At 42.8% G+C, this 50,948-nt stretch overlaps 1 protein-coding gene across 4 annotated transcripts; it reads left to right on the forward strand.

The window, feature by feature from the left end:
- The first annotated feature begins 988 nt into the window (after positions 1 to 988).
- Positions 989 to 44,450, forward strand: LOC106567625 (MAP/microtubule affinity-regulating kinase 4). Of its 4 annotated transcripts, none has more exons than XM_014137130.2 (18): positions 990 to 3,432; positions 8,865 to 9,062; positions 9,803 to 9,856; positions 21,251 to 21,299; positions 23,081 to 23,146; positions 23,755 to 23,825; positions 25,411 to 25,467; positions 27,181 to 27,417; positions 27,963 to 28,082; positions 29,237 to 29,336; positions 29,605 to 29,714; positions 30,035 to 30,218; positions 30,552 to 30,778; positions 32,619 to 32,722; positions 32,924 to 33,202; positions 35,337 to 35,419; positions 42,096 to 42,158; positions 42,786 to 43,076. In XM_014137130.2, exons 1-18 carry the CDS (start codon positions 3,382 to 3,384, stop codon positions 42,848 to 42,850), a joined length of 2,118 nt encoding a protein of 705 aa, XP_013992605.1. In that variant the 5' UTR covers positions 990 to 3,381; the 3' UTR covers positions 42,851 to 43,076. The 4 variants fall into 4 exon arrangements, with proteins under 4 accessions (XP_013992603.1, XP_013992604.1, XP_013992605.1 ...); XM_014137131.2 differs by having other exon boundaries at positions 991 to 3,432; positions 42,096 to 42,140; XM_014137128.2 differs by lacking the exon at positions 35,337 to 35,419 and having other exon boundaries at positions 989 to 3,432; positions 42,786 to 44,450.
- Positions 44,451 to 50,948: the final 6,498 nt, after the last annotated feature.

Here is a 50,948-nt window from a genome sequence, read left to right on the forward strand (position 1 = left end):
TCCTCCAAATCATGACCCGCCAATCCGTACTGCTTCTTAACACACTGCTCGCTTAACCCGGAAGCCAGCCGCACCAATGTGTCGGAGGAAACATCGTTCGACTTATGCCCGAAGTCAGCTTGAAGGTGCCTGGCACGCCACAAGGAGTTGCTAGAGGGTGATGAGCCAAGGAAAGCCTCCTGGTCAAATCCTCCCCTAATCCCAGATGGTGCTGGGCCAATTGTGCGCCACCCTATGGGGCTACACAGCCGGCTGTGTAGTGGCGCCTTAGCACTGCAATGCAGTGCCTTAGACTGCTACTCCTCTCGGGAGGCCCACATAGATGGATTTTTTAAGAATAAACATTGTAAATGTCTCATTAAATCAGTACAGGTTAGGCCTATCTCAGTCAGTCAAGAGTAGCCAAGTAGTTTTCAGACATTTTCAGACAACATGACACAGATGACAGGTCACACAACAGATAGAGCCATTTACACCACACGCTATAGATCTGACATCACAATATGAAGGTCCACCATGCCCAAACAATCTTATTCATTTGGATCTAAAAGGGGAAATGTATCCTAGATCAGCACTCATACTCTAAGAAGCTTTGTGAATACAGGCCCAGATATGATGGGACAGCCAGTCAGAGGGTACTTGGTTCTCAGTAGAAAGAAAAAGCAACACACTGCTACCATCTCCTGGAAGCTGTGAAGCACTACAGGCTTGGGCACCTGCTGGTTAGAGGAAGGCCCTGTTTGAATACATCCTTCCTTCCATCCTTTTGCCCTTCCTTGAAGTAATCACTGATCTAACATCAATGGCTTATCACCAATCTAACATCAAGATTTCCACTACATTAATTCCACCAATTCACATAAGCTCAAGGGAGGAAGGATGCATGTTATGAGTATTTGAACAAGGCCCATACCTGAATAGGAAAGGATCCCAATCTTCCTATTGGTTGCTCTAGCACCAATATCACCAAACTTATGGGTTAGTATATGCTGACAGACCATGTGCTGATAGACCATGCTGCCTTTTGACATGGTTTACTTCCCAAATGGTACCGTATTCCCTATAGTTCACTACTTTTGACTAGAGCCTGGCATAGGGTCTGCCGCGGTGCAGCACTGCTGGATGGAGAGCAATTTAGGTTTAAGTGCCTTGCTCAAGGGCTCAATGGCATTGGTTTGTACCTGGGATCAGATACCACAACCTGGCCTCAAGGCAATTCGTAGGATTTGGGATGTACATTCGTATCCCTTCATTTAGTATAATATGTTACCTTACGTTATGAATGGAATAGTGGTGGTAAAATATTATACAAATACTTCTTACCCAATCCATTATACAATATCATACTTTCGTTTCTGTCTTAAGTAAAGATGCAGTCCGGGATTTTAAGCACTTACAAATTCTTGTATGAATTGGAATTAGTAACATATCATAAGAATTGCAAAAAGAAATGTGCAGGAGGTAACATACGAAATGGATAACGTGGTACACAATTGTGCACAATTTTCAATGAACCGTTTTGACTCGTGAGCACTACTTTCAAAACTACTGGCTGAAATTATACAAAATCACTGGAGCATCATTTTAAGTAACCAGACCATTAATCCATTCGTAATTTAACATAACATATCATACTAAATGGAGGGATACACATTTACGCAACATATCCTATGTCTGTTTAATGTGGTCAGGCTGGACATCAGCACCCCTGCTGCTATCAGTTCAATTCCCTTTTTTTTTTTTTTTTAATCGCCTGGCCCTTGGCTAGAACCAGCAACCGTTGCCACCCTCCTTATGACATACAGACATATTCCCATCCTGTGTCTTTGGTAGATTTGAGGGAGGGCACTTGAGTGATCACTGCTCATTACAAGACACTAATCAGTAACCTAAGGTATAAACAACTGTAGAGTTACCAAATTATGGTAGCTTTCCCAAAACCCTGGTTGGAGGAATTTTGCAACTCTTGACTGAGAGAGGGTTATCTGTTAGATCCTATCCTTCTCTGGGACAGCTGAACATGCCCCACTGCACCCCCACTCACCCCCCTAAATCACAACAATAAATACTGAATATTTAGCCTACTCAGCCAGTGCATGAGTGCACAAATTAAAATATCAACATTGCTTTTACATAGGCCGCTTGACTCTTATAATCGTGTGCTTACACATTGTTCCATAGTCTACTCACAACTGTGATAGGCTTGATGGTATAACACATATAATATGTTTTCTTTATATGATTTAGATGTGCAAACATTCGAATCCCCTCACTTCTCAATTAAACACGGTAAAACTATGTTTAATATCAGGCTATAGGCTACACATAAGGCTTAGTTCTGATTTGATCTGCAGCTACACAGTTGTAACTAGCCTAGTTCAAGTCTACAATGCTGTCTGTCCAATTGACTAAACCTTTTTGGAATAATATATTCACATGAATCTTCATATCATAAGAAAATTAGCCAGGCTACCGATTTCATTCGATTTTGACGTATATTGGTCTTTCTGTAGCCTACAAGAATCCCAATTTGTGCACCAGCTCTGGTGTGCTGTCTTTGAATGGGAGAAGACTGTAATTGATGGGTGAATTGGAAAGCGTGGCGGGGTGAGTTGTTTGTTTATCTATCTAAATACGGATTTAGGCTATAGCTAACCACTACTGTGTATAAGAAATATTGAAAATGCGTCAGTGATTTAAACACAGACTTTCCATCTTCCGTTTTGGGTAGGTTTATTTTACGCTCAACTTTACGCTCGTAAGTGCGTTTTCGGTCGGTGGATGTGTCAGTCAGCGTCTCTGACGCGAGAAGTGGCGCATCGCAGCCATCAGGACTATCGGGTTATGAACAATTCGGTGTTTTTCATGCAAGATACCCTCTGTTGTCCCGCGGATTAATGCGATCGTCGTCGGTTGCATGCTGGAAAGCGATGGGGAATTGATAGATAAAACAGTTGCCTATTATTATGATAAACGGAGACGCTCCTCCCAACGCCGTATATTTGTTGTATATGCAGAAATGAGGCAGGGGGCGGAATGTCGCCGCAGAAACATTGGGTTTTGGCCAAACATCACACTGTTTCAGTCCATTATTGACGTTAAATCGTGGGTTTGCGTTGCTTTTGGTGCAAAATTACCGAATTGAGCGAATTTTGCCAGAGAAATGCAGCTTGCTTGAAGACACCCCAGATATCGGTTGGCTGCTGCCATGACAGGCAGAGGTCTCCTCTCGACCACGGCTTCGCCGGTTGGAGAATAAACAGGTTGATTGGGACGTGGTCTCAGCTGCTGAACTGCCGATGTCGGATGTTATTATTAGTGGAGCCTGATCCTGTAAATATAAACGCAAACATACAGTAATTCGGGAAAAACTCAGGGAAAATGTCTTCGCGTTCTGCATTACAGTCTGGAAACGACAGGGGCACGGACCATGTAAGTGCAATAATTATTCCCATAATTTGAGTGTCTATGCAGAAATTATACATCCTATGTAGAGTATAGAAATATGGTTCATAACTTGGGGCTTTGCATTCACCATATTTATTTGTAATGCATAGGCCTAATTATTATATGGTGTGCATTTGGTTGTTAAAAAAAGGAGCCTGGGTATGAGAGTGGGTGGAAATTTAGCATAGCAGATTATCTCAAAATGGGCCGTATCATTGAACGTCTAAACAGCAAAAGAGCTGATGGCTGTAGGCAAATCCATCCACATACGGTAACACTCCGTGGATATGCGCAGAAGCTCATACTAAGAACCGTCACCTCATATTATAGCTGTATAGATAGTGATGTCACTTATTGCCCGTGTATTCCCCTTGTGTGGTGAAACCTCGTTATGACTGGCATACTGTCGCACCTACAACCATTCGGAATAATAAAAACGAGAAAAAGTCTTTAAGATAACTGTTTTCAATTATTGCATACAATGTTGTGCAAAATTCTATCCATTGCTGGGTATAGCGGCACACTATCCAGAGCTATGGGTGTAACAGCGGAGCGCCATCTGCTAGGCTACAGCTTCAACTGTAGCCAGTAGCAGTAGGGCCTGCACAAGCAACAATGGGTGTGTGTGTGTGTGTGTGTGTGCGCATTATTTTTGTATCTCCATCTATCTATGAAGGCCTATCTAATATGCATAGCCTAATATGCACTTTGGGGGTTCCTCTTTAGATGTGATTCCATATATAGTGATTTCTCTGCTGAAATTATGTGTGTTTATCGAGGACCTGTCTGATGAAGCAATCTGTTATTATTCCCAGGCCCAAATCTGTGTGTGGAGACCATGACCGCATTACAAATGGCACCCTATTCACCATATAGTGCACTACTTTTGACCAGAGCCCAATGGGCTTCTTCACTGTATATACTGAACAAAAATATAAATGCAGTATGCAACAATTTCAATGATTTTACGGAGTTACAGTTCACATAAGGAAATAAGTCAGTTCAAATACATAAATTAGGCCCTAATCTATGGATTTCACATGACTGAGCAAGGTGCCATGGGTGGGCCTGGCTCCAAGTGGGTGGGCCTATGCCCTTCCAGGCCCACCCATGGCTGCGCCCCTGCTGAGAATGAGTTTTTCCCCCACAAAAGGGCTTTATTACAGACAGAAATACTCCTCAGTTTCATCAGTTGTATGGTTGGCTGGTCTCAGACAATCCCTCAGCTGAAGAAGCCAGATGTGGAGGTCCTGGGCTGGCGTGATTACACGTGGTCTGGGTTGTGAGGCCGGTTGGACGAACTGTCAAATTCTCTAAAATGATGCTGGAGGTGGCTTATGGTAGAGAAATTAACATTACATTCTCTGGCAACATCTCTGGTGGACATTCCTGCAGTCAGCATGCCAATTGTGCACTCCCTCAAAATTTGAGACATCTGTGGCATTGTGTTTTGTTACAAAACTGCACATTTTAGAGTGGCCTTTTATTGTCCCCAGCACAAGGTGCACCTGTGTAATGATCGTGCTGTTTAACCAGCTACTTGATATGCCACACCTGCCCTGTGGATGGATTATCTTGGCAAAGGAGAAATGCTCATTAACAGGGATGTAAAAAAAATGTGTGTACAACATTTGAGCGAGAGAAGCTTTTTGTGCAAATGGAAAACTTCTGAGATCTTTTATTACAGCTCATGAAACATGGGACCAACACTTTACATGTTGCATTTATATTTTTGTTCAGTATAGTTAACTACTTTTGACCAGATTTTCCCTATTCAAAGGTAGTGCACTATAAAGGGAATATTGTGCCAGTTGGAGCACACTCCATATCCCCTCTTCCTCTACTCTCACCAATCACCACCCCTCTGATGTTCCTTCATCTCAGTCCAGTTGGGAATGGTGAGGCAGGGGAATTATACAACCCCCAACCCCCAAAACATTGTAGAATAATAGTAAAGACATCAAACATATACAGTGCATTCTGAAAGTATTCAGACCCCTTGACTTTTTCCACATTTTGTTACGTTAGAGCTGTATTCTAAAATGGATTAAATAAAACACGTCTTTAGCAATTTACATACAATACCCCATAATGACAAAGTGAATACAGGTCTTTTGAAATTTTAGCAAATTTATAAAAAAAAAAACAGAAATACCTTAACTTATGTATTCAGACCCTTTGCTATGAAACTTGAAATTGAGCTCAGGTGCATCCTGTTTCCATTGATCATCCTTGATGTTTCTACAACTTGATTGGAGTTCTCCTGTGGTAAATTAAATTGATTGGACATGATTTGGAAAGGCACGCACCTGTCTAGATAAGGTCCCACAGTTGACAGTGTATGTCAGAGCAAAAACCAAGCCATGGGGTTGAAGGAATTGTCCATAGAGCACGGAGACAGGATTGTGTCGAGGCACAGATCTGGGGAAGACTACCAAAACATTTGTGCAGCAAGAACACAGTGGCCTCCATCATTCTTAAATGGAAGAAGTTTGGAAACACCAAGACTCTATCTAGAGCTGGTCATACGGCCAAGCTGAGCAATCGGGGGAGAAGAGCCTTGGTCAGGGAGGTGACCAAGAACCCAATGGTCACTCAGATAGAGCTCTAGAGTTCCTCTGTGGAGATGGGAGAACCTTCCAGAAGGACAACCATCTCTGCAGCACTCCACCAATCAGGTCTTCATGCTAGAGTGGCCAGAAGAAAGCCACTCCTCAGTAAAAGGCACATGACAGCCCACTTGGAGTTTGCCAAAAGGCACCTAAAGACCCTCAGACCATGAGAAACAAGATTCTCTGGTCTGATGAAACCAATATTGAACTCTTTGGCCTGAATGCCAAGAGTCACGTCTGGAGGAAGCCTGGCACCATCCCTACGTTGAAGCATGGGGGTGGCCGCATCATCATGCTGTGGGGATGTTTTTCTGCGGCAGGGATTAGGAACTGGTCAGGACCGAGGAAAAGATGAACAGAAGGAAGTACAGAGAGATCCTTGATGAAAACCTGCTCCAGAGCTCACAGGACCTCAGACTGGGGTCGAAGGTTCACCTTCCAACAGGACAACAACCCCAAGCACACAGCCAAGACAATGCAGGAGTGGCTTCGGGACAAGTCTCTGAATGTTCTTGATTGGCCCAGCCAGAGCCCGGACATAAACCTGATTGAACATCTCTGGAGAGACCCGCAACACTCCCCATCCAACCAGACGGAGGTTTAGAGGATCTGCAGAGAATAATTGGAGAAACTCCCCAAGTACAGGTATGCCAAGCTTGTTGCATCATCCCCAAGAAGACTCAAGGCTGTCATCGCTGCCACAGGTGCTTCAACAAAGTACTGAGTAAAGGGTCTGAATACTTATGTAAATGTCATATTTCAGATTTCTTTTGTTTATACATTTGCTAAAATGTCCAAAAACCTGTTTTTGCTTTGTCATTATAAGGCTATAACCTAACAAAATGTGGAAAAAGTCAAGGAGTCTGAATACTTTCCGAAGGCACTGTACATCAGTCCGAAATCTCCAAGAAGATTAACTCTATCATCCTGTGTGCATCCAGTACATAGTTTTCTCCTCATTTTATCTTTCCTTGATTCCTTGCTTTCTCTCTCCTCACTTGCTCAAACCGCGTTGGAGGAGATGATCCGAGGTCCCTCCCCTCTGCTCTTCTCTTCCAATGTGTTTTGAGAAGGAGGCGAGGAGAGAGGGCACTGTTTTACATTCTGGGGGTTGGTGAATAAGGGGTTGGGAAAGGATGGTGGGGAAGGCAGAGAGAAGGAGGACATGCTAAGGGGATGGAAGTTACGCCTCAGGGCTCGAGACTGGCCAGGGACCACTGTGCCTGCATCTACTTTCTTTCTCTCTCTCTCTCTCGTTCTGTCTCTCTCTCTTTCTCTGTGTTGCTCTCTCTCTCCCTTCCTGCCTCTCTCTCTCTTTCTCTCACTCTCTTCATTTTTCTCTGTCCTTTCTCTGGTATCTCATTCCCTCTGTTTTGGGCCCTGCTTCTGTTTGGTCACATGACAAGGAGCTGCATCCGACTAAAACACATTTATCTATGTTCCTGTAAAAAAAACACACCGTTTTTTTTTTTCATCTTACGCTTTGCTGCCTACCTAACTGAAAATTAGCCATAACTCAAGCTTTGGACTGAATCTTCACAGCACCTAGGTCGAAAGCTATTGGGTTCTGGAATGGAGCACCTACCAGCATGTGATGCATACCAGACCTGGGTTCAAATTCTATTTTGAAATTATTTTAAATACTTTAGCTGTGCTTGATTGAGCTTACCTCTTGCAATGGAACCAACGCAGTCTAAAGCAAACGCTCAAACCCTGGTTTTATGAAAACTAGCTCAGTACATTTTTTACATTTACATTTTAGTCATTTAGCAGACGCTCTTATCCAGTGCGACTTACAGTAGTGAATACATACATTTCATTTCATGCATTTTTTTACATGTTTTTTTTTTCTTCTTCTTTCTTTGTACTGGGCTCATGCGACTAATCACCTCATACAGTTAGTTGTACCTTTGTCCCAGTTATCAGAGAGATCAGACAAGATATTCTATGAATAGTAGTATTTGTCATGACATATTCATATGTTCACCTGGAAATGAATGATCTCATGTATTTCTATACACCAAGCTATACTAGGGCCATGATCAATAGCCAAACAGTGTGGAACATTCCACAACATTATGCCCTGTTGAACGCAACCCAGGCATGATGATGTCCAAATCAACAATAATATAAAAAATTTGAATATAATTTCAGTGAAGAACTATGGCGTACCAGCAGTCCTGGGTGTTGCTTTCAGGGCCTTAACCCCCTGCCTATGAGCAAATAGATCTAGGGAAAACACTGATGTGACATTATCTTAGTTAGATCAGTTTACTCTCAGTAATATCCTGCTATATTAGAGAGCCAAAGCCACCATGCTATAATGGCAGACCAGTCCAGTAGTGTACAGTGGTACCTTAAACACCACCATTCCGAGCTGAGCCAAGCCAAACTGTACTGGCCTGGTTACACATCCACCATAGTTAGTTGCTGAAACCGTGCTGGAAGGGGCCATATGAAAATACAATTCCTTTAATCCGAGCCAGCTCAGTAGTGTGGCTCAGGACAGCAATTGGTACAGTAGTGTAAAAGAGCAATTGGCCTCTGAGTTGGTCTTGTATCATTTCACCCCACTAGGCTGAGCCGAGCTGTACTGGGATGGCCTTGTTATGCATCTACCATAGTTGGTGGAACCGTACTGGAGAAGGCAACGTGAAAAGAAAATATCAGAGCCTGCTATGTATGGTTCGGTTCGGAACGCTATTTTGAAAAGGGTCTTGGAGTTCCCAGGCTTTGTATGATAGTGGTAATGGGGGCGCTGGTGGTGACCCCCTCTCCCCTCTCCCCTCTCTCCTCTCCCCCCAGCATGTGTCACTAGCCGCCAGTCGCTCAGACAAGGGCACCAGCCTGTCCAGCCGCTCACTGGGCGCCCGCTGTAGGAACTCCATCGCCTCCTGCTCTGACGAGACTCCGCACATCGGCAACTACCGCCTGCTTAAGACCATCGGCAAGGGCAACTTTGCCAAGGTCAAGCTGGCCCGCCATATCCTGACGGGCAAGGAGGTGAGGTTGGGGCATGGGGAGGGTGGTTGTGGTGGGTTGTTGGGTAAGGGATATGATGCAGAGGAAGGGTAGTTGTCTTAGAAAGCAGAAATATAATGCAATAGTGTCCATTTCTATGGTGGTGGGTTACAGTTAGAGCATGGATGGATGCATGGGGCCCAATCCCAAATTGACCTCTAGACCCAGCATAGCTGGAAGCTTCACCATATTGGTTATACCAAGCACATTCTCTCAGATCTCCACAAGTGCATAGGGTGTAAAGTCTAGGGGTTGATTTGGGATGGGGCTGTTTTAGTGATTGGGTGGGGGGGCTTGGGATATAGGGTAGAGAGATGAGACTTGGGCAGGGATAGGGGTAGAGTGAGTGGTGGGGGTAGGAAGTGGATGGAGGGGGATCTGTAGTTGTTGTTCTTCTTTATTCAGATGGATCCCCATTAGCTTTGGCCTAAGCGACCCCTTGTCTTCCTGGGGTCAATGATAAGAGTATAGATGGGTGCAATGCTAAAATAGAGGGTTGGGAGGAATAGGGATGGGCTTGACTGGAATGGGGAACTAAAGAAGTGGGACATTGGTTCTGGGGCGTCTGGCCATGGATAGGAAAATAATGAATGTGAATAGGGATATTCATTGTCATACTTGAAGCTTGTTGGAGAAAGCTATGTTTTACTATTGGGTTGTTTCCATCTTCTCATTGTGCTTTTTTTGTAAAATGTTGTAAAAGGTTCTCATGTCTCCTCCAGGTTGCAATAAAAATAATTGACAAAACTCAGTTGAATCCAACCAGCCTACAAAAGGTGAGTCTTGGCAATTTACCTTTTTTTAATCAGTGTTTTATCTGTCACAGTGGACATGACCTTAATAAATGCTTATTGAACACTTAATAAATGCATAATAAACTCCCTCCTTACCCCAACACACTATCACAGCTTAATGTGAAATAGACACAAATGACTTATTCAAAAATTCGTGACAGGCACACGAAAAAGTCCACCTTTTAGTGTGTATCACATGATTTTCATCACAACGCATTTTGTGTGTATTATAGGATTTTCTTTCTTCATAACGCATTCATGTACATTACACAAATTCAAACATTTTTATGTAAGCTAGGCTAGCTAGGTGGCTAACGTTAGCTTGGCAAGGGGTTAGAGGTTAAGGGTTTAGGTTTAGGAGTTAGGTTAAAGGATTTTAAGGTTATGTTTAGGGGAAGGGTTAGCTAACATACTAAGAGGTTGCAAATTAGCTCAAAAGTAATAATGAGTTGCAAAGTAGCTAATTTGTTCAAATTCTAAAGTTATCCAGATTCGAACACACAACCTTTGGGTTGCTAAATGTTCACGTTATATGCCCACCCATCCTTCCCGACCAACCTCCCTCCTATTGTTTCTGTCTTAAGTAACCTACTGTCTTTATCTGTGATTGAAATGCATTGTGTACTGCACACAAAAAAATATACTTTTTCTAATAAGCAAATTGTGTCTATTTCACAATAATCTGTTATACTGAGTTGCCTTACCTGGCTACCCTGGTGTCCCGTTTCGAGAGAGAAGTTGTCCCCGAAAATGTCCCAGATTAGCCATCAGAAAGATAAACGCAACTTTAAAGTGAACTTGAGGCTTATATTTTAATTATCAAACACTGTATATAATCAGATTTGCATCTAAAAATGATGTCTATGCCTGTACCAAACCCGTTTGCTCTTGTGGCATTGTAACCACCACATGAACAACCATGACCATAAAGTTCATCCAACAGCATAGGCTACCAAACTTGGGTGATTCTAAAATTACTAGATAGGCTAAGATCAAGAAAACTGTGGAGGGGTCATCCATTTCTGTGTTATAATTAATACAAGGATTTGAAAGTAGATATTGCCTCATTTTGGTATATGGATATTGGAACAGAGCCTTGGACCAAAAAAAAGGGTGTAGGTGGTAACTTGGCGAGGCATTAGTTGCGGTCAGCACGCCTAAGAATTCTATATCCAGGAAAAACCCTGGACTCATCACATGCAAGTCTCTTGATCATCCAACTACCTCACTTACAATGCTGTATTTTAATTTACATTAGTTCAATATTTCACAGGTCACTCACAATGAGGCAGCATTTAACATGCAACACAAACGTGCACTACTCAGAGTAAAGAGAAAAACAGAAAATGCATTGACATAAAGACATATACAGTGCATTCGGGAAGTATTCTGACCCCTTGACTTTTTCCACATTTTGTTAGCTAACAGCCTTATTCTAAAATGGATTAAATCGTTTTTTCCCCTCATCAATCTACACACAATACCCCATAATGACAAAGAAAAAACAGGTTTGTAGAAATGTTTGCACATTTATATATATTTTTTTTACAGAAATAGTACATTTACACAAGTATTCAGACCCTTTACTCAGTACTTTGTTGAAGCACCTTTGGCAGCGATTACTGCATCGAGTCTTCTTGGGTATGACGCTACAAGCTTGACACACCTGTATTTGGGGAGTTTCTCCCATTCTTCTCTGCAGATCCTCTCAAGCTCTGTCAGGTTGGACGGGGAGCATCGCTTTACAGCTATTTTCAGGTCTCCCCAGAGATATTCGATCGGGTTCAAGTCTGGGCTCTGGCTACGCCACTCAAGGACATTCAGAGCCTTTTACTAAGGAGTGGCTTCCCTCTGGCCACTCTACCATAAAGGCCTGATTGGTGGAATGCTGCAGAGATGGTTGTCCTTCTGGAAGGTTCTACCATCTCCACAGAGGAATTCTTGCCACAGAGGAACTCTTGAACCATCAGGTTCTCGGTCATCTGCTCGGTTTGGCTGGGTGACCAGCTCTAGGAAGAGTCTTGGTTGTTCCAAACATCTTCCATTTAAGAATGATGGAGGCCATTGTGTTCTTTGGGACCTTCAATGCTGCAGACAATTTTTGCTACCCTTCCCCAAATCTGTGCCTCAACACAATCCTGTCTTGAATCTCTACGGACAATTCCTTCGACCTCATGGGTTGGTTTTTGACCTGACATGCATTGTCAACTGTGGGACCTTATATAGACAGGTGTAGGTTCATGCTCTACAACATTCGCAGAGTACGACCCTGCCTTACACAGGAAGTGGCGCAGGTCCTAATCCAGGCACTTGTCATCTCCCGTCTGGATTACTGCAACTCGCTGTTGGCTGGGCTCCCTGCCTGTGCCATTAAACCCCTACAACTCATCCAGAACGCCGCAGCCCGTCTGGTGTTCAACCTTCCCAAGTTCTCTCACGTCACCCCGCTCCTCCGCACACTCCACTGGCTTCCAGTTGAAGCTCGCACCTGCTACAAGACCATGGTGCTTGCCTACGGAGCTGTGAGGGGAACGGCACCTCCGTACCTTCAGGCTCTGATCAGTCCCTACTCCCAAACAAGGGCACTGTGTTCATCCACCTCTGGCCTGCTGGCCCCCCTACCTTTGCGGAAGCACAGTTCCCGTTCAGCCCAGTCAAAACTGTTCGCTGCTCTGGCACCCCAATGATGGAACAAGCTCCCTCACGACGCCAGGACAGCGGAGTCAATCACCACCTTCCGTAGACACCTGAAACCCCACCTCTTTAAGGAATACCTGGGATAGGATAAAGTAATCCTTCTACCCCCCCCCCCTCCCCACCCCCCCAAAAAAGAAGGGAAAAAATATATATAGATGTACTATTATAAAGTGGTTGTTCCACTGGATATCATAAGGTGTATGCCAATGTGTAAGTCGCTCTGGATAAGAGCGTCTGCTAAATGAAGTAAATGTAAATATGTGTGCCTTTTCCAAATCATGTCCAGTCAATTGAATTTACCACAGGTGGACTCCAGTCAAGTTGTAGAAATATCTCAAGGATGATCAATGGAAACAAGATGCACCTGAGATAAATTTCAAGTCTCATAGCAAAGGGTCTGAATACATATGTAAATAAGATATTTAAGTTTTAAAAAAATTGAAATTAGCAAACATTTCTAAAAAACTGTTTTCACTTTGCCGTTATGGGGTATTGTGTGTAGATTGATGAGGATTTTTATCTATTTAATCAATTTCAGAATAAGGCTGTAACGTAACAACATTTGGAAAAGTAAAGGGGACTGAATACTTTTTCTGCACATGGTAACATTGACTCATAACCCCCGTCATGCATTAGTCAGAGGTCCGGGCTGCTCTGTAGATGGGCTCAGAGCATGTATATGCTCTCTCTCTCTCTCTCTCTCGCTCTCTCTCTCTCTCTCTCCCCCTTCCCCTCTCTCTACCCTCCTGGCTCTGTGGCGGCACACATGAACTCTGCCGCCGGGGGGCATGAAGTGAACAGACCGGAAAGGGCCAATCAAGGATGAAATAATTGTTCATAATGGTGCTGTGTGTATGTGGGGAAGATGGTGTTGGACTGGGAGAACGTCTGTTACGTTCAGCTTCACATCATGATTTTGGTTGACTATGGGACCATCTCATATGTGGGTTAATGACATAGACATGAGTCAGTTACAGGATCTGAGTTTCTATGAGCTCCTAGTGTCATCATAGTGGGTTTGATTCCTGCTGGGGCCACCCATACTGAAATGTCTGCACGCATGACTGTAAGTCACTTTGGATAAAAAATATTTTTCTAAATGGCATACAGTCCTCACCATACTGTATGTATTTAGGCAGTGAAGCAATTTTTTATTATTTTGTCTCTATACTCCAGCATTTTGGATTTGAGATGAAAATATAATTTTGTAGCTCTGAGTTTCTACTTTTATCCAATGTATAAAACACCATTCAAAATTCATGAGACCGAATCGAGCCAGTCGGTCACAATTTACAGTATGTTGCAGTAAAAAGTTTCAGAGTATGTTAATATTGATAATACCTAAAATTACTGTATTACATACAGTTTTCCATTATAGAGTATTATAGTTGAATATTTGGCCCCATGTTTTCGTGTACTTTACTACTTTGTAGTATTTACTGTAGTATACAGTAAACTGTATACTGTAGTATTTACAGTTAACTATAGTATAAATGTGGTAAAGTAAATATGTAGTGTATACTATAGTAATTCATTTAGTGTTTTTGCTGATTGTAGTATTTACTGTAATTTTTTTCAGATTGTAGTATTTACTCTAGTGTTTTTGTGGATTTACTGTAGTATTTATATGGAAGCCCTGAAGCCCAAGGCAAAAAATAAAATTAGACTCAATGGAATTATCTTGTCCGAAATAACTTAGTATCTCGTTCAAATGACTTAGTATCTCGTTTGATAGACTAAGTATAATAAAATCATAATAAAAAATGTGTTCAAACAAGATGCTAAGTCATTCAAAGGAGACACTAAGTCGTTCGAACGACTTAATTGTTATATTGTCTAATTAGGCCTAATTTGTTATACAGCACCAGTTGTGCTTGTCAGACTGTTGCTGCAGCCGTTCATTCACGGATTCCATCCATTGATATGATTATTCATCGACAGTTCTTTAATAGGGCTGCTTTTGAATGCCAAAGTATGTAGATCTCACGGTTTAACCAATTTGACTTCAGATCCTGATGTTTATCCATGTTTCTCCAAACATCAATTTTGAGGGTGGTTTCATGACCTGCACTTTTTGTACATAGTCCTCCCATTTTAGGGGACCAAAAGTATTGGGACAAATTCACTTATGTGTATTAAAGTAGTAAAAAGTTAAGTATTTGTTCACATATTCATAGAATGCAATGACTACATGAAGCTTGTGACTCTACAAATGTTGGATGCATTTGCTGTTTGTTTTGGTTGTGTTTCAGTTTATTTTGTGCCCAATAGAAATGAATTGTAAATAGTGTTGTGTCATTTTGGAGTCCCTTTTATTGTAAATAAGAATACAATATGTTTCTTAACACTTCGACAAGTAATGTGGATGCTACCATGATTACGGATAATCCTGAATAAATCGTGAATAATGATGAGTGAGAAAGTTGGAGACATACAAATATCATACCCCCAAGACATGCTAACCTCTCACCATTACAATAACAGGGGAGGTTAGCATTTTTGGGGGGTATGATATTTGTATGTATCATTTCAAATCCAAAATGCTGGATTACAGAGCCAAAACAACGTAATTATGCAGTCAACTCATCCCCCTTCCATCTGGTCAGCCAGTCATCGGTCCATCCAGTCGGCCAGTCATCCTTCCATCTAGTCATCCAGCCACCCAGTCACAACCAGTCAACCCGTCATCCTTCCTTTCAGTCAATTATCAAGTCCACAGCATCTGCCAAACAGTATCACTTCTCTCGAGACCGGCAAGGGACCACTGTGCCTGCATCTCTCTCTCTCTCTTAGTGTCTAGTTCGAACAACTTAGTATCTCGTTTGAGTAATTTGCACAAACTTTTGTCTTTACATTAACTAACATATTCCTCTCAATTGTACATTTTGTCAGCCATTCGACAGAAAGTCTGTGGTTTTGTCTGTTAGAACGTATCAGACGTACCAATGGTCGTTGGATAGGGAAATGTTCTTTTAGAATGTTTTTTTTTCTCGAAGTACCACCCGGTGATTCTTGGTCGAGGTTACTAGAATAGATACTTTAGAGGTATCCATAGTGGTGAGAGGAAATTGTTTTTCTCTCTCCTTCGGTCGAGTTTCCTAGGCTAACCGTATTTAAACAGACTGAATGTTCCTGTGTAGTCTTTTTCACTCGAGAGTTTGAGGTTCTTACCATTTCCTGGTATTGTAGTCTTTAAACCATTTCACAGACATGTAGCCACCGCTTCACGCTGTCTGGTCTATATTTAAATTGCCAACCATTCCAACATGTAGCTACAGCGCCTGGCTCTCTGGTCTAATGTACTTCTTGTCAGAAGTGGGTTTTATGCACTTTGGGAAAAGTGGGCATTCCATGACGCCGACATAACATCTGTGCTCACGTGGGTGTGGCCAATGACTTGGTTAAGACTTCATATGAAAAACAATTATCTCATTTAGAAGGCTAACATCACATTACATCTTCTCACAAATGGTTTCATATTTAATCATATCAGCTCCCCAACATTTGGATGTGAATCTGATCACTGGGAAATATACACATTCAGAGATACAGTTATGTTCTTATACTGTACTTCATGGGATCCCAAAACCAACTGATCTGACATAACTGTTCTTTAAGTGCCCACGGACCACTCCAACCGTTTGGACAAAGATAAATATTGTTTCATTCCCCAATCAGTTGATGTTGGAGTATTGGCAGGGGAGGACTCCCTTTGTTCTACAGAGGTTCTCTCCCTCAATATTGCATGACAAGGAAGAGAAAGTTTCTATAAGGTATTTACGACCGGTCATAAAACTGTTGGGGGAAGGGGGGGGGGGGGGGATTTGGTGCCTACAGTGAGGGGGAAAAAAGTATTTGCTCCCCTGCTGATTTTGTACGTTTGCCCACTGACAAAGAAATGATCAGTCTATAATTTTAATGGTAGGTTAATTTGAAAAGTATGCACCCACCACTTTTCCGTTTTCATAATTTTTTTATATTTTTTTGAAAGTTATTTATTTCATTTCACCAGTTTGGACTATTTTGTGTATGTCCATTACATGAAATCCAAATAAAAATCAATTTTAAATTACAGTTTGTAATGCAACAAAATAGGAAAAACACCAAGGGGGATGAATACTTTTGCAAGGCACTGTAGTTTTACTCTATTTTGTTGATAGTCACAAACAGGGATCGAACCTGGGAGCTTTTGAGTGTTATCCATGGAATTAATCACTGTGTCACTGGGAAGGAACTAATACAAATATACATCTGTGTACACCTTTATTCTGACTTCCAGGTTGTGCTCTATCTTTGCAAAAGAGAGGATAACTAAATCTACCAATCTTCTTTATATACTGTAATGTTGGGATGTTTTGACTTATTTTCCCTACAAACTTGATTTCAGAAATCATGTGAAATTATTGACTGGCAGTTTACAGTGAGGTATACATAGATGTGCATAATGTACTAAGACATATAGCCATAGGGTCATAATTTAAGGATTTCAGTACAAAGGGAAATCCACTTTTAAAAGAATTGGATCCTGGTGGCGCTGCTGACTACGTAGCCTACAGGGCTTGAAGATGGCAGATTGCAAGTTCAAATCTACTTGATTACCATTTCTTAAAAAAAGCTATAGTTATGTTTGGACAATGCCCTAATAAAATATAATGGTCAGAAGATTGAAGTGAGGGCCTCCCGAGTGGCACAGCGGTCTAAGGCACTGCATCACAGTGCTTGAGGCGTCACTACAGACGTCACTACAAACCCAAGTTCAATCCCAGCCGCGACCTGGAGACCCATGAGGCTGCGTACATTTGGCCCAGCATCGGAGGGTTTGGACAGCCTGGATGTCCTTGTCCCATCCCACTCTAGCGACTCCTTGTGGCGGGCTGGGCGCATGCATGCTGACTTCGGTCGCCAGATGTACGGTGTGTCCTCCGACACGTTGGTGCGGCTGGCTTCCGGGTTAAGCGAACAGTGTGTCAAGAAGCAGCGCGGCTTGGCAGGGTCGTGTTTCAGAGGACGCATTGGCTCTCGACATTCGCCTCTCCCGAATCCGTACGGGTGTTGCAGCGATGGGACAAGACTGTAACTACCAATTCGGATAGCATAAAAAAAGAAGATTGAAATTACATTTGTATAAAAGTTTGGTAACTTCATATAATGTTGCATTACACATCAATATTATTACACAAACTTACTGGATTGTTTGTTGTTATAGGTGTTATTAGTAATTTCTCCATCCCCATTAGCTGAATATTGCAGGAATGTTTTGTTTTTTTAACAACTCCAACATTTTATTGCGGAAGTATGTTCAGGGAACGTTATTAGAACCATCATGTCATAATGTCACACTATTAACTTTATGAGACCATTGTAGGAATAATCCCTGCTTGTTGTTATGGGTGTTTGAATAACATATCCATCAACATTAGCAGAATGTTCCTGTAACCACTTATATTGCTCCCGCATTTTGTTGCGGCAGTATGTATAAAGAACATTGCCGGAACATTGTGAAAACAACATTCTTTGAATGGGATTTTATCATCCTAATGATAAAAACTAGAACTTAATGAGAATCTTAGGTAATTTTCTGGGAATGTTCCCGGTTTGCTGTGTAGATACAGAAAGTGCTTTTCGTGACTTAATGGTAAAACCGATATGAAAATACCCTCAAATAAAAAGTGGTCTCCTTATAATTTGATCTCAAATCCAAAATGCTATAATGAGTAAAGTTCTAAAATAAAAAAAAACATGTAGCTTCACTCTCCATATGGTGAGGAATGTATTATGTTATACATGTAATCTATGAGGCTTTAAATTATGATTCCTACCGTCTTATAACTTTTGGACCTATTCCCTTTCGTTTTGATCTCTTGTAAATTTTATCTCTTTGAGGACATACAGTATAGGATCATTCAAATTGATGATCTTTTGTCTGGCCACAGGTTCTAATTCATGGCTACTATGTCTTTCCCTTGAGTTGCAATGTTCTTGCCTGGATGGCATGTCTTACCAGGATCTGTGATCATATGCAGGCCTATGCCTTCATTCATAAATCCTCCTCAGTTCTCTCGCTTATCTTCAATTGGGCGGCTGTACGAGGGAGGACACTGATTGGGTGGCTGCATGAGACCAAACAATGTGTTTTGGGGCCATTGTCAGAGAAAACACTTGCTATCTATCGGATTGGGCCTAGATTGCCAAAAGAGGGCCGGGATTGGGTAGGGACAGGGGAGAGCGCTCTACAATTGACCAGCGATGATAGCAGGTTACTTTACATACCCGTGGTCTAGAGAAAATCCTCAATACAGAAAACATGAAAGAGCCTGTATTAGCATAATCTGGCCTGTTATGCATGAAGGAGGAAGGGGTGGAGGGATAGAGAGAGTTGGGGTGAGGTAAAGAGTCAGAGGAGAGAGAGGGGGTGAGAGTGAGTGACACGTTATGTTAGTGTTAATGCCATCTAGAGGTGGTCAGAACTGTGTCAATTGAATTACTTGCACTAATAAGCCTTGTCTCACAAGATGGGTATACAACTGACCAAATCAAATATATCTGTAAATTCACCCTTTATACTGTTTGTTAATAGTATATCAGTGACAGTAGATCAGATGGGAGATTGTGGTAGCGATTGGGCTGGGGCGTGTCTGGTCAGTGGAATTCTGGGATTTCTGGACAACGACGACGAGACACATCAGCGTATCCCGTGATTCCCAATGGCACAGCTGGAGAAGCAGGGTCGCTATGGCAACAGTGACGTTGGGCATCGCTAGAGGAGAAACCGAGAAAATAAGGGATTGAATGAAGAAGGAGGAAACGGGGAGAGAGAGACATATAGAAAGGAAAGAGGATAGAAAAGCTTATCATGCTATCTTCTTTCTGATTCTGACTTGATGATGTGGGGGAGTTACTGCTGATTTGGAATGATGGTCTTTATGTTAAGGAGCCTTAATGTTATTGTGAGCCAGATGAGCCAAACGGATGGTTCAAATTTATGACAAAGTGTAGACCTACAGCAAATGTTAAAAAAACAAATTGTACACATTGCTATAACATCTACTATCAATTCAAGACCCCATATTAATATACTGCTCCAAAAAATCAAGGGAACACTTAAACAACACATCCTAGATCTGAATGAAAGAAATAATCTTATTAAATACTTTTTTCTTTGCATAGTTGAATGTGCTGACAACAAAATCACACAAAATAATCAATGGAAATCCAATTTATCAACCCATGGAGGTCTGGATTTGGAGTCGCACTCAAAATTAAAGTGGAAAACCACACTACAGGCTGATCCAACTTTGATGTAATGTCCTTAAAACAAGTCAAAATGAGGCTCAGTAGTGTGTGTGGCCTCCACGTGCCTGTATGACATCCCTACAATGCCTGGGCATGCTCCTGATGAGGTGGCGTATGGTCTCCTGAGGGATCTCCTCCCAGACCTGGACTAAAGCATCCACCAACTCCTGGACAGTCTGTGGTGCAACGTGGCGTTGGTGGATGGAGCGAGACATGATGTCCCAGATGTGCTCAATTGGATTCAGGTCTGGGGAACGGGCGGGCCAGTCCATAGCATCAATGCCTTCCTCTTGCAGGAACTGCTGACACACTCCAGCCACATGAGGTCTATCATTGTCTTGCATTAGGAGGAACCCAGTGCCAACCGCACCAGCATATGGTCTCACAAGGGGTCTGAGGATCTCATCTCGGTACCTAATGGCAGTCAGGCTACCTCTGGCGAGCACATGGAGGGCTGTGCGGCCCCCCAAAGAAATGCCACCCCACACCATGACTGACCCACCGCCAAACCGGTCATGCTGGAGGATGTTGCAGGCAGCAGAACGTTCTCCACGGCGTCTCCAGACTCTGTCACGTCTGTCACATGCTCAGTGTGAACCTGCTTTCATCTGTGAAGAGCACAGGGCGCCAGTGGCGAATTTGCCAAACGTCCTGCACGGTGTTGGTCTGTAAGCACAGCCCCCACCTGTGGACGTCGGGCCCTCATACCACCCTCATGGAGTCCGTTTCTGACCGTTTGAGCAGACACATGCACATTTGTGGCCTGCTGGAGGTCATTTTGCAGGGCTCTGGCAGTGCTTCTCCTGCTCCTCCTTGCACAAAGGCGGAGGTAGCGGTCTTGCTGCTGGGTTGTTGCACTCCTACGGCCTCCTCCACGTCTCCTGATGTACTGGCCTGTCTCCTGGTAGCGCCTCCATGCTCTGGACACTACGCTGACAGACACAGCAAACCTTCTTGCTACAGCTCGCATTGATGTGCCATCCTGGATGAGCTGCACTACCTGAGCCACTTGTGTGGGTTGTAGACTCCGTCTCATGCTACCACTAGAGTGAAAGCACCGCCAGCATTCAAAAGTGACCAAAACATCAGCCAGGAAGCATAGGAACTGAGAAGTGGTCTGTGGTCCCCACCTGCAGAACCACTCCTTTATTGGGGGTGTCTTGCTAATTGCCTATAATTTCCACCTGTTGTCTATTCCATTTGCACAACAGCATGTGAAATTTATTGTCAATCAGTGTTGCTTCCTAAGTGGACAGTTTGATTTCACAGAAGTGTGATTGACTTGGAGTTACATTGTGTTGTTTAAGTGTTCCCTTTATTTTTTTGAGCAGTGTATATTATTTGTATTCTATTCACTTCTAACACACCTCCTTCTGCCTTTCGCAGCTCTTTCGAGAGGTTCGGATAATGAAAGGTTTAAATCATCCGAACATAGGTAAGGGCCTACATTTAAGGATCTGTTATACAGTGCATTTGGAAAGTATTCAGACCCCTTGACTTTTTCCACATTTTGTGATGTTACAGCCTTATTCTGAAATTGATTAAATTAATTTGTCAATCTACACACAATACCTCATAACGACAAAGCGAAAATGAGTTTTGAGACATCTTTGCAAATGTATTAAAAATCACAAACAGAAGTACCTTATTTACATAAGTATTCAGACCCTTTGCTATGAGACTCGAAATGGAGCTCAGGTAGATCCTGTTTCCATTGATCATCCTTAAGATGTTTCTACAACTTGACTTGAGTCCACCTGTGCTAAATTAAATGGATTGGACATGATTTGGAAAGGCACACACCTGTCTATATAAAGGTCCCACAGTTGACAGTGCATGTCAGAGCAAAAACCAAGCCATGAGGTCAAAGGAATTGTCAGAGACAGCTCAGAGACAGGATTGTGTCGAGGCACAGATCTTGGGTAGGGTACCAAAACATTTCTGCAGCATTGAAGGTCCCCAAGAACACAGTGGCCTCCATCATTCTTAAATGGAACCACCAAGATTCTTCCTAGAGCTGGCCACCTGTCCAAACTGAGCAATCGGGGGAGAAGGGCCTTGATCAAGGGGGTAACCAAGAACCCGATGGTCACTCTGACAGAGCCCCAGAGTTGCTCTGTGGAGATGGGAGAACCTTCCAGAAGGACAACCATCTCTGTAGCACTCCACCAATCAGGCCTTTATGGTAGAGTGGCCAGACAGAAGCCACTCCTCAGTTAAAGGCACATGACATACCCAAGAAGACTATAGGCTGTAATCGCTGCCAAAGGTGCTTCAACAAAGTACTGAGTAAAGGGTCTGAATACTTATGTAAATGTGATATTTCTGTTTTTTTCTTTTTTATAAATTTGCAAACATTTCTAAAAACCTGTTTTTGCTTTGTCATTATGGGGTATTGTTTGTAGATTGATTAGGAAAGAAAACAATTTCATCAATTTAGAATAAGGCTGTAATGTAACAAAATGTGGAAAAAGTCAAGGGGCCTGAATACTTTCCGAATGCACTGTATGTAAGTATGTGTGTGTTTATGCGTGCTTGCGTGTGGGTGTGTGTGCATGTGTGTGTTTGTTTATGTTGATATGTTGCAGTTATTGCTCCTGGCACCTGCTACCATACCCCGTTCAAAGGCACTTAAATATTTTTGTCTTGCCCATTCACCCTCTGAATGGCACACATGCACAATCCATGTCTTAATTGTCTCAAGGCTTAAAAAATCCTACTTTAACCTGTCTCCACCCCTTCATCTGCACTGATTGAAGTGTTTTTTAACAAGTCACATCAATAAGTGATCATAGCTTTCATCTGGATTCAGCTGGTCAGTTTATGTCATGGAAAAAGCAGGTGATCTTAATGTTTGTATACTCAGTGTAATCACATGTAGTCTAAATGGCCCATTCCTGTCTCATCTACCCAGTCGGCAGGCTTTTGTCTAAGCCTCTCACTGTGTTTAATAGACTGATACACTACACTACTTGCACATAAAGTAGCTAGCTACAGTAGGCCCAGGGTTGGGGATAGAGGGCCCAGGGTTGGGTTGGCAAGGGCGGTAGGGAACAGGATTTTCTAAAGATAAAAAAAAAAAAAAATGCCATTAGACTAGACCGGCGTCATGCCCCACCGTATTTAGCAGGCCGAGACAGAGATTTGTGGTTTTTAACGATAGGGGATTTTATTAATTTATTATTTTTAATCTGATTTGATTTGTGCCTACTACAGTGCAGCTGTTCGAGGTGATTGAGACGGATAAGACCCTTTATCTAATCATGGAGTATGCCAGTGGAGGTGGGTGCATCTGCCTTCCTGTCTGTTTCAATAGACCTAGCTACTGTCTCTCCGTAATGGCTGATTAGCTTGTGTTTGATTAACAGGGGGAAAAGTATAAATAAACCAATGGAGATTACTCAAAATCACAACCTAATGCAATGGTTGTACATTACGTACTCCTACTGTATGTGTATGTAAACATAACATAATGTTGCATATTTTACCTTTGGTGTTCTATGAAATTATATTATAAATGTAGGGGGGAGTGTGGTAATAGGCTTATAGTTTAGGACTGGGGTTTTAGTGGCCAGGGACAATTTTTCTACCAGCATGAAATGTCATTAGGATAAAATATAGGAGGCAGCAGGCCACAGCCCCACAGTCTCTGTCATGACAACATTACTGTTAGGCCTTTGATATTAGCTACTGGAAACATATTAGTTTAATAACTGTTAATGATGGTTGGAAATACAGAATATTCTAAGAGTACAATACGAGTACAGTACGAGTATAATATGGAGCCAGCAAATTGTTTAAGCAAGATTGAGTGTACATTATAATGCATTGAAACATATTTTGTCACATATCTCCTTCATCATCATGTTGACGACTCTGCTTTTTTTCAGGTGAAGTGTTTGACTACCTCGTATCTCATGGGAGAATGAAGGAGATTGAAGCTAGAGCCAAATTTCGGCAGGTATGACGACCGCTGTGCCTCACACACCTGCATGCTGTCTATACTGCACATCTGTCTGTCTGTTTGTCTGTCTATCTGTCTTTGTCTAGTTGACTGGCTGGCTGGCCGCTAAACTTTCTATCTGTGTCTGTCTGTCCATCTCTGTCTTGTCTGTCTGCCTCTGTTTTTCTTTCTTCCTTTTCCATTTGTCTGTCTGTCTGTCTGTCTGTCTGTCTGTCTGTCTGTCTGTCTGTCTGTCTGTCTGTCTGTCTGTCTGTCTGTCGTTGAAGTTGGAAGTTTACATACACCTTAGCCAAACACATTTAAACTCAGTTTTTCACAATTCCTGACATTTAATCCTAGTAAAAATTCCCTGTCTTAATTCAGTTAGGATCACCACTTTATTTTAAGAATGTGAAATGTGAGAAAAATAGTAGAGAGAATGATTGATTTATTTCAGCTTTTATTTCATTCATCACATTCCCAGTGGGTCAGACGCTTACATACACTCAATTAGTATTTGGTAGCATTGCCTTTAAATTGTTTAACTTGGGTCAAACGTTTCGGGTAGCCTTCCACAAGCTTCCCACAGTAAGTTGGTTGAATTTTGGCCCATTCCACCTGACAAGCTGGTGTAACTGAGTCAGGTTTGTAGGCCTCCTTGCTCGCACACGCTTTTCAGTTCTGCCCACAAATTTTCTATAGGATTGAGGTCAGGGCTTTGTGATGGCCACTCTAATACCTTGACTTTGATGTCCTTAAGCCATTTTGCCACAACTTTGGAAGTATGCTTGCGGTCACTGTCCATTTGGAAGACCCATTTGCGACCAAGCTTTAACTTCCTGACTGATGTCTTGAGATGTTGCTTCAATATATCCACATAATTTACTTCCTCATGATGCGATCTATTTTGTGAAGTGCACCAGTCCCTCCTGCAGCAAAGCACCCCCCACAACATGATGCTGCCACCCCCGTGCTTCACGGTTGGGATGGTGTTCTTCGGTTTGCAAGCCTCCCCCTTTTTCCTCCAAACATAACGATGGTCGTTATGTCCAAACAGTTCTATTTTTCAATCAGTTCTATAAGGATGAACCAGACTTGTGGAGGTCTACAATTTTTTTTCTGAGGTCTTGGCTGATTTCTTTTGATTTTCCCATGATGTCAAGCAAAGAGGCACTGAGTTTGAAGGTAGGCCTTGAAATACATCCACAGGTACACCTCCAATTGACTGAAATAATGTCAATTAGCACATCAAAAGCTTCTAAAACCATGACATAATTTTCTGTTTAAAGGGACATGCAACATAGTGTATGCACATTTCTGACCCACTGAAATTGTGATACAGTGAATTATAACTGAAATAATCTGTCTGTAAACAATTGTTGGAAAAATTACTTGTGTCATGCACAAAGTAGATGTCCTAACCGACTTGCTACAACTATAGTTTGTTAACAAGAAATTTGTGGAGTGGTTGAAAAACGAGTTTTAACGGCTCCAACCTAAGTGTATGTAAACTTCTGACTCCAACTGTATGTCTGTGTGTCTGGTTGTCTGTCTATTTGTCTGTCTGTCCGTCTGTCTGCTAACCTGTCTCTCTGTCCTCCAGATCGTGTCTGCTGTCCACTACTGCCACATGAAGAACATTGTCCACCGAGACTTGAAGGTAAGAATGCAGACATTTTATAGAGCTTGATTGAATAGTAATATACATTTTAGTCTTTTGTGACTCACCACCTAGAAGCTTGTAAACTTACTTTTGAGAAATGGCCTTTGAATGTTTTGGTATCTAGTGAAGAGCTCTTCTTTGTCTACACCCATTCAGCACCGTTCACACCCTCTTAAGTTTTAGCCCCACCCATCTTGTTTAGCTCTTGGTGCGTTCAAAGCGCACACTTGAAGCTCTGGTCGATTATTTGTTTACCTCTGGATAACTTGAAAACAGCCTAACCAGCTCTGCTGGCAACAATTTTGTTACGCTTTTTTGCAGATGTTTACTGATGTTTACTGATATGTAGCTAGCTAGCTAGCTAGCTAGGTAAACAATGAACCTAGCTAGGTAAACAACGTGTAAGATCACACACGTCACGTAACGTTAGCCAACGAGTCAGCCAGCCAGCTAAAGTTAGCTAGTTAAACAACAATGAACATAGTGCCAAATCATGTCATTACTACCCTGCATGAATATGTTGGGAGCTAACCAATCAGGTTCAATGTTAGCTAGCTAACATTAGTCTCTAACTAGAAAAGCAAACGGTTCTGGGATATGAATAATAACGTCTGCTAGCTAGGGAGCCAGCCAGCTAACGTTAACAGTACACTTTAGCTTGAAATGAAACCACTTTCTGTCAAAATTAGAAACGTGCAATATCTGAAAATGTAGCTAGCTAACGCTAGACTACCTTACCTGTGTACATCATCATACATGATGGACGCATCTTCCTGTCATGGATACCAAGCCACGGTTGCCCTTAGTTTGAAGATGTTATCCAGAGGCAAGGGTTTTCTCCATCTCTTTAGCTATCATAATCTAATTCCACTCATTTCAAAACTTGATCCTTCAGAAAGTGGAGAGCAACACATATGCAGCTCCACTACACAATACATTTTTTTAAAAGCTGTGTTCGACAGGATTACCAACACAGACTGACCAGCTCAAATAGACAGACGCCTTATATATGGCAGACCAATCCGAACTCCTCTCTCGGCACGTCCAGCCTGCTCACATCTTATCCAGAGCTACTTACAGTTAGTGCATTAATCTTAAAATGGCTAGGTGGGACAAACACATATCTAGTGGCGAAAGTTAAAACTGCCAAAAATGCACAGTCAAACAGGAGAATAATTATTGCAAAGGAAATAAAAAAGGTTTTAATAGAGGCATGCTAAGACAAAATAAACGTGAGTGTGTAAACAATAACACATGAGTGCAGCAAATTAAGACATTTATTAAAATGAGGGAAGTGAATGTTAAACAAATAACTATTCAAATGAGGAAAAGCTTTGCACATTAAGGAAATAGATGCCTGGCTCAACTAGAAGTGTGTCTCTAATAAGCGACTGTTGTGTTCATTGATTTAAGCAAATACACGCCCGGGCTATTAATTGAAGTATTACAGGTATTGTGATTATTATTGGATAATTACATCCTTGAACATAAACACAGACAGACGGAATGTGAGTCACTTCTTCTCCCAGTGTTCCTGGTGTACTTATCTATAATATATCCTATAGCCTAAAATCCTATATGACATGCTCTCTTTCTCCCCCTCCATCTCCTCCCTCCATCCCTCTCCTCCATGCCTTCTTCCACCCCTCCCTCCTTCTCTTCCTCCCCTCACCCTACCCCCTCCCTATCCTCCCTCCATCCCTTCTCCAGGCCGAGAATCTCCTGCTGGACGCCAACGCCAACATCAAGATCGCCGACTTCGGCTTCAGCAACGAGTTCACGCTGGGCAACAAGCTGGACACGTTCTGTGGCTCTCCACCCTACGCCGCCCCGGAACTGTTCCAGGGGAAGAAGTACGACGGGCCCGAGGTGGATGTCTGGAGCCTGGGGGTCATACTGTACACGCTGGTGTCAGGGTCACTGCCCTTCGACGGGCAGAACCTCAAGGTATGTGTTTGTTAGAGGTGGACGTCTGGAGTCAGAGGAGACATACTGTATACGCTGGTCAGCGGCTCACTGCCCTTCGGCGTGTGTGGGGAGAGGTGGAGGCAGTGTTTCTGTGTGGCTGGTAATCCGAATGCTTCATAGGTTATAGCGTTGTGCAGAGTGCATTGAGTGCACAATGGGTGTCTTATTTCTACTGTACTGTATGTCTGTGATGGTATGTGTCTGTGTTGGCCTGTTTGATGTGTGTTTGACAATTTCTGTTTTCATATGTATTTGGTGTGCTTGACAACACATGTTTGGTGTGTGCTTGACGACTTGTTTTTGGTGTGTGCTTGCAATGTGTTTTTGATCTGTGGTTGACAGTGTAGGTTTAGTGTGTGTTCGTCGTGTGCTTAAAAACGTGTGTGTTTGTCACTGCCCACAGGAGCTGCGTGAGCACATCCTGAGGGGAAAGTTGCGTGTGCGTTTCTACATGTCCACCGACTGACACTAACCCTTAACCTCTGACCTTTACCTTGACCTCTCCTCTCCATCGCATCCTATAGGAGCTTCGTGAGCGCGTCCTGAGGGGGAAGTATCGCGTGCCCTTCTACATGTCCACCGACTGCGAGGGGATCCTACGCCGGTTCCTGGTGCTCAACCCTACCAAGCGCTGCACCCTAAATGTGAGGAGGACCAACCCCACAACACTAATGCCTGACTCACACTATAGGACTAACCCAAACCGTACTGTTCTGGCTTGGATATTTTCTTTTCACATTGACCTTTGCTACGTAGTTTCAGCAATTATAGTGGATTCGTAACCATGCCATCCCAGTACAGCTCGGTTTGGCTTGGTTTGGTTTGTCTCAGTAGTGTAAAAAGGGAATAATAACGGAAGTATATGTCACACACTAATAGCCCAACATGTAATAAAGCACCAAACCACCATAACACGAATATCACCTACACACACACACACACACACACACACACACACACACACACACACACACACACACACACACACACACACACACACACACACACACACATCAAATACAATACAATTTTCCACATCAAATCAAATTGGAGTAATCAAGGTTACAGACAGTGACACATTTAATACCACCTTGCACACTCTTGCCTGCATCTAACTGATCTGGGGCTTAATCATGAGTCCAAACAGTTGCAAAACATTCTGTGTGAAAGGTAAAATAATAATAAGAAGAAAAAAAACATGACGAAATATAGCTACCTCTCTCTCTTTGCTTCTCCTTATATTTTGAAGAAATTAATTTGTTCAAAACTGTTCAAGTATTGTCTTTCTCTCTCTTTGAGTCAACTACTTACCCCGCTACATTGCTAGCTAGCTGTAGCTTATGCTTTCAGTACTAGATTAATTGTATGATAGGTTGGAGGACGTTCTCCAGAAGTCATCATAATTACTGTGTAAGTCTATGGAAGCGGGTGAAAACCATTGTATTGATGTCAATGTACCCAGAGGAGGACGGAAAATAGTGTCCTCCAGGTACACAAGGGTGCTAACCTAGAGGGTGTTGTTGAGGCTACTGTAGACCCTCATTGCAAAACAGTGTGTTTTAATCAGTTATTTGGTGACGTGAATATATTTAGTATAGTTTTATATAAAAACAATTCTCTATTTTTAGGATTTCTAGGATGTTCCTCACCTTCCTCTTCTGAGGAGCCTCCACTGACACACACACACACACCCACACGCGCACACACATACACACACACGCACACACACGCAATCACACATGCACACACAATTTCCAACTTTACTTTCTAACATTTGAATCTTGTTGTGATGCTACAGCAAGTCATGAAGGACAAGTGGATAAATGCAGGATATGATGAGGATTCCCTGAAGCCCCATATAGAGCCTGTCGAGGACTACAGTGACACTAGTCGCATAGGTGAGCTAGCTATGTTCAGGCCACTGGGTTGCCATCTACCATTTTGGCTCTAAGGGCAATGTTTTACTCTTTTATTTTGGCTTTCATGACATCTTTAGACAGGTCACTTCATGCCGATTTGACATTCTCATGAAACACATTTCAGATATATGTATCTTTAAGTCCTAGTTGAAATCTGTTCCTGAAATTCAGCAGGAACATTAGCTTAAAATTATTTCCAAAATGTCTGCATTCTTTTTCCTCATCTCCCCTCATTTGTGGTCCTCAGAGGTGATGGTGGGGATGGGCTTCACTCCAGAGGAGATCAAGGACGCTCTGCTCAACCAGAAGTACAATGAGGTCACCGCCACTTATCTACTGCTGGGCCTCAAGAACGAGGTGAGATGTCTGGGCCTGGCCACCAGATGGCAGCACAAGATATCAATGATCTATTATACAGAAATACACAGCAAGCCCTAGTAATCAGTATGTATGCTTGAATTAGGTAAGAATGTGGTATTTTGTAAGGACATACTAAAATGTTTATTTAATGAATAATTCTTTAGGCAAACAATAGAGGTATTTTGATATTTATATAGCCATATTATGTGAATTTGAAGTAAAACAACATACCGGTACACAGAAAGCCACAATGCTTTTGGTGGCTCCATATTCAGTCCATGCAGCAGGCTAAAAGGAGGTGGTTGTCTTGGTAACAGGATGGCAGCGAGTCTCGTTCGGCCAGTACCCTGTCCCTGGCACGGATACGGCCCAGCCCCATCACCAACGGGACCAACAAACACTCCTCGGCCACTGCGGGCTCCTCTTCCTCCTCTTCCTCGCACAGCAAGACCCAGCGCAGCACCTCCACCTATCACAGGCAGCGGCGGCACAGTGACTTCTGTGAGACTTCTACTGTGCCTTCTACTGCATATTCCACTTTACCTTCTACTGTACCCTCTAGTCTACTCTAACCCTAAACCTTCTACTGTAGATTTTACTGTATTCTACCTTTCCTCACCTGGTCTCATATCTGCCCCATATACTCAGCTCCTGTCCTGGCCACTGACTAAGTGTGTGTGTGGGTGCGTGCGTGCGCATGTGCGTGCGCATATGTGTCTTTGTCCGTGCCTGTGTACACACGCGTGTATATGTATGCGTGCCTGTGTGTGTGTGTGTGTGTGTGTGTGTTTGTGTATATATGTGTCAGTGTTAACATGTGTGTTCGCCCCTCAGGCGGGCCCTCCATGCCCGTCATGCACCCCAAGCGGAGCCCCACCAGCACGGGTGACCGGGAGCTGCGGGAGGGGCGCATGCCACCGCGTAAGGCCAGCTGCAGTGTGATGGGCAGTCGCTCGCTGCCCCCCTCCAGCCCCATGGTCAGCAGTGCTAATAATCCCAACAAGTCAGAGATCCCCGACCGCCGCAAGGAGATGACGGCCACCACAGTGAGAAACAGTGAGGTAGGAATGGTGGGTTGGGAAGGGGGGGTTAAAAGGGCTGCATTTGAAATGGAACCCTATTCCCCAGTGGAGGCTGCTGAGGGGAGGACGGCTCATAATAATGACCGGAACGGCGCAAATTGAATGGCATCAACCATTCCACTCATTCCGCTCCAGCCATTACCACGAGCCCGTCCTCCCCAATTAAGGTTCCACCAACCTCCTGTGCTATTTCCTAAGTAGTGCATTACTATACAGAGAATAGGGTGCCATTTAGGATGCACCCTAGCAAAGATTTATGTTTCAAGCTCTGCGTTTGAAATGGCCCCCTGTTCCCTAAGTCAGTGGTCACCAGCCTTTTCTGAGTCAAGATCACTTTCTGAGTCAAAATGCAAGCCGAGCTCTACCTCTCAGATTTGATTTAAACATGACTTTAAAAAGCCTCCGCTCTTCCTCCCTCCTGTGAGAAAAGGAAACACATTTTTCCAGCAGATGGTGAAACTCAAGTCGCACTGCATTATTTCTGCTTCATGTACACATTCATGTTGTTACTCCTATGACCAAAGAAAGTGAAATATTCGTTGGTATTGAAAGACACAAGCCGCTAATAATAACAAGGCAAGCTTATCGGAACACTTTGCTATACTCATTAATTGCAGCTGTAGTGCTTGTTGTAACGTGAGTGGAAGTAGGGAGAACACGCATCTTATGGCTTATAAAAGTTTTGAACGAAGTGTTGACAGTGTTGAATAACAACTTAAACCTGAACTTACTCTTAAAAACAGAGTCTCTCTCTCTCTCTAGTCATGGTTTTAGCCTTCCCAGTGCTAGGACTGCTGAATCAAGTGCACAGTGTCCACAGTGCAAAACAAATAATAGGAAAGCAAAGCGTGGTTGGTGATCACTGCCCTAAGTAGTGCATTACTATACAGGGAATAGGGTGCCATTTCAGACGCACTCTAGGTTAGAAAATGGTTGCTAGCTATACAACTCCTGTTAGTACACACAGGTTTATATATAATATTTTCTGGTATATAGGTCGTGTCCAAAATATGTCTCACCTACTATTTACTAAAACTACATCCTGTGTACTAATCTTACTACATACAATTTAGAACATAATGTTTAGTTAAAATAAATGCAGTAAGCAATATATGTCAACATACAAGGCGCACCCATACTGAGAAGGCGTCATCTAATGCACACTTGGGTTCATTCATTTTTGTGCAGTGCACCCCCTTGTTTGATTATCAGCTGTTGTCACACACACACGGGTCTGAAAAGACAATTCTCTTTCTCAATAGTATGCACCGAAATCTTACGAGATGAGAAGCCGAAATGAGTATGACATCTTGGCATTTAAAACTAGAATCCTTAATTGAAACAATAACAAAGCGGTCACCCTGCCTGTATTTTTGTAAAAAGCTGAGGGATGGACCTGGAGAAATGTAACCACTCTCAAATTCATAGACAGAGCTATGGAAGCCAGGACTGACAATCCATGATATCAAAATAATAGTTTTAACAATGTTTTGAGGATATAAATTGTTTGTTTAATTTCACATTGTTTACAAACATTGGAGTAAAATAAGCTTGTATTTTAGGTTCTGATGGGGTACGATGGGGTACGGTGCCAAAAAAACAAACAAATAAAAAATGGGAGACCAACATTTTCTACATTTCACATACTATAAAACCTTAGATTTTTACATTCCCAATCAGCCTACTATTTAGAACGCAAGTATGAACATTTGGAAACAGACATTGAGTACTCCACTTTGGTAGTATGCCGTGACAACTTGTAACTATGGTAATGTCTGATTTGGACATTTGTTCTGATCCCGCCCTCCTACTTTCCCAGAACAATATCCCGGGAAGTGCTATGACCCGCCGGAACACATACGTCTGCACGGACCGCTCCAGCACCGACAGACACTCCCTGCTGCAGAATGGCAAGGAGAACAGGTAAAGGACATGGAAGGACAAGGGAGGAAGAGGAAGAGCAAGTGAGAGAGTCTCGAAAAGATGTCCCCTCATGTCCCCTGATGATGATGTTTTTAGTGTTGTTGTTTTTTATGTCAACCATGTTATTGTGAAGCCAAAGACAAATGTCCACTTTGTGTGGACTGTAACATTTGTCTAATTCTAATTGCTTCTTTCCTCCAGCTCCCTGTCCCACCGCCTACCCCCCACCTCCCCCTCCACCCTGAGCATATCCGGGGCCGGGGCCGCCTCCTCCTCTGGCGAGCGCTGCCGTCTGACACGGGGCTCCACGATCCGGAGCACTTTTCACGGGGGCCAGTTGAGGGACCGGGGCCCGCCCGTCTACTCGGCCCCGCCCACATCCCCCACGCTGTCCAACCACGACGCCAGTCCACTGCCGCACGCCCGCAGCCGCGCCACTTCCAACCTCTTTACCAAACTCACCTCCAAACTCACACGCAGGTAAGTGGTCAGCTCCGTTTCAGTCAGCTCCATTACAGTCACCATAGTAACAGTCACCATAGTAACGGTGACCTCCGTAACAGTCACCTCTGTAACAGTCACCATAGTAACACTCTTCCACAAAATGAAGGGGATAATCAACTTAGTGAATAGTAGTAGTCACCTCTAACACCTGCCTCAAAACTCACAAGCAGGCTGTCTTGGAACAGGGTCATGTTTAGAATGGGAAACAGGGGAGGTAGGCCTACTACCTGAAGTTGTTCAAGAAGATCACAGATATTCATTCTCCGTTGCAAAACGTTACAGGTCACAGCCCTGGGTCCTGACATTGGAAACGGAGCTAAATACATTTTTACCTTGGCCTGCTGGACCAAGAACAACCTCTTTCCTTGGATTTACCCAGCTCTCCCTGGACTCAGCTATTATATAAAATCACATACAGTACCAGTCAAAGGTTTGGACACACCTACTCATTCAAGGGTTTTTCTTTATTTTTACTATTTTCTACATTGTAAAATAATAGTGAAGACATCAACACTATGAAATAACACATATGGAATCATGTAGTTACCCAAAAAGTTTTTTATATATATTTTAGATTCTTCAAAGTAGCCACGCTTTGCCTTGATGACAGCTTTGCACACTCTTGGAATTCTCTCAACCAGCTTCGCATGGATGCTTTTCCAACAGTCTTGAAGGAGTTCCCACATATGCTGAGCACTTGTTGGCTGCTTTTCCTTCACTCTGAGGCCCAACTCATCCCAAACCATCTCAATTGGATTGAGGTTGGGTGATTGTGGAGGCTAGGTCATCTAATGCAACACTTGTTCACTCTCCTTCTTGGTCAAATAGCCCTTACACAGCCTGGAGGTCTGTTGGTTCATTGTCCTGTTGAAAAACAAATGATAGTCCCACAAAGTGCAAACCAGATGCGATGGCGTATCGCTGCAGCTAGCTGTGGTAGCCATGCTGGTTAAGTGTGCCTTGAAATCTAAATAAATCACAGACAGTGTCACCAGCAAAGCACCATTACACCTCCTCCTCCATACTTCACGGTGGGAACCACACATGCTGAGATCATCCATTCACCTACTCTGCGTCTCACAAAGACACAGCGGTTGGAACCAAAAATCTCAAATTTGGACTCATCAGACCAAAGGACAGATTTCCACCGGTCTAATGTCCATTGCTCGTGTTTCTTGGCCCAAGCAAGTCTCTTCTTATTATTGGTGTCCTTTAGTAGTGGTTTCTATGCATCAATTCGACCATGAAGGCCTAATTCACGCAGTCTCCTCTGAACAGTTGATGTTGAGATGTCTGTTACTTGAACTCTGTGAAGCATTTATTTGGGCTGCAATTTCTGAGGCTGGTAACTCTAATGAACTTATCCTCTATAGCAGAGGTAACTCTGGGTTTTCCTTTCCTGTGGCGGTCCTCATGAAAGCCAGTTTCATCCTAGCGCTTGATGGGTTTTGCGACTGCACTTGTAATTAAAGTAATGATGGACTGTCATTTCTCTTTGCTTATTTGAGCTATTCTTGCCATAATATGGACTTGGTCTTTTACCAAATAGGGCTATCTTCTGTATACCACCCCTACCTTGTCAAAACACAACTGATTGGCTCATACTCATTAAGAAGGAAATTACTTCCCTAAATTAACTTTTAACAAGACACACCTGTTAATTGAAATGTATTCCAGGTGATTACCTCATGAAGCTGGTTGAGATAATGAGAATTGAGAGAATGTGCAAAGCTGTCATCAAGGCAAATGGTGGCTACTTTGAAGAATCTCAAATATAAAATATATTCTGATTTGTTTAACACTTTTTTGGTTACTACATGACTCCATATGTGTTATTTCATAGTGTTGACGTCTTCACTATTATTCTACAATGTAGAAAATAGTAAAAATAGAGAAAAACCCTTGAATTAGTAGGTATGTCTGAACTTTCGACTGGTACTGTATACATAATGTAATGAAGCATGTGCTTCCTCCATGCCAATCAGCTACAGCTGCCCTGTTATCCACCACTCCCTTGGCCATGATTCAATTATATTCTCTTTCTCCCCCTCTCCCCTTTTATTTTTTCTATTTCTCTCTCTTGCTGTTCCTCTTCCTTTCCGTACATCAGGGTCAATCTTGACCCCTCTAAGCGCCAGGGCTCAAACAAATCAGTCTCGGGTTGTACCCTTCCCCAGGGATCAAAAACAGTTAGTAAGTTCCCATGATACTAGCTTCTGTCTGTCTGCATGTCTGCCTGCCTAACCTACTGGGTGTGTGTGTGTGTGTGTGTGCGCCTGTTTACTTATCTGTGTGCATGTCTGTTACATACCTTTTTGTCTGTCTGCATGCCTACCTGTTTGTCTTTCCAACCTGTCTAATTTGCCTAGTACTTACCTGTCTGTATGCCTGCCTGTCTACCCCCTTGTCTTTGTTCTGCAGCTCTCTGCTTTTTTGGTTAATTCCTTTGGCATACCCTTGTGCAGGGTTGTCATCTATTGTCCTGGGGGTAACACTTTACTTGAATCCTGCGTCATAAGGGCTACATAACACTGTCATTACAATGACGTGTCATAAACAGTTTTGACTTGCTGCAACTGACTTTAAACTGTCACGACACAAACCATAAATTAACTATGGCAGTTTTGCTAGATGATTGGCTAATCTACAGTAAACATAGTCTGTGTCATCTTGACAGTGTAAAGGCATTTGTCATAAGCTGACACCTATGACATCTGTTATTGCATTGTTATGAAAGTGTTATGTAGCCTTTATTGTACATTGGGCTTCTGTTAAAATAAGTATTTGTTCCAGGGGCACCGTGGTAGTGGATAAGGTCTTCTTGTGACTCCATCTACATTGTTTTATTTTTATTTTGAATGACAGTTGATTCCCGGGCATGAGGATTATCTTTGTTGTGTGGTGGATTTAGGGTTGCAAAGGGAGGGTATATTACCGGAAACATTCGAAGTTTACCTGTAAACTACCAGATTTTTTGGGGGCACATTTTATCAGATTACAGTGACGTTTTTGGTACTTCAGATTATCACAGGTGTCTCTAATTACCTCTGGAATTATGTGGCCTTATCACACGTAAACAGTGGTGTAGTGGAGGGTAAATGTAAGTAAATGCAGTTTAGCCATTTTTTTTGCTCCTATACAGTTTAACCACTGTTTAACCAGTGATATATTAGTGCCAATAAAAAGGTATGTTGCACTAATATCACTCCATACTCTGACCTGTATACATGGGTTGCAACTACGTCACCTGATCGCGTCACACCATTGTTATCAACATTCTCAAGACACTGTCAGCCATAGTGGCTCCTGAATGTCGAGTGGTGCCCAGTCATTCTGAACAGAGGCTAATGATTGTTTCGTCTTTACAGTATACTGTAGTGGCATGAACATATAATGACATTAATAGTAGGCAAATAATAAGTAGGAAACAACTTTGTCATCACCATGATGTTGTTAAATTTACTTTGGACAGATGACAATGTTGTCAAAAATACCTAGCAATGCTAACGTTAGCTTAATTCCGGTGCTCTCCCCTCACGCTTATCTAGCTAGCTAACATTATACTGCATCTAAAGGTAATATGAAGACATCACAATTAGAGGTCGACCGATTATGATTTTTCAACGCCGATACCGATTATTGGAGGACCAAAAAAAGCCGATGCCGATTTTATATATATATATTTGTAATAATGACAATTACAACAATACTGAATGAACAATGAACACTTTTTTTTATTTTAACTTAATATAATTCATCAATAAAATCAATTTAGTCTCAAATAAATAATGAAATATGTTCAATTTGGTTTAAAAATGCAAAAACAAAGTGTTGGAGAAGAAAGTAAAAGTGCAATATGTGTCATGTAAAAAAGCTAACGCTTAAGTTCCTTGCTCAGAACATGAGAACATATGAAAGCTGGTGGTTCCTTTTAACATGAGTCTTCAATATTCCCAGATAAGAAGTTTGAGGTTGTAGTTATTATAGGACAATTTTTCTCTATACCATTTGTATTTCATATACTTTTGACTATTGGATGTTCTAATAGGTACTTTAGTATTGCCAGCCTAATCTTACTTTAGTATTGCCAGAGTTGATAGGCTTGAAGTCATAAACAGCGCAATGCTTGAAGCATTGCGAAGAGCTGCTGGCAAACGCAGTAAAGTGCTGTTTGAATGAATGCTTACGAGCCTGCTTCTGCCTACCACCGCTCAGTCAGACTGCTCTATCAAATCATAGACTTAATTATAATATACTGCTCAAAAAAATAAAGGGAACACTTAACCTCTTACATCTAGACGTTCGGCTAGCGGAACACCTGCTCCAATATCCAATGATGGGCGTGGCGCGAAATACAAATTCCTCTAAAATCCCAAAACTTCAATTTTTCAAACATATGACTATTTTACAGCATTTTAAAGACAAGACTCTCGTTAATCTAACCACACTGTCCGATTTCAAAAAGGCTTTACAGCAAAAGCAAAACATTAGATTATGTCAGCAGAGTACCCAGCCAGAAATAATCAGACACACATTTTTCAAGCTAGCATATAATGTCACAAAAAACAAAACCACAGCTAAATGCAGCACTAACCTTTGATCTTCATCAGATGACAACCCTAGGACATTATGTTATACAATGCATGCATGTTTTGTTCAATCAAGTTCATATTTATATCAAAAACCAGCTTTTTTACATTAGCATGTGACGTTCAGAACTAGCATACCCCCCGCAAACATCCGGTGAATTTACTAAATTACTCACGATAAACGTTCACAAAAAACATAACAATTATTTTAAGAATTATAGATACAGAACTCCTCTATGCACTCGATATGTCCGATTTTAAAATAGCTTTTCGGTGAAAGCACATTTTGCAATATTCTCAGTAGATAGCCCAGCCATCACGGCTAGCCATTTAGACACCGACCAAGTTTAGCCCTGATCAAACTCCGATTTACTATTACAAAAGTTTGATTACCTTTGTTGTCTTCGTCAGAATGCACTCCCAGGACTGCTACTTCAATAACAAATGTTGGTTTGGTCCAAAATAATCCATCGTTATATCCAAATAGCGGCGTTTTGTTCGTGCGTTCCAGACACTATCCGAATGGTAAATCAGGGTCGCGAGCATGGCGCAATTCGTGACAAAAGATTTCTAAATATTCCATTACCGTACTTCGAAGCATGTCAACCGCTGTTTAAAATCCATTTTTATGCCATTTTTCTCGTAAAAAAGCGATAAGATTCCGACCGGGAATCTCCATTTAGCTAAACAGAGGAAAGAAAACAAAGCTTTCGGTCGACGCGGGCACGAGCCTGAGTCTCACAGTACTGTAACCAGCCACTACCCAAACGCGCTACTTTGTTTCAGCCAGAGCCTGCAAAGCCACGATTCAGCATTTTGCCGCCTTCTGAGAGTCCATGTGAGCCGTAGAAAGTGTCACGTAAGAGCAGAGATCCCCTGTAATTGATAGATATAATCAACAAGGCCAAGAAATGGTCAGACAGGGTACTTCCTGTATAGAATCTTCTCAGGTTTTGGCCTGCCAAATGAGTTCTGTTATACTCACAGACACCATTCAAACAGTTTTAGAAACTTTGGAGTGTTTTCTATCCAAAGCTAATAATTATATGCATATTCTAGTTTCTGGGCAGGAGTACTAATCAGATTAAATCGGGTACGTTTTTTATCCGTCCGTGAAAATACTGCCCCCTAGCCATAACAGGTTAAACAACACAAGGTAACTCCAAGTCAATCACACTTCTGTGAAATCAAACTGTCCACTTAGGAAGCAACACTGATTGACAATAAATTTCACAGGCTGTTGTGCAAATGGAATAGACAACAGGTGGAAATTATAGGCAATAAGCAAGACACCCCCAATAAAGGAGTGGTTCTGCAGGTGGAGACCACAGACCACTTCTCAGTTCCTATGCTTCCTGGCTGATGTTTTGGTCACTTTTGAATGCTGGCGGTGCTTTCACTCTAGTGGTAGCATGAGACTGAGTCTACAACCCACACAAGTGGCTCAGGTAGTGCAGCTCATCCAGGATGGCACATCAATGCGAGCTGTGGCAAGAAGGTTTGCTGTCTGTCAGCGTAGTGTCCAGAGCATGGAGGCGCTACCAGGAGACAGGCCAGTACATCAGGAGACGTGGAGGAGGCCAACAACCCAGCAGCAGGACCGCTACCTCCGCCTTTGTGCAAGGAGGAGCAGGAGGAGCACTGCCAGAGCCCTGCAAAATGACCTCCAGCAGGCCACAAATGTGCATGTGTCTGCTCAAACGGTCAGAAACAGACTCCATGAGGGTGGTATGAGGGCCCGATGTCCACAGGTGGGGGTTGTGCTTACAGCCCAACACCGTGCAGGACGTTTGGCATTTCCCAGAGAACACCAAGATTGGCAAATTCGCCACTGGCGCCCTGTGCTCTTCAAAGATGAAAGCAGGTTCACACTGAGCACATGTGACAGATGTGACAGAGTCTGGAGACGCCATGGAGAACGTTCTGCTGCCTGCAACATCCTCCAGCATGACCGGTTTGGCAGTGGGTCAGTCATGGTGTGGGGTGGCATTTCTTTGGGGGGCCGCACAGCCCTCCATGTGCTTGCCAGAGGTAGCCTGACTGCCATTAGGTACCGAGATGAGATCCTCAGACCCCTTGTGAGACCATATTCTGGTGCGGTTGGCCCTGGGTTCCTCCTAATGCAAGTCAATGATAGACCTCATGTGGCTGGAGTGTGTCAGCAGTTCCTGCAAGAGGAAGGCATTGATGCTATGGACTGGCCCGCCCGTTCCCCAGACCTGAATCCAATTGAGCACATCTGGGACATCATGTCTCGCTCCATCCACCAACGCCACGTTGCACCACAGACTGTCCAGGAGTTGGTGGATGCTTTAGTCCAGGTCTGGGAGGAGATCCCTCAGGAGACCATCCGCCACCTCATCAGGAGCATGCCCAGGCGTTGTAGGGAGGTCATACATGCACGTGGAGGCCACACACACTACTGAGCCTCATTTTGACTTGTTTTAAGGACATTACATCAAAGTTGGATCAGCCTGTAGTGTGGTTTTCCACTTTAATTTTGAGTGTGACTCCAAATCCAGACCTCCATGGGTTGATAAATTGGATTTCCATTGATTATTTTTGTGTTATTTTGTTGTCAGCACATTCAACTATGGAATGAAAAAAGTATTTAATAAGATTATTTCTTTCATTCAGATCTAGGATGTGTTGTTTAAGTGTTCCCTTTATTTTTTTGAGCAGTGTATAATAACACACAGAAATACGAGCCTTACGTCATTAATATAGTCAAATCCGGAAACTATAATTTTGAAAACAAAACGTTTATTCTTTAAGTGAAATTCGGAACCGTTCTGTATTTTATCTAACGGGTGGCATCCATAAGTCTAAATATTGCTGTTACATTGCACAACCTTCAATGTTATGTCATAATTATGTAAAATTCTGGCAAATTAGTTTGCAACGAGCCAGGTGGCCCAAACGGTTGCATATACCCTGACACTGCGTGCAATAAATGCAAGAGAAGTGACACAATTTCCCTAGGTAATATTGCCTGCTAACATGAATTTCTTTTAACTAAATATGCAGGTTTAAAAAAAGATATACTTCTGTGTATTGATTTTAAGAAAGGCATTGATGTTTATGGTTAGGTACATTCGTGCAACGATTGTGCTTTTTTCGCAAATGCGCTTTTGTTAAATCATCCCCCATTTGGCGAAGTTTGCTGTCTTTGTTAGGAAGAAATGGTCTTCACACAGTTTGCAACGAGCCAGGCGGCCCAAACTGCTGCATATACCCTGACTCTGTTGCACAGAACGCAAGAGAAGTGACACAATTTCCCTAGTTAAAAGAAATTCATGTTAGCTGGCAATATTAACTAAATATGCAGGTTTAAAAATATATACTTGTGTATTGATTTTAAGAAAGGCGTTGATGTTTATGGATAGGTACACATTGGTGCAACGGCAGTGCTTTTTTCGCGAATGCGCTTGTTAAATCACCCGTTTGGCGAAGTAGGCTGTGATTCAATGATAAATTAACAGGCACCACATCGATTATATGCAACGCAGGACAAGCTAGATAACTACATATGGTTGATGATATTACTAGTTTAACTAGTGATTATGTTAAGATTGATTGATTGTTTTTTATAAGATAAGTTTAATGCTAGCTAGCAACTTACCTTGGCTCCTTGCTGCACTCACGTAACAGGTAGTCAGCCTGTCACGCAGTCTCCTCGTGGAGTGCAATGTAATCGACCATAATTGGTGTCCAAAACTGCTGATTACCGAATGTTATGAAAACGTGAAATCGGCCCTAATTAATCGGCCATTCCGATTAATCGGTCGACCTCTAATCACAATAATGACAAAAGGTTTTCCTACTAATTATTTGCCTCCTTTAGAAATGTTAATCAACGGCAGTTGACAATGCATTGAGTAGAATGTTCACTCGGGAGTCAGCCCTCAATATAGAACTTACATAACATTATTTCACGCAACGTACAACCGATGAATACCTGGAGTTTTTTGTCGCTGTTGTCGTTTGCTTGTCCTCACTGTATGATTTCCTTTCTTTTTGAATGGCTTCACAGTATTGTGGATAGATGGTGACTCTCTCTGTGTACTTGGTGGACATGGAACTGCATCTCCCATAAAACACCTCTCGGATTCCCCATTTAACTGTGTGTGTGTGTGTGTGTGTGTGTGTGTGTGTGTGTGTGTGTGTGTGTGTGTGTGTGTGTGTGTGTGTGTGTGTGTGTGTGTGTGTGTGTGTGTGTGTGTGTGTGTGTGTGTGTGTGTGTGTGTGTGTGTGTGTGTGTGTGTGTGTTCTCTACACAGGGTCACAAATGAACCTGAGGGAATCTGCCGATCTGCGGTCACAAGGTCAGTATATGTCGCAAGGTCAGTATATCCGGCAACCCTTTGTCACCTCATCTATAACCCCAACATAACCATGTTAGTTTGTTGTCATGTTTCAGACAGTAAACTTGCTCACATTAAGTGAAAATTAATTATTAGATTTAAAGGCCCAGTGCTGTCAAAAATGTTGATCAGTGTTATTTTCTGGTAGTTGCTGGTTGAAAATGCAATATACACAGGACCTTCTAATCAACAGGCTTGCATCGTCGGGAGTTTTTGCTTGTAATGGTGACATCACCATTCGGTAAATTGGTAAAGAGACCTATAACAAATAGAGTTCCAAACCTCTCTGCCAATAACAGCTCTTGTTCAGTTTCCCCCTCCCCACTCCTAGAAAAATTATTGATTGAGAAATATTTAGCTAAAAAGCAATTTTTATGGAAATATATTGCAGTAAGGTACTTAATTGTTACCCAGAAATTATTTGATATTGATATAAAAACGGCTGCATTGGGCCTTTACTAGATTCAACCACCCATTCTCACTTTCTTTTCTCCTTACCACCCCTTTCCCTCTAATAACTCTTCTCTCCTCCTCTTTCTTTTACTCTCCCACCACTCTGTCCTTTCTCTTTCTTTTTTTTTGTCATTCTCCCTTTCTGGTCACCAGTCGCCATTTACCTGGGCATCAAAAAGCGGCCGAGCCCTGGGCCATCGGATGTGGCTGGAATCTGAGGGTACCCCGGGGGCGGCGGGACACAGCGGAGGTGGTGCTGGCTCTGTGGGAGGCGGCACGAGGCTGCGGCTGCCAGGTCCACCACGCCGGCCCCTTCATGCTCTCCTGCACCCACGGGGCGTCCGGCGGTTGCGTGGCCTTCAAGGCAGAGGTGTGCCACCTCTCCACAGGGGGTGGGGCATCCAACAATAAGACTTCCAACGGGGTACGCTATACACGGCTTTGGGGAGCACCGCTCGTTTTCCGGGACATCGCCATGCAAATCTCAAAGGACCTCGAACTCTGAATATAATGGGGGTTGAGAAGGATGGAAAGAGAAATACAGAGAAAGAGGGACGTGGGGCTGGACTCAAGATAAAATACATTTGCCCCTGTCTCTTACGTGGCTATAGCTCTACCCCCCCCTCCGCACCAGCCTCAACCTAACCACCCGCCCCCATCGCCACACCACCCAGACCCAAATGTACCCCCCCGTCCCTCTCGCCACTACTACTGAACAGCTTCACCCACTGGAACCTGATCAGACAGGAATCCAGCTTAAAATGTTTTACTGTTAACTCTAGCCATAATGACTATTACTTTTATGATTGGTATCATTGTCTTTTTTTAACAATCACAAACTCCGTACCGACAACATCAAAAACATACTCGAAAATATTTCTCGTGTTTCGCCGTCTTTGTTGCGTGTCACAGTACAGATATAGGATCTTGATTTGATCACCCTGTTGCGGATAACTTTCCTGCAATACAGGAAATGTAAAACTTGTAGTGTATTCGAGGTTTAAAAAGGCTTTTGAAGTTTGTAATTTCCACTTCAAAATTTCAGACTTTATTTTCCCTTACGAAAAATGTATCAACCCATAAAACATTTCCATTAATTATAATCCACATAATAATTCACATTTCCTGTTGCTGCAGGATTATTTTCCTGCTGTAGCAAACTGTCTCAAATTAAGATCCTACATCTATGTATGTTTTTGCTCTTTCTTCTCCCATTTGAACATTGATACTGATGAAGTGATTATCCAAGGACTTCTGTGGACAATATGCACAAATATGGAGACAGTTAACTCAATGATTTGACAAGTGGCATCAAAGGTTACTCTGTTTTTCTATTTGTGCACAGTATAGGCGGGATTGGATTATTGGGCAATGACAGAGAAGTTGACAAGATACTTTGAACCAGCCAATGGGAACCTTCACATCCATTTCCACTAACATCATCAACTGAAAAGGTAGTAGGTGGGGATGTTATCTCGGACACACCATGAATCTATCTCAGTTAGTCTTACTGCATACGACATAAATAAACTGGACTGATATAGGTTTCACTTTTTTAGTATTGTACAAACCACACACCATAATAAGCTATTATGTTAATGTGTAATGTCAGGCAGTATACACTTTGGTACAAATCATGCTCCATTTTAGATATCAGTGCCAATATGACAACTGAATCTCTATACAGTGCATTCGGAAAGTATTCAAACCCCTTGACTTTTTTCACAATTTGTTACGTTTGTTACGCCTCATTCTAAAATGTATAAAACATTTATTTTTTCTCATCCGTCTACACACAATACCCCATAATGACTAAGCGAAAACAGGTTTTTAGACATTTGTATAAAACAAATAAAACAGAAATACCTTATTTACATAAATATTCAGACCCTTCGCTATGAGACTTTACATTTAGCTCAGGTGCATCCTGTTTCCATTGATCATCCTTGAGATGTTTCTACAACTTGATTGGAGTCCATCTGTGGTAATTCAATTGATTATCCATGATTTGGAAAGGCACACAACTGTCTATATAAGGTCCCACAGTTGACAGTGCATGTCAAAGCAAAAACCAAGCCATGAGGTCGAGGGAATTGTCCGTAGAGCTCCGAGACAAGATTGTGTCAAGGCACAGATCTGGGGAAGGGTACCAAAAAATGTCTGCAGCATGGAAGGTCCCCAAGAACACAGTGGCCTCCATCATTCTTAAATGGAACAAGTTTGGAACCACCAAAACTCTTCCTAGAGCTGGCAACCCGGCCAAACTGAGCAAGAATCCGATGGTTACTCTGACAGACCTCCAGTGTTCCTCTGTGGAGATGGGAAAACCTTCCAGAAGGACAACCATCTCTGCAGCACTCTACCAATCAGGCCTTTATGGTAGTGTGGCCAGACGGAAGCCACTCCTCAGTAAAATGCACATGACAGCCCACTTGGAGTTTGCCAAAAGGCACCTAAACTATTTGGCCTGAATCCCAAGCACCAAGTCTGGAGGAAACCTGGCACCATCCCTATGTTGAAGCATGATGATTGCAGCATCATGCTGTGGGGATGTTTTTCAGAGGCAGGGACTGGGAAACTAGTCAGGATCGAGGGAAAGATGAACGGAGCAAAGTACAGAGAGATCCTTGATGAAAACCTGCTCCAGAGCACTCAGGACCTCAGACTGGGGCAAAAGTTCACTTTCCAACAGGACAACGGCCCTAAGCACACAGCCAAGACAGCGCAGGAGCAGCTTTGGTATAAATCAAATAACATTTATTTGTATACAGTGAGGGGAAAAAAGTATTTGATCCCCTGCTGATTTTGTACGTTTGCCCACTGACAAAGAAATGATCAGTCTATCATTTTAATGGTAGGTTTATTTGAACAGTGAGAGACAGAATAACAACAACAGAAAATCCAGAAAAACGCATGTCATAAATGTTATAAATTGATTTGCATTTTAATGAGGGAAATAAGTACACTGCTCAAAAAAATAAAGGGAACACTAAAATAACATCCTAGATATGAATGAAGTAATCTTATTAAATACTTTTTTCTTTACATAGTTGAATGTGCTGACAACAAAATAACACAAAAATAATCAATGGAAATCCAATTTATCAACCCATGGAGGTCTGGATTTGGAGTCACACTCAAAATTAAAGTGGAAAACCACACTACAGGCTGATCCAACTTTGATGTAATGTCCTTAAAACAAGTCAAAATGAGGCTCAGTCGTGTGTGTGGCCTCCATGTGCCTGTATGACCTCCCTACAACGCCTGGGCATGCTCCTGATGAGGTGGCAGATGGTCTCCTGAGGGATCTCCTCCCAGACCGGGACTAAAGCATCCGCCAACTCCTGGACAGTCTTTGGTGCAACGTGGCGTTGGTGGATGGAGCGAGACATGATGTCCCAGATGTGCTCAATTGGATTCAGGTCTGGGGAACGGGCGGGCCAGTCCATAGCATCAATGCCTTCCTCTTGCAGGAACTGCTGACACACTCCAGCCACATCAGGTCTAGCATTGTCTTGCATTAGGAGGAACCCAGGGCCAACCGCACCAGCATATGGTCTCACAAGGGGTCTGAGGATCTCATCTCGGTACCTAATGGCAGTCAGGCTAACTCTGGCGAGCACATGGAGGGCTGTGCGGCCCCCCAAAGAAATGCCACCCCACACCATGACTGACCCACCGCCAAACCGGTCATGCTGGAGGATGTTGCAGGCAGCAGAACGTTCTCCACGGCGTCTCCAGACTGTCACATCTGTCACATGTGCTCTGTGTGAACCTGCTTTCATCTGTGAAGAGCACAGGGCGCCAGTGGCGAATTTGCCAATCTTGGTGTTCTCTGGCAAATGCCAAACGTCCTGCACGGTGTTGGGCTGTAAGCACAACCCCCACCTGTGGACGTCGGGCCCTCATACCACCCTCATGGAGTCTGTTTCTGACCGTTTGAGCAGACACATGCACATTTGTGGCCTGCTGGAGGTCATTTTGCAGGGCTCTGGCAGTGCTCCTCCTGCTCCTCCTTGCACAAAGGTGGAGGTAGCGGTCCTGCTGCTGGGTTGTTGCCCTCCTACGGCCTCCTCCACGTCTCCATATATACTGGCCTGTCTCCTGGTAGTGCCTCCATGCTCTGGACTCTACGCTGACAGACACAGCAAACCTTCTTTCCACAGCTCGCATTGATGTGCCATCCTGGATGAGCTGCACTACCTGAGCCACTTGTGTTGGTTGTAGACTCAGTCTCATGCTACCACTAGAGTGAAAGCACCGCCAGCATTCAAAAGTGACCAAAACATCAGCCAGGAAGCATAGGAACTGAGAAGTGGTCTGTGGTTACTACCTGCAGAACCACTCCTTTATTGGGGGTGTCTTGCTAATTGCCTATAATTTCCACCTGTTGTCTATTCCATTTGCACAACAGCATGTGAAATTTATTGTCAATCAGTGTTGGTTCCTAAGTGGACAGTTTGATTTCACAGAAGTGTGATTGACTTGGAGTTACATTGTGTTGTTTAAGTGTTCCCTTTATTTTTTTAGCAGTATATTTGACCCCCTCTCAATCAGAAAGATTTCTGGCTCCCAGGTGTCTTTTATACAGATAACGAACTGAGATTAGGAGCACACTCTTAAAGGGAGTGCTCCTAATCTCAGCTTGTTACCTGTATAAAAGACACCTGTCCACAGAAGCAATCAATCAATCAGATTCCAAACTCTCCACCATGGCCAAGACCAAAGAGCTCTCCAAGGATGTCAGGGACAAGATTGTAGACCTACACAAGGCTGGAATGGGCTACAAGACCATCGCCAAGCAGCTTGGTGAGAAGGTGACAACAGTTGGTGCGATTATTCGCAAATGGAAGAAACACAAAAGAACTGTCAATATCCATCGGCCTGGGGCTCCATGCAAGATCTCACCTCGTGGAGTTGCAATGATCATGAGAATGGTGAGGAATCAGCCCAGAACTACACGGGACTATCTTGTCAATGATCTCAAGGCAGCTGGGACCATAGTCACCAAGAAAACAATTGGTAACACACTACGCCGTGAAGGACTGAAATCCTGCAGCGCCTGCAAGGTCTCCCTTCTAAAGAAAGCACATGTACATGCCTGTCTGAAGTTTGCCAATGAACATCTGAATGATTCAGAGGACAACTAGGTGAAAGTGTTGTGGTCAGATGAGACCAAAATGGAGCTCTTTGGCATCAACTCAACTCGCCGTGTTTGGAGGAGGAGGAATGCTGCCTATGACCCCAAGAACACTATCCCCACCGTCAAACATGGAGGTGGAAACATTATGCTTTGGGGGTGTTTTTCTGCTAAGGGGACAGGACAACTTCACCGCATCAAAGGGACGATGGACGGTGCCATGTACCGTCAAATCTTGGGTGAGAACCTCCTTCCCTCAGCCAGGGCATTGAAAATGGGTCGTGGATGGATATTCCAGCATGACAATGACCCAAAACACACGGCCAAGGCAACAAAGGAGTGACTTAAGAAGAAGCACATTAAGGTCCTGGAGTGGCCTAGCCTCTCTCCAGACCTTAATCCCATAGAAAATCTGTGGAGGGAGCTGAAGGTTCGAGTTGCCAAACGTCAGCCTCGAAACCTTAATGACTTGGAGAAGATCTGCAAAGAGGAGTGGGACAAAATCCCTCCTGAGATGTGTGCAAAGCTGGTGGCCAACTACAAGAAACGTCTGACCTTTGTGATTGCCAACAAGGGTTTTGCCACCAAGTACTAAGTCATGTTTTGCAGAGGGGTCAAATACTTATTTCCCTCATTAAAATGCAAATCAATTTCTAACATTTTTGACATGTGTTTTTCTGGATTATTTTGTTGTTATTCTGTCTCTCACTGTTCAAATAAATTTACCATTAAAATTATAGACGGATCATTTCTTTGTCAGTGGGCAAACGTACAAAATCAGCAGGGGATCAAATACTTTTCCCTCACTGAAGCCCTTCTTACATCAGCTGATATCTCAAAGTGCTGTACAGAAACCCAGCCTAAAACCCCAAACAGCAAGCAATGCAGGTGTAGAAGCATGGTGGCTAGGAAAAACTCCCTGGAAAGGCCAAAACCTAGGAAGAAATCTAGAGAGGAACCAGGCTATGAGGGGTGACCAGTCCTCTTCTGGCTGTGCCGGGTGGAGATTATAACAGAACATGGCCAAGATGTTCAAATGTTCATAAATGACCAGCATGGTCAAATAATAATAATCACAGTAGTTGTCGAGGGTGCAACAGGTCTGCACCTCAGGAGTAAATGTCAGTTGGCTTTTCATAGCCGATCATTGAGAGTATCTTTACCACTCCTGCTGTCTCTAGAGAGTTAAAAACAGCAGGTCTGGGACAGATGGAACGTCCGGTGAACAGGCAGGCAGAACAGTTAACTGGAGCAGCAGCACGGCCAGGTGGACTGGGGACAGCAAGGAGTCATCATGCCAGGTGGTCCTGAATGTCCTTGAGTGGCCCCGCCAGAGCTCAGACTTGAACCTGATCGAACGTCTCTGGAGAGACCTGAAAATAGCTGTGCAGTGACGCTCCCCATCCACCCTGACAGAACTTGAGAGGATCTGCAGAGAAGAAATAGGAGAAACCTCCCAAATACAGGTGTGCCAAGCTTCTAGCATCATACCCAAGAAGAATCTAGGCTGTAGTCGCTGCCAAAGGTGCTTCAACAAAGTACTGAGTAAAGGGTCTGAATACTTATGTAAATGTATATTTCAGTTTTTTATTTTTAATACAATTTCACTGTTTTTCACTTTGTCATTATGGGGTATTGTGTGTAGATTGATGAGGAAAATGTTTTATTCAATCCATTTTTGAATAAGGCTGTAACGTAACAAAATGTGGAAAATTCAAGGGGTCTGAAAACTTTCCAAATGCACTGTAGATCAAAACTGTGGTTCATAGTGCTATATATTTTTTCACCTTCAAACCTCTTTAGCTATCTGTAGCTTTGGTTTCCTGCACACACCCTTGGAAAGTAATTCCTTTGCCAAATTCCTGTTCCGGAGAAACTCTTTTATCACTCTGATTGGCTGGGATCAATGTCTGTTGGCACTGGTCATCATCAATAATCATATCAAGCCATTTTTAAGCATTTTATCCCCTATCTCTCACGGTTTGATCTCTCCTTTTTTACCTTTCTTGAACAGAGTTGAATTGAAGTCATGAAACAGTTGCACAGTTAGTTATTCCTCAGCATAAAATAGTTTAACTCAATGTCTAATGACTTAAAGGGTGACTGGGAAAGCCATTTTTGTTTCAATGCAAAAGCAGTTCACTGCAGAACATTGTGCCCTTGAACGCCACATGGCTTTGCCAAAATGAAAAGCTGTCAGGCTTCATAGTGAACCAAATTTGGAACAGACCTGGGTTGAAATAAATTATTATTTAACATTTCAAATACCCTTAGATACTCTGCCCTAAACGTTGGGCAAAAAGAGAAAGTATTTTAGTAGTATTTTTTTAACAATGTTTGCCCACTGAAATAGGCTACATAGTTCAGAGAAACTCAATATACATATTGAAATACAGATAATACTTGATCCAGATCTGTTTTGGAATAAGTCATATTTCTTTCAATGTGATGCAATGCAATTTTGTTTGGATTCTATTCCGTGCCCTGCCGATTTATCTTCAGCTATCTCTCTACATTGAAGGTGAACATCAAAATCTGTTTTTTTCCTGAGGTAACTGCAACCGTCCAATCCCATTCCCACTGTTACACACGCTGGTGCCTCAACTCTGACACCCTTTAACATTTTGGCATTGGTTATCTTCAGATCAAACTGGTTTTGTCTACTGTTGATGACTGTCGGTTGCTGTGAGGTGTGGGGGGAGTGCATAGACACACAGATGAGTCATTTAGAGAGAGAGCCTTAAAGGCAGTGTGACTGGGATGCTGTGTTTTCCCTCTTGCACCCCATATGCCTACATATAGTACATGTTCAATGTTGGAAAATAAGCTAAAAAAGACTTCCTCACATTCCCCCCTGATAAGAATGAATGATGTACTGTGATGTTCATGTAGGCTACAAGATTTCTGCCTGATTATTTACTGGTAATGCTCTCGATGTCAGTTGTGGCTTTTTGCTCATGGTGACATAACCAGTCAGAACAACGTGGTCATTTAACTTTGGATCTCTTTTTTTTTTTTTTTTTTCAATCTTCACCACAAGCGTTTTTGCTGTCCTTATGTCCGTTTGTTTTTGCAATCCTCCGCTTGTTTTGTTTTTCGAAAACACTCCCAACTGTCATCCACTTCACAGACACGTCGTTAAATAATCTCTTCAGAACCTCTTCAGTGCCGTTTGG

This window comes from Salmo salar, chromosome ssa13 (assembly GCF_905237065.1).
Source record: "Salmo salar chromosome ssa13, Ssal_v3.1, whole genome shotgun sequence".
Lineage (NCBI taxonomy): Eukaryota > Metazoa > Chordata > Actinopteri > Salmoniformes > Salmonidae > Salmo > Salmo salar.

Excerpts from the sequence above, each read along its gene's own strand:
- LOC106567625 (XM_014137128.2), top strand. The coding sequence starts at position 3,382 with ATGTCTTCGCGTTCTGCATTACAGTCTGGAAACGACAGGGGCACGGAC. Across the intron at positions 23,147-23,754 it reads CATGGAGTATGCCAGTGGAG|GTGAAGTGTTTGACTACCTC; the intron begins GTGGGTGCATCT and ends GCTTTTTTTCAG. Across the intron at positions 29,715-30,034 it reads TGCTGGGCCTCAAGAACGAG|GATGGCAGCGAGTCTCGTTC; the intron begins GTGAGATGTCTG and ends TCTTGGTAACAG.